A 71250-nucleotide genomic window follows, 5' to 3' on the forward strand; every position below is an offset into this window, starting at 1 on the left:
GGAATGGAGAACTCTTCTTGTGAAATATTTCTGGACTTTTTCCACTGTATTAATATGAGATACCTAATGTGGGTTCCAGACTGATGAGCTGTATTTGAGTATTGGTCTAGCAAACCTTTTGTATGCTCTAGTTATTAGTGTAATATTACCAGAGAAAAAGCTACGTAAGATGAGGTTAACAACTCTTAATGCTTATACTTATACCTATTCTCTTGTAAGCGATTGACAAATCAAATAAATAAATAAGAAAAAAAGACTTTCAATGTTCCTTCTCGCTCCATTGATTAGAAAGCATGGATGTGGATGGGTTTGAGCAGAGCGAAGCTCTGGGGTGTGTCTGCTTTTCAGCCACTAGAGGGAGCCAGTCCTGCACTTGCTGCGCCCCCTCAGGGCCTTTGTGCGGTGTGGCTGAGTTCCCTGGACCATTTTGCTTGCATCTACAACGGCCAGCGGCCGCTTCGAGCATCTTCCCTTTGGTTTACCCCTCTTTCTGCACCAGGCCTGGGGTGGCAGACAGGTTGGATGGATGGCGACCCGCTACTTCCTCGGGGGAACCATGAAGCAGATCTGCTTCTGCGCTGCCTCCCCCTTCGTGGTATGTTCTGCGACCCTGCAGCTCCTTTCCTTCCCCTCCGTGCTCCTCTGCCCATAGCCTCCCCCTCCTCACCCGCCCCTCCCCGCTGCCATTGCACCAAGACTCCTGCTCCACTTCTCCAGACCGCTCCCCCCACCCGCCACCGTGTGTGTGTGTGTGTGTGTGTGTGTGTGTACGTAGGTGTGCTGGTTTCCAAGGAGCTGAGTGAGGCGTTTTGTTTAATATTGCAAGGAAGCGAGGCAGACTGTGTAGCAGGAGAGGGCAGTTGCGCTCTGTGCATACGCAGAGGGCGGCGAGCCCGTACCCATCATCCATTGACTCTCCTTGTACTCCAGAAGGGTGTTCCAGCCATGCGGTGAAGAATGACCTGAAAGCTACTGATGGGGGGTTTTATTTAGCAGAAAATGGAGAGGCTGTCCTTACGTGGTGCATTCCACCATCATCGTCAGATGAGGATGAGGAGGAAGAAGAGGAGGAAGAAGAAGAAGGAAGGAAAGAAGGAAGGAAAGGAAGAAGAAAGGAAAGAAAGAAAGAAAGAAAGAAGGAAAGAAGGAAGAGGAAGGAAATTCCTTATCTTCATCCAGAGATTTCAATTCAAGAGAGCTCTCATGTTTTCTACGTAGCATGATATCCCTGTTTAAGGATGTTTTTCCGGGTTTCTTTGTGCTGTTAAGGATGTTTGCCTGGTTCCCTTCCTCCCCTGACCCTCCATTATTATCATCATTATCACAACAACCCTGTCAGGTAGGCTTGGCTCAGAAATGAAGCATAACAGAATAACAGAGTTGGAAGGGACCTTGGAGGTCTTCTAGTCCAGCCCGCTGCTCCAGCAGGAGATCCTATATACCATTTCAGACAAATGGTTGTCCGGTCTCTTAAAAAACCTCCAGTGATGGAGACCCCACAACTTTTGGTGGCAGGTAGTTCCACTGGTTAATTGCTGTTAGGAGAGGGTTAGTCAAGGTCACCTCATCAGGATTACAGGCAACATCAATTCCTCTCTAGTTTCACCCATTTCAAACCCTTCCGATACTTTTAATTTTTTTGTTCAGTGCCTATGCAGTTTGTCCGTCATCCGGATCATGGTTATCCCAAAGGTGATTTCTTTTTTTTTTTCTTTTTTCCCCAAAAAGCAACTGGACTTTCTTGGTCTTTTCATGAAGACGTTGCACTCCTCATCCGAGAAGCTTCTTCCGTTCTGACTGAATGGTGGAGAATGGAATAGACTGCCAGGAATATACACCCTTCCCTTCTCCGCCCTTCCGTTAGAACCGAAAGAAGCTTCTCGGATGAGAAGCGAAACACCTTCGAGGAAAAACAAAGAAAGTCCGGTGGCCTTTTGAAAGGTAAAAAAGAAAAAAAGAGAGCACCTTTGGGTCGATTTTATTTCAGCTTTACTTGGCGTATTCTCAACCTCACCCGTCCGTTTTGCACCTTGTCGCCTCTTTCTAAGCGTATTTGCTCTCTGCGTTTCTTGGAACGGACAGTTCTGGCCCCCATCTCTTCTCTTCTGGTCCATGCAGTTCCAAATGCTTTTAATGTGTTATTATTATTATTATTTTAATGTCGGTGAGACTCTCTGCGCTGTCTCAAGCTTGCAAGGCAGGTCAGGGTAGGTAAGGAAAGGGACATTGGCATCCGAATTGGGTTACTCCAGAAGACGACTCCAAAACAGCCGAACCACCCGGCCTTTGCAAGGTTGAAGGCAGGAAGGGTGGTAATTTTCCATCATGCGGTCGCTGCGTTTGTAAAACCTGCTGAAGTGAAGCAAATTCTCCTTCGGCGTGATCTTGACTCCCAGACAGTCCTGAAGACACCAATGCAGCATTTGGGGCAGCTTTGCAGAAGTGGTGGCTGGCCCTTGCCTTCAGCTGACCAGTTTAGCCAGTAGATTTTTCTATCTTAAACCATCAAACGTATTTTGCTCTTTAGGAATAACAGAATAACAGAGTTGGAAGGGACCTTAAGAGGTCTTCTAGTCCAAGCAGGAAACCCTACACTACTTCAGACTAATTGTTATCCAGTCTCTTCTGAAAAACTTCCAGTGTTGGAGCATTTACAATTTCTGGAGGCAAGTTGTTCCACTAATGAATTGTTCTCACTGTCAGAAAGTTCATCCTTAGGTTGCTTCTCTCCTGGGTTAGTTTCCATCCATTGCTTCCTGTCCTGCCCTCAGATGCTTTGGAGACTAGCTTGACTTCCTCTTCTTTGGGGGCAGCCCCTGAGATATCGGAACATGGCTATCGTGTCTCCCCTACTCCTTCATTTCACTAAAGTAGATATACGCAATTCCAGCAACCATTCTTTGTATGCCTTAGCTTCCAGTCTCCTAATCTCCCTTGGTTGCTCTTCTCTGCGCTCTTTCTAGTCTCAACATCTCTTTTACATCGTGGGGACCAAAACTGGATGCAGGATTCTAAGTGTGGCTTTATAAAGGGGTATTAAACGCTTCATGTGTTCTTGATTCTATCCCTGTTTATGTAGCCTCGAACTGTGTTGGCTTTTTTTGGTAGCTGTAACACACGGGTGGCTCATATTTAAGTGATCGTCCACTAAGACTCCAAGATCCTTCTCAGAGTTTAGTGAGAGATCGTTGTCCAATCGCTTCTTAAAAACTTCCAGTGTTGAAGTACTCACAACTTCTGGAGGTAAGTCATCCCTCGGATTAATAGTTCTAACTGTCAGGAAATTAATTCCTCCTTTTAGTTCTAGGTTGTTTCTCTCCCTGATTAGTTTCCATCCGTTGCTTCTTGTTCTGTCTTCCGGTCCTTTGAAGAACAGAGCATAGAATAAAAGTCTTGGAAGGGACTTAGAAGGTCTTCTAGTCGTACCCCCTGCACAAGCAGGTGACCTGGCCTGGATCATTTCAGATAATGTAGCAGACTTTTCTAAAGATTCCCCATTCCCCTCCAAATAATATAAATAAGACTCACCAGATAACATCCCGCTTAGCTTTGTGGGTTGTTTTTTTTTTAAGCTTTCTGTATTCTTACCGTGTTTCTCATATAATAAGGCCAGGTCTTATTTTTTTTATTTTTTTTTGAGCCCCCCCCAAAATGGCTAGGCTGTCTTTTCGGGGGTGACTTAATTCCCCCCGCTTGCATCTTTGGGTGGGCGCGCAGCGACAGCTTGGATGTTGACCTCGGCGTTGGTGAGGTACTTCGTATCGGGGTCAGTGCAGGCAGCACCATATCCGGGTGTGCAACAAAAGTACTTCCTAATGGCAAGCCCCTCCACCATCCCCCCCCCCCATTTTGCATGTTTTAATATAGGCCTTAATTTGGGGGGAGGGGCTTAATTTCATTTCATGCCTATAAAACATGCTGGGGCTTCCTATTGGGGGAGGCCGTATTGTTGGAGAAACAGGGTACTAGATAGTGTCAATCATCACGTCAAGCTGCACTATCTGGTTTGTAGATGGATATACAAATGTAGGGTGTCTATAAGGGTCGAAGGCTTTGCAAAACCAGGTTTAGGGTTTGATGTAATGGGCTGGACAAACTTGTCATGAAGGAGGTTCTCTCGCACCTCGAAGTTTTCTTCTTTTTAGAAAGGCATTGTCGTTCAAAAGCGGGAGTGAAAACCCTGAGTTGGTGGTTGGATAAATTCTCATCCGCCATGTTGGCTCAGCCCATGTTGTAGACCAGGGGTTCTTTCTTCAGGATCTGGTGCAGCATTCCTCAAATTTGGCTACTGGAAGATGCATGGACTTCAACTCTCAGAATCCACCCACAGCCAGCATAGGGAATTCTGGGAGTTGAAGTCTACCCATCTTCAAGTTGTCAAGGTGGAAGAATGCCAATCTGGCGTGAGGTTCAGCTGATGCCTTCATTGTTGTCTGGAATGGGTGTGGGGCTGAATGCTTGACTTTCTCCTCCATTTTGTGACGGTCCAACCACGTTGTTCTAAAGATAGGAATGAGCTACAAGAACATCTCGATGTTCTTTGTAAAAAATAATAATATCCTAAGCACTTAGGAAATACAGTGAGTAGATTATTCTGAGTTGAACTCTTGACTGGCCAAGTCCTAAGGGAGTTGATTGAGGCTTCATCTGTCTACGGAGATTCTCAGTCATCCAGGTTGTGGTTGTCCCACAGATACTTTTTCAAGAGACAACTGGAGTTTCTGGTAACTGGACCAGAAAGTCCAATTGCCTCTTGAAAAAAGCATCTTTGGGACAAGACTTCACCTGATTCCATTTGTTGGGAGATATTGACCCAGTAACTCTTGAGGAAGCTATCCAGATCCTTGGGACTGTTTATCCAGCTACCCCTCTGTTAGATCTGTACCCCTGCTGATTAGGAAGTGATGTAAGTTTGGGGCCCACATGGTCACCAATGTTTCCTCAAGTGAGACAATTGTATCTCCTCTCTTCAAGAAGGGGACCCCAAAAGTCCTGGACAACTTCTTCCACCTTCCCTTTCCAAGGAAATTGTGGAGAAGGTGGTCAGGTTGTAGCTGGAAAGAACTTTGGATAAGGCAGAGAATCCATATCCTATCCTAGGTTTCAACCTAGGGCACAGGGTTGAACGCACATGTTGATGACTTCTGGGGAAGCCAGGATGGAGGTGGTGGCTCTTCTTGATCTCTCAGTGGCTTTTTGGTGCCATTGATCATAGCATCCTTTTTGGAGGCCTGATGTGGGATAGTTCTCCTTGGACTAGTTTTGACTTGATGTTGCTAGAGCGGAAGAGGTGACCTTCAACCTTTTCAATGCTATATTAAAAGAAAATAACTTCATACAGAGGATGGAGAAAGAACTGGCTTTTTTCTTTAAAGAAAATAAAAAAAGAAAACACATCAATGTGGTAATATATTTTATTCTGTGGGTCCTTGTATAGCTTTGCATAGATCTAGGGACTAAAAAATGCCTCTGGTGGGGGGGGCATTTCCGCCTGCTATGGGTGTTTTTGTCCTGTTAGGACCTGCGAAGCTTAGAGGACCAGATATGTCGGTGAAAGGTCATAGTATATAGCTGAGCCATTCCCAAGGGAATAGCTGAGCCATTCCCATGGGAATTTCCGCAGATGTATATTCTCATCCTGTTTATTCTCATCCTATATATCCTGTGGAAATAACATCCTGTTGAGGTCACTTGTTTTCTGTATATGCATTTTGTTCTCAATAAAAGCTGGTACCTGGGTCTACTCGGGGCTGGCATCTGCTCAGACGTTTTCCCTACGTCTCATTTCAAATGTCAGTCCACCACAAGTGGTGACCCCGACGTGATAGCTTTGAAAAGCTATACGTTTCCCGCATCCTATACTCATCATCGCGGACGTCGACTGGGCCCTCATCTTCTTCGCTGGACGGAGATAGATTCTTTTCGTGAGTATGGGGGGAGATTTCTCGAAAGCTCAGACAAAGCACCTTAGGGAAATGAGAGAGATCGCTGGGAATAGTTTTAAGTTTGGAGTTCATAGTAGAGGACATGCAGTAGGAAAGAAAGAAATTGAGGACTTATTACAGTATGTTTGGAAACATATTCCGTTTTATCCAGAGGGAGGTAGTATTAAAGTAGAGTGCTGGAGAAAGATAGGGAAATTTTTGCACGAGGAGCCTCGTGCCCCTTCTTCAATTTTGTTAACCTGGAGGGTGGTTATGGATGCATTAGCTACTCATGAACAACCGCTCCTAGCACCCCCCGAAGAAGGTTTGCCGCCTTACCATGCGGTACGTATATTGCCACCGACAGCACCTCCAGATAAATCCAGAGGACTGCCAGGCACTGAAAATACTTTGTCAGAAGAGAAGAGTTTGCCTTTAAGAGTTCAAGTAGATGCAGTTACTGCAGCTATTCAGGAAGCAACAAATAGAGGGGAATTATCAGGAGATGATTTGGTAGAATTTGGAGTGGAGATTCAACTTAATCCAATAGAAATTGGTGTAGATGCTGCTTTAAATCCACAGAGAGTATGGAAGCCTCTGCCTCTCAGTGTTTTAAAGGAAATTAAGCAAGCAGTGAAAGAATATGGAGTTAGATCGCCATTTGCTCAGGCATTGCTAGAAGCAGTCGGTTATGGAAATAAAATGATTCCAGCTGACTGGAAAGCTCTGTTAAATATGATTCTAACCCCAGCTCAATTTTTGGTGTTAGATCAGAAATGGAGACAGCTGGCAGTTCAGAGGGGAACAGCAAATGTTACTGCAGATCAGCTTTATGGAGCTGGTGATTTTGCAACAGTGGAACGACAGCGAGATGGAATGCCAGAAGAGGGGTTCGTTCTTCTCCCACAGTTAATTTTACAAGCCCTGGGGGTTCTCCCTGACGGCGAAGGTGGTGAGAAGACCTTTACTAACATCAAACAAGGGAACAATGAACCCTATGAAAATTTCATTAGCAGATTGAAAGTGGCTATTGAAAGGCAAATTGACAATCAATTTGCCCGGAATGAATTGCTTTTGAAGTTAGCGGTAGATCAGGCTAATGTAGATCGCAAAAAGATCCTTAATCCACTTATTGCGAGTGGAAAGCGAGAGATCACAGATTTGATAAACGCATGTAGAAAGGTGGGGAGTCAGACTTTTAACATGGAGACTTTAGCTCTGGCTCTCCAGGCAGGAAATGCTAAAAAAGAAACTTTTTTCAATTGTGGGAAGCCTGGACATTTTAAAGCACAATGTTGGGCTCCTGGGGGGGGTCAAAGTCAACAAAAAAAGAGATCATTGGGACAGGGTGTGACCTAAATCAATAATCAGCCTATATCAGATGCCCCTACAATCTTTACTGATGGAGGGAAAGTTTTTGGTGCTTGTGTTTGGAAAGATAAATTTGGAATTTGGCATACAAAAGTGACATCAGAGCAGAAGTCTGCCCAACAGGCAGAACTTGCTGCTGTAGTTTTGGCTTTTCAAAATTTTCAAAATCAGGATTTTAATCTAATAGTGGATTCCTTGTATGTATATAATTTGTTACCCTTTGTAGCAGGTTCTTATTTGTCTCCTGGAATATCACCTAATATTCTACGTTTGCTTTTGTTGTTGCAAGGATGTTTGGAGCAGCGTGTGAATGTGTGTTTTGTCGCCCATATTCGTAGCCATAGTAATTTACCTGGAATTTTATCACAAGGCAATGCCAAAGCTGACAGTGCTGTAACTTCAGTTCTCACTGTCCAGCCATGGGACAGCCATAGTTATTTTCATCAAAATGCTAAAGCGTTGGCACATCAATTCAAGCTTACTGCTGCAGAAGCTGCTGCCATAATTCAACAATGTCCAACTTGTTCAAAGCAAGGCACGGCTATTCCTATGGGAGTCAACCCCAGGGGGTTGAAACCTTCAATGATTTGGCAAATGGATGTTACTCAGTATCCATCATTTGCACCTTGGAAGTATATACATGTGACTGTGGATACTTACTCAGGATTCCTAATGGCTACTCCTCAAAGAGGTGAAGCGGTTAAACATGTCATCAATCATTGCATTAAGACATTCTCAGTTGCTGGTACACCTCAAACTTTAAAAACAGACAATGGTGCAGCTTATCGGAGCACAGTCTTTGATCAGTTTTGCAAACAGTGGTCTGTGGAACATAAATTTGGAATTCCATACAATTCCACAGGACAGGCTATTGTGGAGCGTTATAATGGCACGCTCAAGAACATGTTAGCTAAATTAAATAAAAAAGGAGGGAAGCTCCTGGGGCTTCTGGCAATTCAAGATCAATTAAATCTAGCCTTGTATACTTTAAATTTTTAAATTTGTCTGGTAACCCCCTGCGGCGCGGCCAGCAGGCATTTTCTTCTCCTTCTACAGATGCAGTGAGGCCTCGAGTGTTGGTGCGATTCCTTCCGGATCCGACATGGGTTCCCGCTGAACTGATTACGTGGGGACGTGGTTATGCAGCAGTAGAACATCTTGGTCAAATTCGTTGGGTTCCTGGTCGATGTATTCGGCCTGATCATTCGCAAGCGCCTTCGCAGGTGCCAGTGAAGGAGGTTTCAGAGGAGCAGGATGGCATTTCTGTGGTTCCTGATTCCGTACCTGTGGTTCCTGATTCTCTTGATGCCGGCAGTCCAGGCGTGGCGCTGTGAAGGCTGGGAAAAGATGACTGCTTATCTGAGGTTATCAACTTGTTTGCAGCAGGTTCCTCTGGGGAATCAGACTAAATTGATCTGCAAACAGCGGCATCCTTTGACTTTTCCAGCATATTGGTCCTGGCATAAGGGTCAAGACATTCTTTACTCGGGACCTGATAAGGATATTATATCTTCAGCCTGTGCTACAATTCTGATTCTGTTTAATGTTTCTGTTTCAGACTATGGACAGTATTGGTGTCAATTGGAGTTGCCTAAGTTATCTTACACAGACTCTCTTTCCATTCGTCTTATGCCTCCACAGACTCTAATACGGAGGCGGAGAGCTGCTATTATCTCAAAAACTAGAGACCTTGGTGATAATTTATGGAAAGAAAACTCCTACATCAAGGACATTCGGATGGCGGCTAAGGGTTTAAATGTAACTAATTGTTGGCTTTGTATGCATATGCCTGGGTCTGGGAAAGGTGGAGTTTTGTTACATGGTGTTCCTTTGAATGAGCAAAACAGTGCTAATTTAGATTATAATGATTTTAAACATTGGCTTGACTGGGGCCCGGACCCCGAAGAGTGGAATCAAACATTGTTCACAACAAAGGTAGCTTTCACTACCAAAACATCGGTTTGTTACTACCGCCCCCCTGTAGGGACTCAATCTATTTTCCTGGGAAATACTACGCTCTGTAAGAAGGTGATTCCTTTGGAAGGAGGATGTATGAAATGTGTAAAAAGCATTACTGGTAAGAACAGCTGCATAAATCGGATATCTTCTACGTTATCCCTGGCTTTGAAAGGTTCTGATGACTGTTGTATAAATCAGACAGTCACTAAGAGGCCTGACATTGGTAACGGAGCATATGTTCTCTGTACTTGGATGTGGTTAATGTGGAGTTGGGAAAGTGAGGCCTCCGATAATACCTATCATAAGCATTTAAAATACTTTCCTCTTCCGGATGGGTTATGGTTGCTATGTGGGGATACTGCTTATCAACAATGGCCAAAGGATTGGTCTGGGGTGTGTACGATTGGGCATGTCATCCCAGTAATATATAAGTTAGACCGACTGCCCAAGGCCCGGATTCGTAACAGGAGGGAGGTGGATTCGGGTCTCACCACGGGAGGGTGGTGGTTAACTCAACTTTCCAGGGTGGCATTACCACCTTTGGGGGTGGCTATGAATTATCGGGATCTGCATATTTTAAATAATTTCACTGTTGCTATGTTTAATAATACTGTTAAGAGCATTAAGATGTTAAATGAAGAAGTGTCTGAAATTCGCCAAATTACTTTACAAAATCGTTATGCTTTAGACATAATGTTAGCTGCCAAAGGAGGAGTTTGTGCCTTAATTCATTCACATTGTTGTATTTTTATACATAATTATGAGCCTAACATTACAAAAACTGTTCATGATATGGAAGACCGCATAGCTGAACACGAAGCAGGAAAAGATGGCTTTGATAAGTCACCTTGGGCTTTGCTATGGGATTGGCTTCCTGACGGCTCATGGTTACGTTCATTACTTCAATTAGTTGTGACAATTGTTATTATACTTATTATGTTGTGTTGCTGTATTCAATGTATTCCTAATCTATTTCAAATATGTACCTCAGTTTTTCGTACGAGACAAAGTCACGAGGGAACTGTGTATTATGCCACTAAAACACCCCCTATCTTTGAATAAATAAAAAAGGAGGGAATGTGGTAATATATTTTATTCTGTGGGTCCTTGTATAGCTTTGCATAGATCTAGGGACTAAAAAATGCCTCTGGTGGGGGGGGCATTTCCGCCTGCTATGGGTGTTTTTGTCCTGTTAGGACCTGCGAAGCTTAGAGGACCAGATATGTCGGTGAAAGGTCATAGTATATAGCTGAGCCATTCCCAAGGGAATAGCTGAGCCATTCCCATGGGAATTTCCGCAGATGTATATTCTCATCCTGTTTATTCTCATCCTATATATCCTGTGGAAATAACATCCTGTTGAGGTCACTTGTTTTCTGTATATGCATTTTGTTCTCTATAAAAGCTGGTACCTGGGTCTACTCGGGGCTGGCATCTGCTCAGACGTTTTCCCTACGTCTCATTTCAAATGTCAGTCCACCACACATCAACGCAGAATGTATGGGATACAATGAAGGCATATGCCAGAGGCTTGATAATAAACTATACAAGGAGAAGAAATATCACAAAAAGACTAGCCTCTAAGACATTAGAGGATGAGTATAAAGAACTTGAAACAGAGCTACAGAAAATGCCACAGAAAAGGGACATTAAGTTAAAAAAAGGATATAATTAAACATAAAATGGGATTAATGGGAAAAGAAGAATTAGCACAGAAAATCAGAGGCACGAAACAGAACTACTTTGAAGATGCAAATAAACCAGGTAGATGGTTAGCATATACACTGAGAAAGGAGAAAGAATCAAGGAAAATATTGCAATTAATAGATGATCAAGGCCAAGTTTGCTATGGAAGTAAAGAGAAGAAGGAAATTATACAAGACTATTACAGGAAACTATACACACAAGAGAATATTGATGACGAAAGAGTTAAACAATACTTATAGAATGCTAACCTACCCCTGATACCTAAAGATTGAAATAATGTTAGAAAATAATATAAGGATGATGAAGTTAATTGAAGCACTTAAGAAACAAAACAATGGAAAGGCATCAGGCCCAGATGGACTTCCGGAGGAATTTTATAAAACACTACAAGAATCGTTGAATTTTCCATTGCTAGAAGTTAGGAATGAAGTTATGTCAATGATTGCTTGGGGGAAGAATTTTGGATATGGGATTGATCTAGAGAAATGGCAAAAATTGTGGTCTCAAAATTATAAAATGACATTGTCAACAGCATATAAAGAAAATTTGTATAAGATGTTTTACAGGTGGCATTTTCCCCTGACAAGAATAGCAAGAATGTTCAGGAACAAATCTGAAAAATGTTGGAAATGTCATCAGACACCTGGCTCATATTACCATATGTGGTGGACCTGTGCAGACGCTAAAAAATACTGGACTAAAATCCACACATGGTTGGAAAAAATGACAAAAAAACATATAGACTTGAAACCAGAGATATTTTTACTGGGAATTTTACCTGAAATATATAGTAAAGAATTGAAATACTTGATTGTAAATGTATTAACAGCGGCTTGGATTGTATTTGCCCAAAACTGGAAAAATGAGAAAGTACCATCACAGGAGGAAATTATTAAGAAAATATTGGAATGTGCTGAAATGAGTAGATTGACATTTGAAATCAGAGAACAAGATGATAAACAATTTTATAAAATTTGGGATCTATTCTATCAATGGTTAGACAATAAAACATGGTAATGAAATATGTAGATCGTGAGAATATATATAAAAATGTATTTTTTAATTATATCTACAAAATGTGGGATAGATCTGAGATGATAATATGAACTGTCACAAAACAAATAAAATAAAATATGGATTATCTTGCAAAACATGAAGGAATAATAGTATAGTCAAATGATTGATTAATAATGATATTAATGTATTTAGGAATATTTGATTGACAATATGAGAATATATACAATGTAATTGTAATTGAAGACTATGAAGTGGTAGCACAAAACAATTTGTAAACCAACCGACACACTGTATGGAAGATGGCTTGATGTTTTGAATAAAACTTTATAATTAAAAAAAAGAAAGAAAAATGAAACCCATTCTACATCCTGTCCCTGAACTGAGCAAACAATGCTGTCACGGTCATTTTCCATGTCTTGAAGCGCCAAAGATCTGGATGGAGAGGAACAGGCCTAAACTTAACCCTAATAAGATGGAATAAGATGGCTATATGGGTTCTTGGTTCTCTCAGGGAGATCGTGTGTGTACCTGAACATATATGTCATCTATATATCCTTTCTAGGAGCTCCTTGATAGTGGCTGTTTCCCCAGTTGTTGGGTCAGGTGGAGAAGCTTTGTTGGGTCTTCCAAGTTGGGTGGGCTGGAAAGGTGAAGGAGAAGTCATATCTCGCCTACCCCCGGCAAGTGATGCTGTTGGTTTTCAGAGCCAAGACTGGAACAAGAATGACGAGAAGCTCCTGCAAGCGGTGGAATTCAATGATGCGGACCGCGTCTCCTCTCTCCTGCTCCGGAAGAATTTGGTCCCCACCAAACTGGACACGGAAGGGAAATCAGCGTAAGCCTTTCCTTTCTTTCTCCGCAATTATTTAATTTCTTCTTTCTCTTTCCCCTTTTCCAAATCTTCCCTTCCCTTTCTCATCTATTTAGTTCCTTTCCTTTCCTTTCCTATTTATTTAGTTCCTTTCCTTCCTTTCCCTTCCCTCTCTTTCTCCCTTCCCTTCCTTTCTCATTTATTTAGTTCCTTTCCTTTCCTTTCCTTTCCTTTCCTTTCCTTTCCTTTCCTTTCCTTTCCTTTCCTTTCCTTTCCTTTCCTTTCTCATTTATTTAGTTCCTTTCCTTTCCTTTCCTTTCCCTCCCCTTCTGTTCCTCTTCCATTCCTTCCTTCCTTCCCTTCTTCATCCATTTACTCCCTTTCCTTTCTTTCCCTTTCTTTCCCTTCCTTCCCTTCTTCCTCCATTTATCCCTTTCCCTTTTCCCCTTCCTTTCCTTTCCTTTCCTTTCTCTTCCCTTCTGTTCCTCTTCCATTCCTTCCTTCCTTCCCTTCTTCATCCATTTATTTCCTTTCCTTTCCTTTCCTTTCCTTTCCTTTCCTTTCCTTTCCTTTCCTTTCCTTTCCTTTCCTTTCCTTTCCTTTCCTTTCCTTTCCTTTCCTTTCCTTTCCTATTTATTTAGTTCCTTTCCTTCTTTTCCCTTCCCTCTCCTTCTCCCTTCCCTTCCTTTCTTATTTATTTAGTTCCTTTCCTTTCCTTTCCTTTCCTTCCTTCCCTTTCTCAGTTTTTCATTCCTCTTTCTTCCTTCTTCCACCTGTCCTTTGCTCAACTTCTTCCCTTCCCCTTCCCTTTCACATCTATTTACTTCTTCCCTCACTCCCTCTTTCCTTCCCTTACCCCTCCTTTCCCCTTTTCCTTTCCTCCCCCACTTTCTTAATCCTTTTCTCTCTCCCTTCTCCATCCCCCAGCCCCTTTCTGACACCCAGCCTCCTGGTGTTCTCCCATCCAAATAATAAAATAATAAAATTTTTCCACTGTTGTAGCCGTCCTCAGAATTTAGACACTTGGCAACCGACTCATATTTATGACGGTTGCAATACCCCAGAGAGGGACGTCACACGATCCCCTTTTGCGACCTTCTGACGAGCCGTACAAATTTGGGAAGCCAGATTCACTTAACAACTGTGTGACTCACTTAACAACCTCAGTGATTCACGTAACCACGGTGGCAAGAAAGGTCGTCATAATGGGACAAAATTCACATTAGCGACTGTCTTGCTTAGCAAAGAAGTGTAGGGATCCGCTGTGGTCGTAAGTCGAGGACTACCTGCATTTGTTCCCCCCCTGGCTATTGAGGATTCCCAGGAGTTTATTTTCCTCTTGCAGGTTCCACCTGTGTGCCATGAAGGGGAACGTGGACTGCTTGGAGGTGATGTTGGCCCATGGGGCGGACGCTCTAACCACCGACGGTTCAGGTGAGAATATTTTTACGAGTGGCCAAAGAAGCAGGCTGCTTGATTGGAGTGGAAATCACGGACTTACCTGTCGGTTGGCCCGGATGGAGCTGTCACACGCTACCTTTGGAGATACAGGTAGTCCTTGATTTGCAACATCCTTGGAAAGGCAAGTAACCCCGTGTTTGTTGTCTTCTGATATTCTCCAACCTAGGTCACACTGCGTTGCACCTCTCGGCAAAACACGGCCACCCCCAGTGTGTCAGCAAGTTGTTGCAGGTAACAGAAAGCTGCTCAGTTTTACACACTTTACAAGCAGAATTGTGAGTTGCCTTCTTCCAGGATGTCTTTTTACTTATTTGTTTTTAATTTTGTCTTATTTTATCTTTCTCTTTCTTTTTCAAATAAAATGGGTTTGACCAGGGTTAAATAAATAACTAAGGTTATATAATAGATGGATAGGTAGGTAGGTAGGTAGATAGATAAGCATCAGACTCCAACTTTCATTGAAGGGTTGATCCTAAATTTTTTCTCTCTCATCTCTTAAGTCTTCCTGCCATGTTGATGTAGCTGATAGCCAGGGAAGGACTGCACTCCATCACGCAGGTAAGTTCTAGACCAGACTAGGTTCGTCTTCTGGACACAAGGCCGGGTTTGATTTGATTTGAGTTTATTCGATTTGTCAATCGCTTACAAGATAATCGGTATAAGTATATACATAGTTATGAATACATGAAATGGGTACATATAAGGAAAATAAAAGAAACAATAGGACAGGGACGGTAGGCACGTTGGTGCGCTTATGCAGGCCCCCTACAGATCTCTTAGGAAAGGGGTGAGGTCAATAGTGGACAGTCTAAGGTTAAAGTTTTTGGGGTTTGGGGAAGAAACCACAGAGTCAGGCAGAGTATTCCAGACATTGACCGCTCTGTTGCTGAAGTCGTATTTCCTGCAATCAAGTTTGGTGCGGTTAACCTTGAGTTTGTATCTGTTGTGTGCTCTTGTGTTGTTATGGTTGAAGCTGAAGTATTCATTGACAGGTAAGTCATTGCAATGTATGATTTTATATACTATACTTAGATCGGACCGAAGGCGGCGTAGTTCAAGGTTTTCTAGGTCTAGAATTTCAAGTCTGGTGGCATAAGGTATTCTGCAACGAGTAGAGGAGTGGAGAACTCTTCTTGTGAAATATTTCTGGACTTTCTCAATTGTGCTAATATCAGATACGTACTGTGTGTTCCAGACTGATGAGCTGTATTCAAGTATTGGTCTAGCAAATGTTTTGTATGCACTAGTTAGTTGTGCGATATTACCGGAGAAAAAGCTACGTAGGATTAGGTTAACAACTCTTAACGCTTTTTTGGCTATGTAGTTATAGTGGGCTCTAGCACTTAGATCATTAGAGATGAGTTCTCCAAGGTCCTTGACAGAGTTTGGATCCTCAACAAGATCTTGACTATTCAGCTTGTATTTTATTTTCTGATTTTTTCTTTTACCGATAGGTAAGACAGGGTTCTTGGCCAGACCCTGTCTCCCTGAAAGCACCTGCTCATCCCACCGGATCGGATAAAGCAGGGACCCCCCCAAACTTAGCAACTTTTAAGACTTGTGGTCTTCAACTCCCAGAATTCCTGGGAGGAATTCCTGGATGTTGAAGTCCACGAGTCTTAAAGTTGCCAAAGTTGGCGACCCCTGAGATGGAGTAACCATATTCCAGGTCCTTTCCTTTAATGGGTGCCATCTGGTGGGGATGTCAGAACCTATTTTTTTTTTCCTTCCTGTGGCAGCTAATGTCCTGGGGAACTCCCTTCCTCTTGAGATTTAGCAGTCTCCTCACCGTTAGTTTTCTGAGAAGGCATAAAGAGCTGGTCTTCGGACACAACGGGAGGTTGGAGCCTGAAGATAGTGCTGTTGAAGGAGAACGGCTGGGCTGTCGGGTTTCCCCTCCCGCCCCGTCTTGTTTTTAATTGTTTTGGGGTTTTTATTGTCGTTGTGGGATGCCCAGGGTTGTGTCTGTCAAGTTGGGTGGCCCTCTGATAAGACCGCAGAAAGAGTGCAGAGAAGAGCCACCGAGATGATAAGGGCTCTGGTGGCTGAACCACAAGATGCAATATTCCAAGCGTCATGTTATCAAAGCTCTTTAAAATGGTGCTATCTTGATATTATTTCTGTGTTGAAGCAGCTTTTGAGGGTGTTTTTTGGCCATTGCAGCACACCGCTGGCTCATACCTGAAGCTGTTTCCCTTGCTCAGGCCGACAAATTGCATCCTTTCCCCGTGAAGTTTAAAAATTGTAGCACGCTCAATTTTACCAGATGAAGGAATGTCTGAAGTTTGAAAAGGGCAGGACTAACTTACAAAACAACCCCCAACAATTAGGAGCGCAGGGGTGGCGGCGGCAGTGCAGTGGTGAGAATGCAGCGTTGCAGGGTAATTCTGCCCACGGTCAGGAGTTCGATCCTGACCAACTCAAGTTTGACTCAACCTTCCTTCCTTCTGAGGTCGGTAAAATGAGGACCCAGATTGTTGGGGGGACGTAGGCTGACTCTGTAAACTGCTTAGAGGGGGCTGTGAAGCACCGTGAAACGGTATATAAGTCTAAGTGCTCTTGCTATTATCGGTGAAAGTGGATGGGTTCTCGTTTGGTTTATTTTTCGGTGAAATCACGTTTCAGTTAAGAACGTGATTCGATTCTCTCTTTTTGCCGCCCCGCAGCCATCCATGGGTCTATCTCTTGTTTGGAAATCCTTTGTGACTTCAAGGCTTCCTTGAACATCAAGGACCAGGTAAGAGTCCTTTTGTTTTTCTCTTTCTCCCATCCTCCTCCTCCTCTCCTTCCTGTTTTCTATGCTTTTCTTTCCTCTCCTTCGTATCTTTCCTTTCTTCTCTTTTCTCTCCTCTTCCACTATTTCCTTCTCTTCCTCCTCCTTTCCTTTTCTCCTTCCCTTTGCTTTTTGCCTCTGTTTCTTCTCCTCCCTTTTTTTCCACTTCCTCCATCTCCCTTTATCCTTTCTTCTTTGCTTCCTCCTCCTCCTCCTGTTTCCGCTTCTCCTTTCTTCTTTTCCCTTTTTGCCTTCTTCCTCCTGTTTCCTTTTCTCCTTTTCTCCTTTCCTCCTCCCACCCTTTCTCCCATAACCTTCAAGGAAAGGGAGAACGTCCATGAATGTTGATATTTTACATGGAGTGGTGACGAAGGCGCAGATGTTTTAACTGACCAGGTATTGTGTGCCCTACTTTCTCCCGGCAGGATGGGGTAAGCCCTCTGATGCTGGCAGCCAAGATGAACCATGCAGAACTCTGCCGCTACTTGCTACACCGAGGAGCTGCTGTGAACACCAGAGACCAGAAAGGCCGGTGAGAAAACTGGTGGAAAGCCAGGAGTTTGTCTCTCTTCTTCTAAGTGACAGGATGCTCCAATCTCATTATATTCGTTTACTTGAGATAAGCCACAGTGATAACTGTCGTGTCTGCGCGGATGCGGACACGCAATTGCCCACCGTGACTAGCGCGGGAAATCCTAATGAGTTGATTGGCTAACAGCATGGCGGGCAAACCCTATATAAGGGCGCCCTCCAGCCGTTACTGTTGTTGCAGTCGAGTTGGTGTTCTATGCTTACCAGTAAAATTTTGTTGCGGATCTATTGAATCTGGCTAGTTATTGCGGTGACCTCACAACTGGCGATGAAGGTAGGATTGCCGGATAGAGTCAGCCTTGGATCGCCGCAGGATGCAGCACTCAAAAGCCAGCTGATTGGAGCTGGACCAGAACTGTGGGAACAGCTGCTGATCAACGAGGAGAGAGCCTGCTGACCGGAAGAGGCAGAACCGCTGCTGATCAGGACAGCTGATAGCACCCTCAGAAGTTGCATCGCTGCAGGAGGGCCAGCTGACCTGGAACCATCACTGGATCGCCAGCTGACCTGGAACCATCACCGGATCGCCGCAGAGGCATCGGAGGCCCAGAGAAAGCCACCGCCAAGCCACGTGAGTCAGCTGGCCGAAGGACCATTGTTGCAGGACAACTCAGGGCAGCCCAGGACAGCCCAAGGTCGGGGCCCCTTGTCAGACCACCAGGGGAAGTGTCCGGACAGCACCCAAGGGGTCACCTGAAGGAAAAGAGGGCAAATACTCAAAAATTCACTCCTTTGGACCCTGAATTAGAAACATGGGGATCTTATCTAATGCAATTTGATTGCAGTTTGAAAGCTAATGATTTTACCAACATCACAACCGAAAAAGAGCAATATTCCTTCGCAACTGGGGCAGAGACTTCGTGCCATCATTGTTCCAGACCCCCTGCAGACAGTCCCGTGGGCCGTGCTAATACAAAAGCTCACCCAACATTACGCTCCCAAACTTTCCTGCGTTGCAAGACGGCACACATTTTACTGGAGAGACCAAGCGGAGGGGAAACCCATAAATCATTACATGTCAGCACTGCCGCAACGCTGCCTTAGATTACCAGTTCCACGACCTGGACGAGGCCCTCCGGGACCGGTTCGTGAGCGGCATGAGGGATATAAGACTACGAAGGCGCCTACTCACCAGGGCCACCCTAACGCTAAACGAAGCCCTAGACGAGGCCATCACCACAAAGCCGTCAGGGCCAAGGCGCGACAGAGAAGGAGAATATAAGACAGCGTGGTGCATGGGGTGAGGGGGAAACCACCCGAGGGTGGCGTGCCATCATAAGAACACAGTCTGCAGGTGGCGCCGTGCAGCCTTCCACGAGTCAGATAATAGATAATCAGAGTTTAGAAGGGACCTTGTAGGTCACCTAGTCCAACCCCCCCCCCCGCTGCCCAAGCGGGAGACCCTACACCATTTCTGACGGATGGCAATCCAATCTCTTCTTGAAAGTCTCAAGTGATGGCGCTCCCACAACTTTCAAGGGCAAGTTGGTTGATTGTTCTCACTGTCAGAAAGTTTCTCCTTATTTCCAGGTTAAATCTCTCCTTGTTCAGTTTCCATCCATTATTCCTTGCCTGGCCTACAGGTGCTTTGGAAAATAGCTGGACCCCTTCCTCCTCTCTGTGGCAGCCCCTCCTCAAATATCGGAAGACTGCTATCCTGTCTCCCCTGGTCCTTCTCTTCACTAGACTAGCCAGGCCCAGTTCCTGCAACCGTTCATCATATGTTTTAGCCTCCAGTGTCCCCTCATCATCCTGGTTGCTCTTCTCTGCACTTTTTCTAGAGTCTCAACATCTTTTTTATAATGTGGTGACCAAAACTGGATGCAGGACTCTAGGTGTGGTCTTACTAAGGCTTTATAGAGTGGTATTAGTACCTCACTTGATCTCGATTGTATCCCTCTTTTAATGCAATTTAGGATTGCATTGGCTTTTTGGGCTTCCCCTGCACACGGCTGGCTCCTATTTAGCTGGTTGTCCACTAAGACTCCAAGATCCCTCTCCCAGTTCCTACTATTAAGCCTGGTTTCACCCAGTCCATATGTGTACTTTGGGTTTTTCTTGCCTAAGTGCAGGACTTTAATTTTCTTGAATCCACAACCACCAACACAGAAAAAGGCAACTTAGGCCATCCACACAGCAGGAAGAGGAGCCAAACAAAAGGGAAGAACAGAGAAGAGGACTGTTTCACCGTTCGTACAGACCCATGACCGGTGGAAATTGTTGGCCATCAATCCGGGAGCTGCCCAAACCAGAAAATACATGTGACCGTTAATATCGAGGGGGTGCCATGCAGAATGGAGGTAGACACAGGGTCAGCCACAACCATCATATCGCAAGCAACACTAGAGGAGATCATGGACAAGAAGAAGAAGCAGACAATCAAGCCCAGCTGCGTAAGACTCCGGGACTACCAGGGAAACAACATTCACATCACAGGCAGTGGCCAGTTCTTTGTAAAGAATGGACAGTTTGCTGGATACCTACCGTTAGTCATAACCAAGGGAGCCTTGCCTAGCCTCTTAGGACTGTATTGGTTTGCATCCTTGGGGCTAGGAGTCACGGGTATCCATGCAATGATTACAGAAACGGCTAAGGACTTGAGTGAAGAGTTTGCAGACGTGTTCGATGGCGTATTGGGGGAATACAAAGGCAAGCCAATATCCTTCAGCCTAGACCCACAAATGGCACCCATCAGACTGAAACCTAGACAGGTGCCATTTGCACTGAAGCCCAAGATCGATGAACAACTGGACAGATTAGTCGAGTCCTAGAACCGGTTGATCACGCTCGGTGGGAGATCCCAATCGTCACACCCATGAAGTCCGATGGGTCAATACGAATTTGTGTGGATTACAAGTGCACAATAAACAAGGCACTACAACAGAGCGTGTACCTCGTCCCCGTGGTACAACACCTACTACACTCATTGGAAGGTGGCAAAGTCTTCGCAAAACTCAACCTCGCCCAGGCCTACCAGCAACTCCCCGCAGATGATGAGACAGCTGAGGCCCAGATGATTGTCACACACAGGGGGGCTTTCTGGTGCAAACGACTGCAGTTTGGGGTGAATGTTGCCCCTGGACTTTCCCAGAGTCTGATGAAGAGGATGCTGCACGCGATCCGGGGAGTCATCCTGTATTTTGATGACATCCTGATCTCACCAGCAAACAAACCAGAACTATTTGAATAATTACAGGCAGTACTCAAGAAATTCCAACAGGCAGGGCTCAAGGTAAAAAAAGGAAAAGTGCCTAGTAGCCGTGGACCAGGTAGAATTCCTTGGATACCTCATCGATGCAGCCAGCCTACACCCCACCAAGGAGAAGACTCAGGTGATTAAAACAGCCACAACGCCCACAAATAGGACAGAGCTCCAAGCTTTCCTATGGCTCCTAAACATCTACGGTGTCTTCCTTAAACAAAAAGCATTCATCACAGAACCATTACACAGGCTACTAGACGGGGAAAAAAACATGGGCCTGGGGTCAAAAGGAAGCAATGGCTTTCAAACAACTCCAAAACTTACTCACATCAGACACTGTACTGGTCCAGTACAACGAGACCCTACCGTTAACATTGACACGTGATGCCTCACCGTACAGAGTTGAAGCCATCCTGAGCCACAAATTCCCAGATGGAAAGGAGGCGCCTGTCACATTTTTTTTCGAGAACGCTATCTGAGGCAGAGAGAAATTACAGCCAGCTCGATAAGGAGGTACTAGCTGCTGTTGCAGGGATAAAACAATTCCATGAGTATGTCTACGGGTGAAAATTTGAGCTTATAACAGACCACAAACCACTATTAGGCCTCCTCGCAGGAGACCATCAGACAGTGCAAGTCCTGTCCCCACACATGATCCAGTGGACTGAATTCCTAGTGGCATATCAATATAAGCTCATACACTGCCCAGGCACAAACATAAGCAAAGCAGATGCACTTAGCAGATGCCGATTATCTAAACAAGAGGAAGACCCAGCACCAATTGCAACAGTACTGCTAATTGAGACAGTACAAACAGGGCTGATCAAGGCCACCGAGGTAGCCAGAAAGCCCAAGGAAGACCCCAAAATAACATAGGTACTGAACTGGGTGTGGAGGGGGTGGCCTGAAGATCCAACAAGTACCAGCATTTAGGCCATTCAAAGTGAGGCGACGTGAACTATCTATACAGAAGGGTTGTCTATTGTGGGGGAGTCACATAGTGATACCCCATCAACTAATCGTTGCATCGTTGCTGCAGACACTACATGGAGGCCACCTTGGAATTGTCTGGGCGAAGGTGTTAACGCGGAGTTACCTGTGGTGGCCATCCCTGGACAAAGACATCAAACAGTGGGTGGCCTGCTGTAAGCCCTGCCAAGAGACGCAGCCGTCACAACGCAGCTGTTCGCAACTCATGGCCTGCCAGATGTGTTGGCCTCTGACAACAGGCCACATTTCACGGGTAGGCCATTCCTGGCAAACAGAGGCATCTGCCACGCACTGACTGCTCCATTTCACCCCACCGGAAATGGGCAAGTAGGGAGGATGGTGCGCATGACAAAGGAGGCCCTCACCAGCATGGGGCAAGGAAATATACAAGAAAAGCTAGAGAGATACTTATTGACCCAGCATGTCACCCCATGTATGGCTACGGGCAGGAGCCCAGCAGAGCTGTTAATACAGAGGAGACTGAGAACACAGCTGGATAGAGTACACCCCTACTACAGGACAGACACACAACAAAGAGAGGATGACAAAGTCAGAAGATTCCAGCAAGGTGAAAGGGTGTACGCAAGGAATTATGTCGGATACGTGGCTACATACTGGAAATCATGGGGCCCCGGTCATATTGTGTGGAACTCGGCAACGGTAAGGTGTGGAGCAGACACATTGACCAGCTGCAGAGAGACCGTCAATGACAGACCAAGAGAGAGTCGGAGGACACTGAACCACAGGTGGATGAGGAGACTTACCTGGGAAGGCGATCGCAGCGCCCGAGATGATACATGTCGTGAACACCCCAATCCTGAAATACATCCAACAATCCTGAAACAAGACAAGGCGACACAGATATGAGTAATGAGCAACCCAGGATCCTGGAGGATTGAAAGTCGACTCGGAACCGGAAACGATCAGCATACTTAAAGGACTATGATTGTAGCTTAATAAATATTAGTTAAAGTTAAAAGGATTAATAATTAAAGTTTGATAAGCATTAAAGTTCCAACTGGATGGTGAGGGGTGTTGTGTCCGTGCAGCCATGGACACATAATAACCCACCGCGACTAGCGCAGGAAATCACAATGATCCAATTGGCTAACGGCACAGCAGGCAACCCCTATATCAGGGTACCCACCAGCCATTAGCATTGTTGCAGTTTGAGTTGGCGTTTTTACTACCAGTAAACCTTTTATGGCAGATCCTTTGGCTCTAGTGCGTTATTCCAGCGATATAACAGAGGAAGAAAAGGTCTGTGGGATCCTTGGTCCTTCTGAGCTGGGTGGTTTTCTTGCAGATATTTCATTACCAAACTAGGTAGCATCATCCATGCTGGACAGTCTCAAAGTTTTCAAAGTATTCAAAGAACCCAATTAATTAACCCTGGGGAGGTATTTGGGGGGTTATTTCAGTGATCCTAACCTTGAGATCCTCTCCTCGGATTGACGGTGCCCCTCTTTGCTTCAGCACAGCCCTGATGGTCGCTTGTGAGAACGGCAGCGTGGAGACCGTTGAAGCGCTTATCCACGGCGGGGCACGGGTCGGCCTGATCGATGCCACGGGACGTGATGCCGCACACTACGGAGCTGCCACGGGCAATGCCCTCATTCAACATTATCTCCAAGAGGGTGCCCAGCGCCACTCTTGGGCCAGCGGTAAGACCCCCCGTCCTCCTTCCCGGGTGCTAGTCCTGTTGAAGGAAGAGGGTTTACTGGATTCCTGAAGGAATTGGTCCTGAATTGGCCTGGAAGAAACTCACAATGTCCTTCAGCTGGATCGAAGGTGGGCTTTCTCCCCTTGAGTTGACCACTTGGAGGACTTTCCACATCCAAGGTCCTTGACGCTCGACGAGCTTGTTTGGTTTCTTGCGGATGTTTCATGACCCAGCTAGGTAACTTCCTCAGTGCAAGGGTGTATCTGTGCATTTCGGTCATGAAACGTCCGCAAGAAAAACCACCAAGGACCTCATATTTCAACCCTGAGCTGCAAAGATTCTCCTCCATTGATACTACAGGTAGTCCTCGACTTACAACAGTTCATTTAGCGACCGTTCAAAGTTACAACGGCACGGAAAAATAGCGACTCGAGACTGTTTTTCACACCAGTCACGACCATTGCAGCATCCCCAGGGTCACGTGATCAAAATCCAGACGTTTGGCTGCTGACTCCCATTGATGACGGGTCGCGGTGCCCCAGGGTCGCGGGATCCCCCTTATGCAACCTTCCCACAAGCAAAGTCAACGAAGAAGCCAAATTCACTTAACAACCGTGTGACTAATTTAACCACTGCGGTGATTCCCTTCACGACTGCGGCAAGGAAGGTCATGAAACGGGGCACACAACTCCCATAACCGCTCTCTCCCGTAGCAATAGACATTTTGGGGTCGATTGTGGTTGTAAGTCGAGGACTATCTGCGTGGCTGCCAGGTCTGCTGTCTTCTCCTCTTTGGCTCCTCCCCGGGTTTCCAGGCCCTCCCCCGCCTGGCAGCTGGAATAAACATTTGAATATGTTCGTATCCTAAGGGGCTTCATGTCCGGAGACCCCCGACAGACCTCCAAGCAGTTGTGGGTCTCTAAAACAGCCCCCTCTCCCTAGCTGAGCCATCCGGCGTTTTTGTGGCAGTTTCGTCGGGCCCTGAGTCTGTGGGAAGGACCCCGTGGGCGCTCAACCCCCCACGGGAGGAGGGGTCCTTGCCAGCTGTTCTCCCTGCAACCTTGAAACATCCCTCTGATACTTTTCGTTTTGGTTTTTTTTGCAGAGGAACAATCACCTGATCTGTCCTCTCAGGTAAAATCTGTTCCGTTCCGAAAAGGGCTCATGGGCAGCCGCCGCCGGAGGGAGATCAACCGTTAACACTCCCCCTCCCCCCGCCTCCTTCTGCTTCTCTCTCCCCCTTTCTCCTTCTCATTTGCCCTCTCTCCCTCCCTCCCCCTCCCTTCTCTCTCATTCTCCTCCTCCCTCCATCTCCCTTTCTCCTCCCTCCCCTTTCTCCTCTTCCTCCCTCCCTCCCCTTCCCTTTCTTTCTCCCTCTCCCCACTCCTTCCCCGCTCCTCCCTCTCTCCCTTCTTTCTCTCTCCCTGACTCCCCTCCCTTCTCTTTCTCCCTCTCCCCATCCCCTTTTTCCTTCCTCCTTCCTTTCTCCTCTCCATCCCTCCCCTCTCTTCTCTCTTATTCTCCCCCTCCCTTTCTCCTCCCCTCCCCTTTCTCCTCTCCCTCCCTCCCCTCCCTTCCCTTTCTCCCTCTCCCTTCCTCCCCTTTTTCCTCCCTCCTTCCTTTCTCCTCTCCATCCCTCCCCTCCCTTCTCTCTCATTCTCCCCTCCCTCCCTCTCCCTTTCTCCCCTTTCTCCCCTCCCTCCCTCCCCTTCCCTTTCTTTCTCCCTCTCCCTGTCTCTCCCTTTCTCCTCCCTCCCCTTTCTCCTCTTCCTCCCTCCCCTTCCCTTCCCTTTCTCCCTCTCCCTGCCTCCCCACCCTCCCTCCTTCCCCTCTCCTCCCTCTCTCCCTTCTTTCTCTCTCCCTGACTCCCCTCCCTTTTCTCCCTCTCCCTTCCTCCCCCTTTTTCCTCCCTCCTTCCTCCCTCCTCTCCATCCCTCCCCTCCCTTCTCTCTCATTCTCCCCCTCCCTCCCTCTCCCTTTCTCCCTCTCCCCCTTTCTCCTCTCCATCCCTCCCCTCCCTTCTCTCCCATTCTCCCCCTCCCTCCCTCTCCCATTCTCCTCCCTCCCCCTTTCTCCTCTCCCTCCCTCCCCACTTTTTCTCCCTCCTTCTTTTCTCCTTTCCATCCCTCGCCTCCCTTCTCTCATTCTCCCCCTCCCTCCTTCTCCCTTTCTCCTCCCTCCCCCTTTCTCCTCTCCCTCCCCTTCCCTTTCCTTCTCCCTCTCCCTGCCTCCCCACCCTCCCTCCTCCCCCTCTCCTCCCTCTCTCCCTTCTTTCTCTCTCCCTGACTCCCCTCCCTTCTCTTTCCCCCTCCTCCCTTTCCCGCCTTCCACTCCTTTTTCTCCCCTCTCCCTCTCCCTCCCTCCCTCCCTCCCTCCCTCTTCTCTCCACCCCTCAGGCTTCCTCCTCTCGACAGTCTCTCTGCAAGGAGAAGATCAACAGTCCCAGGAAGCGGAAGGCACCCCAGCCGCCCACCAGTAACCCCAACCAGGTAGGCGGCCGATGGGCTCAGGGCCCCACAAGGCCCATTGAAGGAAGAGATGGAGAAATCCCCGTATTCTTTGGTCTGAAAATGCACCGTTCTGGCAGGGAGGGGGCTGACTGGGGTATCCGGGGCTCTTGGCTTAACCGGAGAGCGGGAAACCATCCCCCCAAAACCAGAAATGGTTCGAGTATTCCCGACAGAGCAGAATATTCCTGACTCAGGGTTGAAATGAGGGGTATTTGGTGCTCTCTGAGCTGGGTGGTTTTCTTGCAGACGTTTCATAACCCAACTAGGTAATCTCCTCAGTGCTAGAGGGGTATTTGGTGCTCTCTGAGCTGGGTGGCTTTCTTGCAGACGTTTCATAACCCAGCTAGGTAATCTCCTCAGTGCTAGAGGGGTATTTGGTGCTCTCTGAGCTGGGTGGCTTTCTTGCAGACGTTTCATAACCCAACTAGGTAATCTCATCAGTGCTAGAGGGGTATTTGGTGCTCTCTGAGCTGGGTGGTTTTCTTGCAGACGTTTCATAACCCAGCTAGGTAATCTCATCAGTGCTAGAGGGGTATTTGGTGCTCTCTGAGCTGGGTGGTTTTCTTTCAGACATTTCATAACCCAACTAGGTAATCTCCTCAGTGCTAGAGGGGTATTTGGTGCTCTCTGAACTGGGTGGCTTTCTTGCAGACGTTTCATAACCCAACTAGGTAATCTCCTCAGTGCTAGAGGGGTATTTGGTGCTCTCTGAGCTGGGTGGTTTTCTTGCAGACGTTTCATAACCCAACTAGGTAATCTCCTCAGTGCTAGAGGGGTATTTGGTGCTCTCTGAGCTGGGTGGCTTTCTTGCAGACGTTTCATAAACCAGCTAGGTAATCTCATCAGTGCTAGAGGGGTATTTGGTGCTCTCTGAACTGGGTGGCTTTCTTGCAGACGTTTCATAACCCAACTAGGTAATCTCATCAGTGCTAGAGGGGTATTTGGTGCTCTCTGAGCTGGGTGGCTTTCTTGCAGACGTTTCATAACCCAACTAGGTAATCTCATCAGTGCTAGAGGGGTATTTGGTGCTCTCTGAGCTGAGTGGTTTTCTTGCAGACGTTTCATGACCCAACTAGGTAATCTCATCAGTGCTAGAGGGGTATTTGGTGCTCTCTAAACTGGGTGGCTTTCTTGCAGACGTTTCATAACCCAGCTAGGTAATCTCATCAGTGCTAGAGGGGTATTTGGTGCTCTCTGACCTGGGTGGCTTTCTTGCAGACATTTCATAACCCAGCTATGTAATCTCATCAGTGCTAGAGGGGTATTTGGTGCTCTCTGAGCTGGGTGGTTTTCTTGCAGACGTTTCATGACCCAGCTGGGTAATCTCATCAGTGCTAGAGGGGTATTTGGTGCTCTCTGAGCTGGGTGGCTTTCTTGCAGACGTTTCATAACCCAACTGGGTAATCTCATCAGTGCTAGAGGGGTATTTGGTGCTCTCTGAGCTGGGTGGCTTTCTTGCAGACGTTTCATGACCCAACTGGGTAATCTCATCAGTGCTAGAGGGGTATTTGGTGCTCTCTGAGCTGGGTGGCTTTCTTGCAGACGTTTCATAACCCAACTGGGTAATCTCGTCAGTGCTAGAGGGGTATTTGGTGCTCTCTGAGCAGGGTGGCTTTCTTGCAGACGTTTCATGACCCAACTGGGTAATCTCGTCAGTGCTAGAGGGGTATTTGGTGCTCTCTGAGCAGGGTGGCTTTCTTGCAGACGTTTCATGACCCAGCTAGGTAATCTCCTCAGTGCTAGAGGGGTATTTGGTGCTCTCTGAGCTGGGTGGCTTTCTTGCAGACGTTTCATGACCGAACTAGGAAATCTCCTCAGTGCTAGAGGGGTATTTGGTGCTCTCTGAGCTGGGTGTTTTTCTTGCAGACGTTTCATGACCCAGCTAGGTAATCTCATCAGTGCTAGAGGGGTATTTGGTGCTCTCTGAGCTGGGTGGCTTTCTTGCAGATGTTTCATGACCCAGCTAGGTAATCTCATCAGTGCTAGAGGGGTATTTGGTGCTCTCTGAGCTGGGTGGCTTTCTTGCAGACGTTTCATGACCCAGCTAGGTAATCTCATCAGTGCTAGAGGGGTATTTGGTGCCCTCTCAGCTGGGTGGCTATCTTGCAGACATTTCATAACCCAACTGGATAATCTCATCAGTGCTAGAGGGGTATTTGGTGCTCTCTCAGCTGGGTGGTTTTCTTGCAGACGTTTCATGACCCAACTGGGTAATCTCATCAGTGCTAGAGGGGTATTTGGTGCTCTCTGAGCTGGGTGGCTTTCTTGCAGACATTTCATAACTCAACTGGGTAATCTCATCAGTGCTAGAGGGGTATTTGGTGCTCTCTGAGCAGGGTGGCTTTCTTGCAGACGTTTCATGACCCAGCTAGGTAATCTCATCAGTGCTAGAGGGGTATTTGGTGCTCTCTGAGCTGGGTGGCTTTCTTGCAGACATTTCATAACCCAACTGGGTAATCTCATCAGTGCTAGAGAGGTATTTGGTGCTCTCTCAGCTGGGTGGCTTTCTTGCAGACGTTTCATGACCCAACTGGGTAATCTCATCAGTGCTAGAGGGGTATTTGGTGCTCTCTCAGCTGGGTGGCTTTCTTGCAGACATTTCATAACCCAACTGGATAATCTCATCAGTGCTAGAGGGGTATTTGGTGCTCTCTCAGCTGGGTGGTTTTCTTGCAGACGTTTCATGACCCAACTGGGTAATCTCATCAGTGCTAGAGGGGTATTTGGTGCTCTCTCAGCTGGGTGGCTTTCTTGCAGACATTTCATAACCCAACTGGGTAATCTCATCAGTGCTAGAGGGGTATTTGGTGCTCTCTGAGCAGGGTGGCTTTCTTGCAGACGTTTCATGACCCAGCTAGGTAATCTCATCAGTGCTAGAGGGGTATTTGGTGCTCTCTCAGCTGGGTGGCTTTCTTGCAGACATTTCATAACCCAACTGGATAATCTCATCAGTGCTAGAGGGGTATTTGGTGCTCTCTGAGCAGGGTGGCTTTCTTGCAGACGTTTCATGACCCAACTGGGTAATCTCGTCAGTGCTAGAGGGGTATTTGGTGCTCTCTGAGCAGGGTGGCTTTCTTGCAGACGTTTCATGACCCAGCTAGGTAATCTCCTCAGTGCTAGAGGGGTATTTGGTGCTCTCTGAGCTGGGTGGCTTTCTTGCAGACGTTTCATGACCGAACTAGGAAATCTCCTCAGTGCTAGAGGGGTATTTGGTGCTCTCTGAGCTGGGTGTTTTTCTTGCAGACGTTTCATGACCCAGCTAGGTAATCTCATCAGTGCTAGAGGGGTATTTGGTGCTCTCTGAGCTGGGTGGCTTTCTTGCAGACGTTTCATAACCCAACTAGGTAATCTCATCAGTGCTAGAGGGGTATTTGGTGCTCTCTGAGCTGGGTGGCTTTCTTGCAGACGTTTCATAACCCAACTAGGTAATCTCATCAGTGCTAGAGGGGAGCGGGGTTTTCACGGGCGGAGGAGGATGACGACCACATGGCTGTAGGATTGTTGGTTCTCTCTGAGCGGGGTGGTTTTCTTGCAGACGTTTCATTACCCAACTAGGTAATCTCATCAGTGCCAGTGAGTGTTGGGATTTACCAACTAGTTTTGTTTGGTGGTGCAGTTTCCTCCTCAAATGTTCCTTCTGCCTATTTGTTGTCTGGTGTTAATCCCCGCTTATCTGGATGCTGCCTGCTGGAGACGTGGTTGGTCTTTTGTTCCCTTCTTTTTTTTTGTAAGTTTTATTTGAGTTTTCACAAAAAGAAAAGAAATACAAGTAAAACATCTTTTTTGAAAGCAGCATAATCCCAGGTTACATCCCTTCGTACAGATACAAATTCAAGTTCATGCTCATTTTTATATACCATTCCATATCTTATTACTATTCTACATTTTCTATATGGCTTCTCCCTTCTTTTAACTTTCTTAATTTTATTTTATTTATTTCATCTCAATTCAAATCATTATACTTATATTCTTTTGTCCTGTTTCAACTGTCTAATATCTTTTCTCATCAAACAAAATTTCTCCTGTAATCACTGATTGGAGTAGGACGCCTTTATATCTTTCCCCTAAAATTATAACACTTTAATATAATACATAACTTCCGTTCGGATTTTGCTCGGCGCATTCTAAAACTACACACTGTATTCTTGAAAAAAGAAAAAGAAAAACAATTATAAATGTATAATATAACTAAAACAACAATCCATTCCCATTCAATTCTATCATTCATATTAATATTCATTTAGATCTTAACATTTTGCACGTTACTTTTCAAATAAATATCCTACTTCTATGGGAACAATTATAAACTTTCCTTTTACTCCCTGTCTTTATTTTCCCTTTTGAATGGATTGTCATCATCTCTATAGGTCGATCGATGGCTAAATGGTGCGAATGCTAAGCTGCCAAGAATCCCTTGGCATTTTTATACTTGGCTTAGTCTCTGATACGAACACAGGTCCTCCTCGACTTACCACCCCAATTGAGCCCAACATTCATTGATGTGGCTAAGCGAGACAGTTGTGAAGTGAGTTTTGTCCCACTTTAAGACTTCCCTTAACGCGTTTGTTAAGCGAATTCACTTAACACGAGTCAGTTGCTATGTGTCTGAATTTGGAATGTGTGATCCTGGGGATAATTCAACGGTCCTAAGGATAACCATGTGAGTGACTTAAAGACGGCGGCAGGGACTCGCTTAACGGAGGCAGCCAGAATGGTCGTTCAATGGGGCAAAAAACCCCAAAAGCTCACCCGACGGTCTTTCTTGTTTCTAGGAGGATCGGGAAGTCTACGAGGAGATCGCGAGGCTACGGCAGGAGAGGACGCAGCTCCTCCAAAAGATCCGGGGATTGGAGCAGCTCCAAGACCAACAGAAACAGGAAGTGAGTCTTTGAAGAAAGACCCCCCCCCCCGGAGGAAGATGCTAGAAGGAACTTAGCAAACCCAGCATAAGAACCAGGGTGGTGCAGTGGTCAGAAGGCGGCATTGCAGGCTGCCCCTGCCCCAGGCCAGGGGTTCAATCCTGACCGGCTCAAGGTGGACTCAGCCTTCCGTCCTTCCAAGGTCGGTAAAATGAGGACCCAGATTGTTGGAGGCCAGAGGCTGACTTTGTAAACCGCTTAGAGAGGGCTGTGGAGCTCTGTGAAGCGATATATAAATGCTATTGCTTCTGTCTGTCTGTCTGTCTGTCTGTCTATCATCTGTGGTGGCTCAGTGGTTAAAGTATAGTATTGTAGGCTAATTCTGCCCACTGCCAGCAGTTTGATCCAGCTCAAGGTTGACTCAGCCTTCTGTCCTTCCAAGGTCGGTAAAATGAGGACCCAGATTGTTGGAGGCCAGAGGCTGACTTTGTAAACCGCTTAGAGAGGGCTGTGGAGCACTGTGAAGCGATATATAAATGCTATTGCTTCTGTCTGTCTGTCTGTCTATCATCTGTGGTGGCGCAGTGGTTAAAGTATAGTATTGTAGGCTAATTCTGCCCACTGCCAGCAGTTTGATCCTGACCAGCTCAAGGTTGATTCAGCCTTCTGTCCTTCCAAAGTCGGTAAAATGAGGACCCAGACTGTTGGGGGGCAAGAGGCTGACTCTGTAAACCGCTTAAAGGTGGCTGTAGAAGCACCGTGAAGTGGTATATAAGTGCTATCGCATTACTTTCATCTATCATATCTCTCCATCCATCCATCCATCCATCCATCCATCCATCTATCTCAAGAGCTCTGGTGCAGTGGTTAGAATGCAGCATTGCTGGCTGACTCTGCCACTGTGACTTACGACTTTTTTTCCACACCTATGACCACTGTAGCATCCCCCGTGGTCACACGATTGAAATTCAGATGCTTGGCAACCGGTTCATACTTATGATGGTTGCAGCGTCCTGGGATCATGCGATCCCCTTTTGCGACCATCTGACATGCAAAGTCAACAGGGAAGCCAGATTCACTTAACAACCCATGTGACCAATTTAACAACGGTGGTAATTCACTTAACAACCACGAGAAGGAAGTTTGTAAAACTGTTGGAAAAGTCACTTACTGTCTCACTTAACAATATTTTCACCTTTCTGGAATTTTAAATAGAAATTCATTTCTTTGATTGAAGGGGTGGGTCTCCCACTTTGAATAAGACAACCCCGCCCCCCCGCATGTACTGTTAAATAAATCAGTACTGTAGGGAATCTTGATTATTGGTTATTTGACCCTTTATTTAAATCCATGTTTATTTTACTTTCTGGACATCCAGAATTGGGGAAAGTTGTTTCAGGAGATGCTTTAATAAATCAGAATATTTTTTCCTGGCAATGACTTTACCTCTTTTTTCCTCCTCCTCCTCCTCCTCCTCCTCCTCCTCCTCCTCCTCCTCCTCCTCCTCCTCCTCCTCCTCCTCCTCCTCCTCCTCCTCTTCTTCTTCTTCTTCTTCTTCTTCTTCTTCTTCTTCTTCTCCTTCTCCTTCTCCTCCTCCTCCTCCTCCTCCTCCTCCTCCTCCTCCTCCTCCTCCTCCTCCCCTTCCCCTTCTCCTTCTCCTTCTCCTTCTTCTCTCTCTCTCTCTCTCTCTCTTTTCTCTCTCTCTCTCTCCCTCCCTCCCTCCCTCCCTCCCTCCCTCTCTCTCTCTCTCTCTCTCTCTCTCTCTTTTGCCTCTGGTAGCATCTGAAGATTCAGAATGGTTCCTTGCCTATACTGGAGAAACAGGTGAGTGTTATTCTGGAACAGAAGAACACAAAGATGTCAGACAGGTGGTTGAACTCGTAATGATGTCACACATTACAACATCACCCCAGTGACGCATAGAGCCTGCCTAATGGTGGATTGCTAATTGCACGGGTATGAATAGAATAAAAAATAGAATAAGAATAGAAAAAAGATAGAATAGAGTAGACAACAGAGTAGAATAAGGATAGAATGGAACAGAAAATAGAATAAGAATCAGAATAAGGATAGAATAGAACAGAAAATAGAATAAGAATCAGAATAAGGATAGAATAGAACAGAAAATAGAATAAGAATCAGAATCAGAATAAGGATAGAATAGAACAGAAAATAGAATAAGAATCAGAATAAGGATAGAATAGAACATAAAATAGAATAAGAATCAGAATCAGAATAAGGATAGAATAGAACAGAAAATAGAATCAGAATTAAAATAAGGATAGAATAGAACAGAAAATAGAATAAGAATCAGAATAAGGATAAGGATAGAACAGAAAATAGAATAAGAATCAGAATAAGGATAGAATAGAACAGAAAATAGAATAAGAATCAGAATAAGGATAGAATAGAACAGAAAATAGAATCAGAATCAGAATAAGGATAGAATAGAACAGAAAATAGAATAAGAATTAGAATAAGGATAGAATAGAACAGAAAATAGAATAAGAATCAGAATAAGGATAGAATAGAACAGAAAATAGAATAAGAATCAGAATAAGGATAGAATAGAACAGAAAATAGAATAAGAATTAGAATAAGGATAGAATAGAACAGAAAATAGAATAAGAATCAGAATCAGAATAAGGATAGAATAGAACAGAAAATAGAATAAGAATCAGAATAAGGATAGAATAGAACATAAAATAGAATAAGAATCAGAATCAGAATAAGGATAGAATAGAACAGAAAATAGAATCAGAATTAAAATAAGGATAGAATAGAACAGAAAATAGAATAAGAATCAGAATAAGGATAAGGATAGAACAGAAAATAGAATAAGAATCAGAATAAGGATAGAATAGAACAGAAAATAGAATAAGAATCAGAATAAGGATAGAATAGAACAGAAAATAGAATCAGAATCAGAATAAGGATAGAATAGAACAGAAAATAGAATAAGAATTAGAATAAGGATAGAATAGAACAGAAAATAGAATAAGAATCAGAATAAGGATAGAATAGAACAGAAAATAGAATAAGAATCAGAATAAGGATAGAATAGAACAGAAAATAGAATAAGAATTAGAATAAGGATAGAATAGAATAGGAGAAGAAAAGAATAAGAGTAGACTAGAATAAGAATAGAGTAGATAATAAAGTTTCCTGCTTAGGCAGGAAATTACTGTATACCATTTCAGACAAATGGTTATCCAATCTCTTCTTAAAGAGATTCTTAAATCATGGCATATTTAATACAGGTAGTCCTCGACTTACAACCAAAATGCAGGCAGGCAGGCCGGTAGGTAAGAAGAAAGAGAGAAAGGCGGTGGGAGAGAGAATGAGAAAGACAGACAGGCTGACTTAATGGCTATAAATGACCTCAAATGCTCAAAACCATAAGCCATCTTTGGGCCTGTGGTGACTTGCATAATTCACAGAAGCAAGTTGAGAATATGTTTGGGAATATGTTGACCTGAAGCCTCTTTCCTACTGCAGACTCAAAAGACCCACTTTCCTGGTTTCCGACAACCAACTCCAAAGCCTATCTCAGTTCAGTTCACCTCAACTAGCCTAAAGTACACCAGGGACTCCACATCTAGGACTTTCAGTTCGGTTCAAAAGAAGTTATCAGATACCCAAGTAGGAAAGCGTCACAATCAGAATAAAATCTTTGAGGTTTTTATTGTTGTTGTTGTTGTCCAACCAGCTAAAAGATCTTCAAAACCAACTGGCGGAGACGGCAAACGAGAAGGAAAACCTTAAGAAGGAACTGGAGGTGCTCCGAAGCCGGCTTTCATTATGTGAGGTACCAAAGGAGGATACTGAAGGTCACGTCATTCCTTTAAGATGACCTTGAGGGATAGTGTCTTGCTCAGATGGAGCTGCCCAGCCCCTTGATGGTCCAATTAAGGCCGGGGCGTCAGGCTACAAAATCCAAGAAAGACATTTTGTGATTCTTTCAAGGTTTCCTTATCGTTCCTCGCCCGTAGACAGAATCTTGCCAAACAATAGCAGGATTAACAACCTCCTAAAGCAGTGGTCCCCAACCGTTTTTGTGCCGCGGCCCGGTACCAGCATCACAAAATCATCCGCGGCCCGGTACCAGCATCAGCACGCATGGCAAGGCGAGCCGAGCGACCGGCCAGCCAGCCGTCCCCCGTTTCTCCCCGCCACCTTCAACTCCTCCTTTGTATCTGTGTCGATGGGCTTCGCGACGGCTTCACGACGGTCGCTCGGCTCGCCTTGCCATCCATGCTGAAAGAATCCTCGCGCCTTAGTTTCATTCGAAGCCCCCCCCCCTCGATGAAACTAAGGCGCGAGGATTCTTTCAGCACCCAAACGCCGCTTTCTACCCGGAAAAGCTCACCGGAAGCACTTTTTCATCAAAACAAGATGGCGGCGCCCAGCAAACCGGCGGCCCGGTAGAAATTGTTCCCCGGACCGGTGGTTGGTGACCCCTGCCATTAAAGCATTGCCCCGTGTCGCCTTGCTGCGAGATGGATGGCAAACAAATTTAAGAATGATTTAAAAGATAAAATGTGGGAACTGTTAGGGAGGAGCTCCTTCCACCTTCTTTCTCCTTACATAAACTATCTGAGCTGAGTTGTCTCTTTCTCCTTTGAGATACAACCCCTCCGGATGGAAAAGTATATTTATAGCTCAGGATTGAACTGTCCTTGGTGAATTCTCAGCTCGGCTCTTTTCCTGATGTTTGATGACCCGACTAGATATCACCATCAGTGCTAGAAGGGGGACAGGAGGAGGAGGAGGAGGAGGAGAATATTTGTAGCTCAGGTAAAACTGTGAGGGGTCCTTGCTGTTCTGTGCGCTTGGCTGCTTCCTTGCAGGCGTTTTCCCTGTGCACTGATGATGTTAACTAGTTTGGTAATGAAACGCCTGCAAGAAAACAAAGCACAAGGATCCCAGTCTTTCTCCTTCTCCTCCACTCCCCAAATCCCACTCTGGTCAAGCCCTGACGATGTTACCTAGTTGGATAACGAAACGTCCGCAAGGAAACAACTAAACTCAGAGAGCACCTAGGACCTACCCTCCCTCCCTCACACCTGGACGGTATCCAAGAGGGACAAATGTACCTCCCGGCGTTTGCATGAAGTCATTTTTCAAAATAGTTGACTTTTCCTTGAGCCGAAGGGCGTCCGTTGGCTCCTCTTCTTCTCCGTAGAACTTGTCGTAGATTCCCACTGTGGGGGAAATCCTCCATCTCGTCTTCTCTTTGTGCAGTACGAGAAGGAAAATACCAGTTACGATGTTGAAACCCTGCAGGACGAAGAGGGAGAACTGCTGGAGTTCCCAGGTAAGGCTGGGTCTTAAATCTGTCGGCAGGTAGTCCTCGGCTTCATGACAACAGTTCATTCAGTGACCATTTGAAGTTCCAAGGGAAAAAAAAAAAAGGGACCTATGACCGTTTTTCACACAACCATGGCGGCATCCCCATGGTCATGCGAACAAAATACAGACGCTTGGAAACCGGCTCATATTTATGACGGTTTGCAGCATCCCGGGGGGGGCACGTGATCCCCTTTTGCAACCTACTGACAAGCGAAGTCAACGGGAAAAGTCAGGTTCACTTAACAACCATGTGACAAATTTAACAACGGCAGCGGTTCACTGAACAACGGGGCAAGAAAGGTCATAAAACGGGTTAAATTGCACTTAACAAATATTAGTTACTTATTGTTACTTAGCAAGATACATTTTTTTTTTGGCTCGATTGTGGTCGTAAGTCCGGGACTACCTGTGTAATATGTTCAGAACTTGACAAAACTATAGGTGAGATCCCCTCTAAATACAGGTCGTCCTTGACTTTCATCCATTCATTTAGTGACCGTTTGAAATTTCAACAGCATTGAAGAAAAAGCGACTTCGTACGAACGATTCTCACACTCACAATTATTGCAATGTCACACAAAATGCAGGCACTTGAACATCAGTATGTATTTATAGTGGTTGCAAGATTCTGGGGTCGTGTGATCTCCATTTTTTGGCCATCCCGGCCAGCTTCTGACCAGCAACGTCCATGGAGGATGCTAGATTCACTTAACGACCTTGAAATTCACTGAACAACTGCAGTGATTAACTTAAGAACCATAGCAAAAAAAGTCAGGAAATCAGGTGCGATTCAGTTAACAGCCAGCTCGCTTGGTAATGGAAATTCAGGCCCCCAATTGTGGTCATAAGATGAGGACTACCTGTATTAGTGACTGCCACCGCTATTGGCCATCTCGAGGGCTTATCTGAGGAGAACACAGGTAGTCCTCGACTTACAACGGTTCATTAAGCAACCATTCAAAGTTACAATGGCACTAACACCAGGGACTTATGACCGTTTTCCACACTTTTATGATTGTTGTGGCATTCCTGTAGTCACATAATTAAAGTTCAGACTCATATTTATGACGGTTGCAAGGTCCTGGAGTCATGTGATCCCCTTTTGGGACCCTCGGACCAGCAAATTTCATGGGGAAGCCGGATTTGCTTAACAACTGGCTCACTAACTTTATCAACTGCAATGTTTCGCTTAACGACCGTGGCAAGAAAGGTGGCAAAACAGGGCGAAACTCAGTGAACAAACGTGTGACTTAGCAACAGAAAACATGTTGGGCTCCATGGGGGTTGTAAGTCGAGGACTACCTGCATTTTTGTAACTTTAGCCTGGGGCGGGGGCTTTTCCCTTCACCACCAGGTTTAATCTATTTATTTTTTTTGCACGTTTTCACTTTCTTTTTCATTTCTTCTTCTTCTTCTTCTTCTTTTCTTTCTAGCAACTGCTGAGCTTCTCTCCAAAAAATCTTTAAATGCCTCCACGGAAGAACTCCTAGCGACCCTGCAGGGCCAGATCGAGTCCCTAACCCAGAAGAACAAAAAATTAATGGAAAAAATACAGGTAAATCCTAGCTTTGACCACCTGGGCATTCACTCACCTGCCGTGGAGAAATACAGGAAGTCAACAGTTCATTTAGTGACCGTTCAAAGTTACAACGGCACTGAAAAATAGGGACATGAGACTGTTTTCCATCGCGGCGTCTCCATGGTCATGTGATCAGAATTCAGGTGCTTGGCAATGGCTCATAGTTATGACGGTTGCAATATCCCGGGGTCATGAGATCAAGCGAAGTCCACGGGGAAGCCAGATTCACTTAACAACCGGGTAACTAACTTAAGAACTGCAGCGATTCACTTCACGATGGTGGCCTGAAAGGTCATAACATAGGGCACAACTCACTTAACAACTCTTTCACTTAGCGACAGAAATTTTGGGCTCAATTGGGATTGTAAGTCGAGGACTACTTGCATTACTTGAGTTTACTAACTCTAAAGTACAGGGAGTCCTTGACCTAGAACAGTACATTTAGTGATCATTTCAAAAGTATGATGGCACTGGAAAAAGTGTCTTACGACTGTTTTTCACACGTAACGACCCTTGGCAGACTCTCCCTGGTCAGGTGATCCAAATTCAAACAATTGGCAACTGACTTGTACTTATGACAGTTTCAGGGTCCTGGAAGTGATGTCATCTTTGCGACCTTCTGCTGAAGCCAAATTCACTTAAGAATTACTGATTCACTTAACAACTGTGGCAGGAGAGGTCCTAAAATGGGGCAAAACTCACTTAACAACAGTCTCGCTGTAGCTACGGAAATTTGCGGCTCAATTGAGGTCATTAAGTCGAGGAACAACAATAGTTATATTTCGTTGTTATTGTAAATGGGGTCAGCCATGGAAGGCAAAACGCAACAGAAGAACGAAAAGTATCGGTCAAAAGCCAAGGAAAGTCACCAAGGCTATGCATAAAAACCAGAGGTCTCCAAACTTGGCCACTTTAAGACTTGTGGACTTCAACTCCCAGAATTCCTCAACCAGCTACGCTATGCTGGCTGAGGAATTCTGGGAGTTGAAGTCCACAAGTCTTAAAAGTGGCCACGTTTGCATTAAACTCTCTCCTGAACACATTTGTGGTTGTTTTTTTTTCTTTCTTTCTCTCTGTATGTATCCCATAAATCAATTTTTTTGTTTTTGTTTTGTGCAGGTTCTGGAGAAGGATGAGAAGGAGCAGAGCGAGGCTGACACTTCCGGGGATTTCATCCCTGTCATTTTGTATGACTCGCTCAGATCCGAGTTCGAGAAGCTGAAAGGACAGCAACTGGAGGCCCAGGAGCTTCTGAAGTCCCTGGAAAGCAACGGAACAGATGGAAGCCCCCGTAAGCTCATTTCAGCAGAAGCTTATGAGCAGCTGAAGGACGATTACGAGAAGCAAATCGCGGCCCTTAAAGAAGCTTTGGAGAAGATCAGCCCTCCGGATGATCAGATCGGAGAGAACCGAGCGATGGAAAAGAAAGCAGACTCGGAACCGGAAGGGAAAGGCAAATTCGACCCGGTAACCCGAGAAGCGATGGAGCAGCTGACGAACGAGCTGAAAGAGACCCAGGAGAAATATCAGGCAGCTTTGGCTGAAGTCAAGATCCTTGAAGATCAGATCGAGCTGGGCATCTTGTCCGTGGAGGAGAAAGAAGCGGAGGAGAGGTCCAGAATTGAACTCGAGACAGTGAAGGCTGCTCTCCACCAGACTCGGGAGGAGCTGAAGGAGCGAGATTGGAAGATGAAGGATATGGAGGGGCTGCTGAGGGTCCAAGAAGAAAGAGAGGCCCAAAACCGCTCCGTGGAGGCATACGAGGAGGTGAAAGCCACCCTGGGTGCCTCCTTAGATGCAATGACCCAGGAGAAAGAGGTCCTTCTTAAGAGATGCACCTCTGTGGAAACAGAACTACGAGAACTGAGGGCCTCCTTGGAGGAGGAGAGACACAAGGTGCTTGAAGGAAGGTCTTCGGTCAGCCAGGCTCTTGAGGACGAGGCTGCCAAGTTGCGAGAGCAGCTGAAGGCCATGACGGAGCAACACGAAGAAGTGAAGGCTCATGTCGAGGAGCTCCGAGAAGGCCGGAAGAAGCTGGAAGAGGAGCTTCAAGAGACTAAGGAGAGGCTGGCTTCTCAGTTCGTCCTCAGAGCGGACCACGAAGATGTAGTGGAGAAGTCGAAGGGCGCCCTCTCCGAGGCTGAGAAGAAGCTACTGGAGATGAAAGAGAAGTACACCTCCACCCAGACGGAGCTGGCAGAACTTCAGAAGACCACCGAGACGTACAGGCGAGAGTCGGTGCCCCTAGCCGAGCATGCCCGGGCCAAGGAGGCCTTGGAAGGCACCTTGTGGGAGTTGAAGGCCAAAACAAAGCGGTTGGAGCAGGAGCTGAAAGCCAAAGCCCACGAGGCATCCCATCTCCGGGCCCAGCTGGACGAGGTCTGTCGAGGTGCCGTCTCCACGGAGGCCCAAGAGGAGCTGAGGGCCACCTTGCAAGCCGAAATCGAGGCCCTGAAGGCGAAGCTGAGTGACCTGGGCAGCAAGCATGAACGGACCTGCACGGAAGTCTTCCAGGTGCAGCGGGAGGCCCTCTTCATGAAGAGTGAGAAGCACGCGGCTGAGGCGCAGTTAGCCGCCGCCGAAAAGCAGCTGCAGAGCCTGCGGGCAGAGTCCGAACGTCTCCAGGAGCTGCACAGCCACATCGAGGACTCTGCCAAGCTAGTTAAAGAGAAAGACAAGAAGGTGAGTCCCGTTTGGTTCGTCCGAAAAATTACTCTATTGCATCCAGTTTGGGTCACAATAAGATGTTGAGACTCTAGAAAGAGTGCAGTGAAAAGAAAGATGATTAGGGGGGACTGGAGGGGACTGGAGACTAAAACATAGAAAGAATGGTTGCAGGAATCAAGATCTTGTTGATGATCCAAGCTCTGTAAAGGACCTTGGAGAACTCACCTCTAATGATCTGAGTGCTAGAGCCCACTGCAACTACATAGCCAAAAAGGTGTTAAGAGTTGTTAACCTAATCCTACGTAGCTTTTTCTCTGGTAATATCACACTACTAACTAGAGCATACAAAATATTTGCTAGACCAATACTTGAATACAGCTCATCAGTCTGGAACCCACATTACGTATCTGATATTAGCACAGTTGAGAAAGTCCAGAAATATTTCACAAGAAGAGTTCTCCACTCCTCTACTCGTTGCAGAATACCTTATGCCACCAGACTCGAAATTCTAGACCTAGAAAACCTTGAATTATGCCGCCTTCAGTCCGATCTAAGTATAGTATATAAAATCATACATTGCAATGACTTACCTGTCAATGAATACTTCAGCTTCAGCCATAACAACACAAGAGCACACAATACATACAAACTCAAGGTTAACCGCACCAAACTTGATTGCAGGAAATACTCCTTCAGCAACAGAGTGGTCAATGTCTGGAATCCTCTACCTGACTCTGTGGTTTCTTCCCCAAACCCCAAAAACTTTAACCTTAGACTGTCTACTATTGACCTCACCCCTTTCCTAAGAGGTCTGTAGGGGGAGTGCATAAGCGCACCAATGTGCCTACTGTCCTTGTCCTATTGTTTCTGTTATTTTTCTTTTATTTTTCTTACATGTACCCATTTCATGTATTCATAACTATGCATACACTTATACTTATTATCTTGTAAACAATTGACAAATCAAATAAATAAATAAAAATAAATAAATTGTCTATAGTATAGGCTATCTAGGGAATTCTGGGAATTGAAGTCCACAGGTCTTAAAATGGCCAAGTTTGGATAGCCTGATGTAAACGGAAATTGCCTCTTGGTATGAACTGAAATTAGCTGAAATTCCACCTCGTTTTCTTATCTCAGGCCTTAATTCCTTTGATTTAATCTTTCTCACTCCTTCTGGAGCTTTGCCTACTGTGACCTATGCCGATTAACTGGGCGTCAAGTAGAAGAATCCAGATGTGTTGCTTACCGCCTTTGTCATTTTTCACCCCCTTCCTTCCTTGGCAGATCACAGATCTCTCCAAGGAGGTCTTCAAACTGAAAGAAGCTCTGAAGGATCTCTCCGAGCTGTCTAGTGGCGCTTCCTCTAAAGGGATCTTTTTACCAAAGGTAGAGAGCGAGATGGACGTAGCTGCCTTCCAGAGGACCATTAAAGATCTGGAGCAGCAGCTGATTGTGAGTAGCATACAAAGGAAGGTGAGAGGAATTAAGGAGAGTTGTTTTAGGAGGTCCGTCAAACTCAAATTGTCTGGTTCCTTCCATTTGAGATCGGTCAGGTGTTCCTCGGAAAACGAACCAGGAGTAAGACCACATGGGGAAGAATACTTAGACTTATATAGCACTTCACAGTGCTTTGCAGCCCTAAGCGGTTTACAGAGTTGGCATATTGTCTGCCAACAATCTGGCTCCTCATTTTACTGACCTTGAAAGGATGGAAAGCAGAGTCAACATTGAACCGGTCAGGATCAAACTGCTGGCAGTGAGCAGAGTCAGCCTGCAATACCGCATTCTAACCATGGCCCCACTATGGTGCTTACATCCCGTTTTGGTCCACCATGATACAAAAAAAAAAAGAGGTTAAGACCCTAGAAAGAATGCAGAGTGTTAGATCTGGCTGGTCCACAATGGGTTAGAAAAACGTCTCGTTTCTTGCTGGGCGTGGCATCTTTGAGGTTGTTGGACTCCAGGAACATTTGAAATCTGTCCATATATGAGTCCCAGTCCTCGCTAGCTGGATCGAATGGGGCGGGTGGTATAGCGCTGCTGGCCATGTCACCGTCGTTGCGCTCTGTCAGCCACGTGCTCCTTCAGCTAGCTCAAATCAATAGACTTCGTTGCCTCCGCATCCCATCCTCGTCGCCAGTGTTAGATCTGGGAGGACGGTTCAAGAACGGAGGCAAGACTCAGATAGCAACGACAGCTCTTTATTTGTGACTTCAGATCTGAGCAAACTATCCCAGCCGCAGCAGCCCCTTGTATAAGGGCTGGGCTGCGGCTAGGCAGTCAACGAAGGCGATTTGAGTTTGCCGCTCGCGGCAGCCCGTTTACTGGCCAGTCGCATCAGTCTATGGCGACCAATCACGATCGGCTATTCGCGGCCCAATCAGAGTTGCAGGCTTTCGAGCCGGCTAGTCCGGAACACAGAGAATAGCATTCTTTCTAGGATGACGATTAAAGGGCCGGAGGCTAAAACATAGGAAGGACAGCTACAGAAATTGGGTCTAGTCTAGAGAAAAGAAGGACTTGGGGTGTGTGTGTGTGTGTGTGTGTGACAAGATTGCAGCGTTCCAATATCTCAGGGGCTGCCCCAAAGAAGAAGGAGTCAAGCTATTTTCCAAAGCCCCGGAAGGCAGGACAAGGAACAATGGATGGAAACTAACCAAGGAGAGAAGCAACCGAGAACTAAGGAGAAATTTCTTGAGGACAATTAATTAGGGGGACGATTTGCCTCAAGTTGTGAGTGCTCCATCACTGGGGTGGGGGTTTTTAAGAAGAAATTAGACAGCCATTTTTCTGAAATGGTATAAAGCCTCATGTGTGAGTAGCAGGAAGAACTAGAAGACCTCAAAGTCCCTTCCAACTGTGTGATTCTGTTAAAATCCCACTTCCAGATGAGATAGAGATGACCTGCATTTCATGTCTAGAACACAGCTCTTTTAACAACTTAATGGCACGTATAGTAATCAACCAACCAAGCAATGAAAAACCTCTTGGCCATGACTATACCTCACCTGAATAAAAGGTGAGGTTTGCATGAGATGGAACCAACTCTCGAAGCTGTGGTGGTTAGCTAAACCTCTCTGAAAAAAAACAACAACAATGTTCTGTAAAAAATTTTTTAAAATTAACCCCCAGAATTTTAATAGGATCGAAAATAGCTCATTGGGAATCCCGTAAAAAATAAACCAAATAAACTCACCTGGTAAACTCAGAGTGAGGGCCGTAAACAGCCAAGCTCTCCTCAGGCAGGGAAAAAATTTGGAGAGGCTTGTGACCGCAGTGAACTCCCCCACAACCCGCCCGAAATAGTCTTAGCTGAGCCACTTCGGTTTACTTTATTCTATTTGAAACGACTTATAATTTCTTTTCGTTCTCTTTTTTTGCACTAGGAATCTGAGCGACGGCATAGCAATATCATCTCTTTGTACAGAGGACACCTTCTCTACGCTATCCAGGTGGGTTGGCCCAGGTCTTCCTTCCTGACACCGAGTTAGAAATACTGCGTTTCATAGTGTGGGTGAGCAATGAAGAATCTGGGATATGTTTTTGGGGACAGTTGAGAGGAGGCGGGAGGGGGCTAGAAGACCGAACTGCCATCTGAGTGTGGGGACACGGATGGTGGGTTTGAATGTGAACGCGAGAGAGTGCACGGGGGTTGCCTGAAGATCTAAAATAGAATGAGCTGGAAGGGAGAATCGTTTCAGATAAAGTGATTATCTAGATTATCTTCTTCAAAACCTCCAGGGATGAGTACCCATGACTTTTGAAGGGAAGCTGTTCTGCTGGTTATTTGTCCTCAATGTTAGGAAGTTTTTCCTGAATTCCAGGTTGTTTCTCTCCTTGGTTAGTTTCCAACCATGGTTTCTCGTCCTGCCTCCTATTTATGTGTGTTTATGTGGATACGTGCAGACACGTACACCCAAAGCTGCTTTTGGCAGCTTTGGAGTGGGAATAGCTGCCTATCCCTTAAAAACTAACATGTCCAAGTTAGCTTAAAAGTCTTGTTCAAGCAATTAAACTTTGCACCGGGAACGAGACGCTCTTCACGCTTGAACATAAAGGTCGTCCTCAAGCTACGACCGCATTTGAGCCCAAAATGTACGTATCGAGTGAGTTTGGCCACCTTTTCTCACCGTATTTCTTCACTGAATCACGTGCGGTTGTTAAGCGAGTAACGCGGTTGTGAAGCGGAATCTGGCTCTCCCGTTGCCTTTGCTTGTCAGAAGGTCACAAAAGGGGGGATCCCTGTAACCCTGGGATGCTGCAACCGTCATAAATGTGAGTCAGTTGTCAAGCACCTGAGTGTAAATCGCCTGACCACAGGGAATGCGGCCAGGGTCATAAATGTGTAAAACTGTCCGTGTCACTTTTTGCACTGCCGTTGTAACTTCAAACCGTCACTACATGAACTGTTGTAAGTCAAGGACTACCTGGATGGCAGTATTTTCATTTATGTGGACTCTTCCATAGAGTTTGAGGAACAAACTATGCAGGCTGATGTCTAATTGGTCAGCATCCAGAACCTCTGAACGAGATAAGCGTATTCCAGGCTCAATTCCCCACCGAGTTCTAAAGTCTTTCCTGGACCAAATTCTTATCTTTCCAGCCAGAGTAAAAGTATGGAAAGGAAAAAAAAAAGAAATGTATTCCCTATCATCCTTTAGAACCACGTTTCTCAACCTTGGCAACTTTGCCAAAATTCCCCAGCCTGCAAAAACAACCATTACAAAAATGGTTGAAAAGAAGTTAAAATCAGTTAGCGTGGGTGTGTGTGTGTGTTGGACTAGATGACCTACAAGGTCCCTTCCAACTCTCTCGATCTGTTAAAACAGTGGTTGCCAACCTTTTTTTCGCCCCGCACCCCTAAAGAAATTTCACTCGAACCTCGCACCCCCTGAAATTTAGACTTTAGGAACTACTGAACGCGTTAAATATAGGGTAGGATTGAATCTTTTCAGCTATGTATGTGAGGGCCACTAAATAATGATACTTAACTCTAAAATGAAAACAAAGTTAATCCATTGCATAATAAATAAAAATGCCAACATATAGCTAGTATCCTATTATTTACCTGGACTTTTCTCTCACCCCCTAGAATATCGTCTCACACTCCCAGGGGGTATGAGCACCCCAGGTTGGGAACCCCTGTGTTAAAATAATCAGAAAAAAACATGGGAAGTGCTAACCTGTAAGTTACGAAACGTCCAGCCATCTCACAGCCTTCTTGCTACCAGATCCCCATGGCTGATGCAAAACCAGGATTTTCTGAAAGGCTAGATGGGTCAAGATAATCCTTGGTGCTTTCCGAGGCTTGGTGGTCTTCTTGCAGACATTTCACGACCCAACTAGGTAACATTATCAGTGGCAGCGGCGCGACTAGTCCCGTGATTGGCACCTAGTCGGGTTATGAAACATCTGCAAGAAAACCACAAAGACTCGGAGACCACCAAGGACCCCTCATGCGATTCATCTGACAGGGAGAACCGTCCACCCGTGGAACAGAAGTCGCCCTCAGAAGTTGTGGGAGCGCCTTCACTGGAGGCTTTCAAGAAGAGATTGGACTGCCATCTGTCAGAAATGGTGTAGGGTCTCCCGCTTGGGCGGAGGGGGGGTTGGATTAGATGACCTACAAGGTCCCTTCCAACTCTGTTATGTCAACCCTGAGCTACAAATATTCTCCTTTATCAGAGAAATCCTGGCTGTGGTTCTTGTAGTGATTCCCTCGAGCGAAAACGATCTCCTTGAAAAGTGAGATTACGTATTTGGCTCTGTCCTCTTGCAGGGACAAAGGCAGAAGTCCTCCTACCAGCCAAAACTGAGGAACACCTCCAGATGTTCATGATCTCATCTTATTTCTTTTCCCCCATCTCTGCTCCTCACAGGGCCACATGGATGAAGACGTCCAAAGAATCCTCTTCCAGATTTTGAAGATGCAAAGGCTCCAGGAGCAAAGCAGATGAGACGAGGCGACGGGTTGCAAACTCGGACCTGGGGTGGGGTGGGCAGGCTGGGACGTTTCCTTGGGGGAAGTAGGACATCAAGGTCACACCAACTATCCAGTCCAACGGTGAGCCAGGGAGGGAGTGGAGCAACTGGAACCCAAATGCCTTTGAATTGCTTCACAGCAGGCAGGAAATCCTTGGCACCTTCCAACTTTTCCATGTTCACGGCGGCCAAAGCTCTCCCGGATGAATTTCTCACAATGTTAAAGGCTACAGGGTCATTGCGAGGGGGTAGAGTAGAGAGATGAAAGGTCTAGGGTGGGTCAGGGGGTGGGATTCTACCAGTTCGCACCTATTCGCTAGAACCAGTTGTTAACATTCTAAGCAGTTTGGAGAACCGGTTGTTAGAAGAAATTTTTACTGGCCTAATCCTGTAAGGAAGGCAGGAAGGAAACATTCTGGTGTTGCTTACAGAAACTGCCTCTCCGTTAACCCTTTTTACATTCTTGGCAGGACTAGACTTCCTGTCTCAGGAACGTCTCCGGAGTTTTTTTCCCCCTCCTTTGCTGGTACTTTGCTTGTGTGGAGTGACCATTCAAAGTTACCATGGCACTGAAAAAAGTGACTTACGACCATTTTTCACACTTACAACTATTGCGGCATCCCCACAGTCATGAGGCCAGGCGAGGAGATGCGTGCCTCAATGTGAGTGATGTTGATTTGGCCACGCCCAGCCAATAACATGACCACCAAGCCATGTCCACCAACTAAGCCATGCCCACAGAATCGGTTGTTAAAAAATTTGAATCCCACCCCGGGTGTGACCCCTAGTGGTCAGCTGTTTATTTCCACTGCATCTAATGGCAAAAAAAGAAAAAAGAAATGAGTCCCGATGCTTCCTTACTGGAGAATCTTAGGCCAGTTGGTCTCTCTGATCACAGACTACCTGCAGGGTTGTTGTTTTGGTAAAGTGGGGGAAACTATGTAGCATTTGAGTTCTATACCAGTGTGTGTGTGTGTGTGTGTGTGTGTGTGTCTGTGTGTGTCAAATGGGTAAGTTGGGGGGGAGTGTCACATCTGCATAATTGAAGCCACATCTCTTTTTAATGTGTTTTGTAACATGTGCAGAAAAAGAACAGGGCTGCCATCTCGACTTTTTTGCCTCTCCTCAGCTTCCCGGCTTGGGCAGAAAAGCAGTGGGATACAAATGTAGTATTTTTTTTTTTTTTAACACAGACAAAGGACAAAGTTACAGGTAGTCCTCAACTTATACCTGCTCATTTAATGACCGGAGTTAATAACAGCACTGGAAAAAAATGAGTTTTTTTCACACTTACGACTGTTGCAGCCTCCCCATAGTCATGTGATCAAAATTAAGGGGCTGGGCAATTGACTCGTATTTATGACGAGTATTGCAGTGTCCCGGGGGTCACATGATCTCCTTTTGCCCCCTTCTGACAAGTCAAGTCGATGAGGAATCCAGATTTGCTTCACAAACTGTGTGATTCATTTAACTGTGTCAAGAACGGTCGTAAAATGAGGCAAAATTCACTTAACAGCTGTCTCGCTAAGCAACAGAAATGTTGGGCTCAATTGTGGTCGTAAGTCAAGGACTACCTGTTTGGGAGGTCTGGGAGTCTGAAAGCAGGTCATTGTATCTGCTGAAATTTTAGAGTGTGGGAAAGCAACTCTGCCAAGATGTTACATTAGGCAAATGAGCAAGTTAGTTTAAATTCTTAACTTTTCATCACTCTTTAACCGTTTAACGGTTTAATCGTCTTAAAATTGAAACGGCTGGGATGAAACGCCCAAAGCCAGGAAAACTTTTAGTAGCTAGGCAAAAAAAAAATGCAATTGTAGTCTTCCATAATTTTAGCATGCATTTGAGAACGAGTCTCAGTGGCTTAACTTCTGGATAAGGGCACAAAGGTTTCAAATAAGATTTCCAGTGAAATTATGCAACACCTTAGCCTTTCCTGAGACAGCCGATGAATTATAGTAATTTGTGCTAAAAAGTAAAAACAGAATTTCTTCCTGCACTGAACAGAAAGAATTGAATATTGTCCAGAGTTCCTTTCATTCTATGTCTGTTTTTCACAAAAATCAAGATGGCAGCCCTAATACAGGTAGCCCTTAACTTACGACAGTCCATTTAGTGACCGTCTGAAGTTACAGCAGCACTGTAAAAAGTGACTTAGGGCTGTTTCTCACCCTTACGACCATTGCAGCACCCCTGTTGGTCATGTGATTTACATTCGGTTGCTGGACGACTGACTCAAGTTTATGACGGTCGCCATGTCCTGGGGTCACGTGATCCCCTTTTGTGACCTTCTCACAAGCGGTCTAGGTGGAAACTGCGCTCACTTAACTGTGTTATTAACCATTTGCAGTGATTCACTTAACAACCGCAACAAGAGAGGTTGTAAAATGGGACAAAACTCACTTAACAAACGCCTCACTTAGCAGCATAAACGATAGGCTGAATTGTGACCCAATACTGAGGACTCCCTGTATCGTGAAAGGAGCTCTGCTTTTGTTTAGAATGTGCCTCATGGCTGCCATCTTGTCTTGTTTTGAGGGGGGGAGAGGCTCCCCCCTTGTGGACACCCCCTGATTTTGTGGCCCAAGGACTCGGTTCCTTGATTCTATGCTGGCTTCAAAATGAAATTCTTCCAGATACGTTTTTTTTAAACGGTGTGTTTTAAAATCTGGAATCGGTGCGCAAGGAAGCAAAGATCGTAAAACAAGGATGTTGTGAAGCCCTGAAATTTAGGATGGGCGAGGTTTGTTTGTAGGGTTGAGTGAGCTTGGGTGGTGCCAGGGGTCAAATTCTGAGGACCGCTTGCTGGAAATTTTAAGGAAAAAGGCCAGCTTGTGTTTTTTTTGTTTTTTTCATTAAGAGATTAGATTAGAATTAGAGATGAAGTTTTGCTGTATAGCAGGGCTTGTTAAGTTTTGCAGCATTAAGATGAGTGGACTTCAACGCCATCCTGGCTAGGGAATTCTGGGAGTTGAAGTCCACCTGTCTTAAAGCTGCCACGGTTAACAAATACAACCAGACATGCTGCCCGTACAACCTTGCTTGAAATCAAAAGGAAAGAAAAAAAAATCGTTGGTCTCAGCTCCGGTTGGATAACAATTCAAATGCCCCTTCTACTTCTCTTTGCATTTTATCATCCCTAGAGAACAGGTGGGCAGCCATTTTGGACTTCAACTCCCAGAATTCCTGAGCCAGCATTGCTCAGGAGTTGATTCTGGGAGTTGAAGTCCACAAGTCATAAAAGGGCCCTTGTTCCCCAAATCCTGTCTTCCTTTCTCAGGGTCACAGGGAAAAGAATATTTTCAAGCCTCTAGTTGCCAGTGTTTCTTTGCTCTCACTTTCCCCCACCTTTTCCGAGCAGGATATAATGAGAATTAATTTTTTAAAAAAGATATTTTAAAAAAATGAATTAACTAAAGGGAGCCTCTAGCCTAAAATATTACAAAATCAAAAAGGAAAAAAAAAAAAAGATATGAACGAAAAAAAACAGTCCAGTTTCAAAATACAAGATCGTATATAGAAAATCCAGCAATGAGAAAAAAAACAAACAAACATTACTTTGACATTCCTGTTTAAAATCGCCGCTTAATCGCTTCTGTCAAAACTTTTACAGATTCTTTCTTTTCCTTAGGGTGTCCTTTCAGATCTTAGAGTAAAAAAAAAAAGTTCTCACCAAACCGCCACACTCTCTCTTTCTGCTCTCTTCCGTTTCGGAGCTGTCCCAACTTCAGCGGCTTTAAATGGCTGCCTCTTTGCCGCTGGCAAGAAGAGCTTCTCCTGGATCTACCAGGGACTTTGCGGTATCCCTGGGATCGACAGGACGCGCTCTTCACTTTCACCATCTCTTCGGGACGGTTTAGATCCGATAGGACCGTCCAGGAGCAAAGATATGAGCAGCGATCTCAGACCTCCAAGATCGCATGCCGTATCGTCGCGACGCCGGCTCCGCCCTCCCCCGAAATCCTGTCTTATAGAGGACAAATGAACCAGGCCGAAGCTCTACCAGTGAAATCCTTGCCATAGAGTTTAGAAGCAAATCTGCCACAAGGACTCCACAATTGCACATCGTTGTTGAACGTAAAAATTCCAGAGGGTTTGGCTACTGAGTTGTGGATTTGGGGCTGTGTTTTTGTGTTGTGTGTACGTGTGTGTTTCAAAAACAAGAACTGCAGTGAGATGCCAAGCTTACAGCTTGATTTTGCTTCTGCACATGCATAATGCAGTTGAACATAAACAGTCCTCGTTTAGCGACCGTCTCACTTAGCAACCACAACGACGACAAGGATGAAAATAGTAACACGTCGTAACCATCCTACCGTGGATCTTTTCAGGTCTGGAAAGCAAAGGAAAGCTGAAGTGAAACGTTGGTTTCACTTAGCGACCGATTTACTTCACCACTGAGGTGCCCGTCCCAATGGTGCTTGCTGAATGAGGACTACCTGTGCAGTGTTGTTAGAGAAAAGGTTCCCTGCTCAACAAGGCAGTCCTCGAGATATGACCGTAATGGAACCCGCCAATTACGATCACTTCTCGAGACATTCGTTAGGTGAAACCGCCTCACCGAATGACCCCGATATCTTGCGCTCCTTGATGCCAACGCTAAAGAACTAAAATGAACACAAATCTTTCAAACGGTGCCTTGGAGGTGGGGGTGACCCCTGGGAGGATGGCCTGCTGTAGCCCCCTCCCCCCAAGCCTGTCCCCATTTACAGTCATCCTCACGGGGGTCCCCACAATCCTTCCTTGGCACCAGCAATCAAAGAGGTCAGGGCAGATGGAGATTGGAAGCCAAAGAAAGGAAGGAAGAAATACAATATAGAATAACAGAGTTGGAAGGGACCTTGGAGGTCTTCTAGTCCAACCCACTGCTTGAACAGGAGACCCTATATCATTTCAGACAAACAACTGTCCAGTCTCCTTTTGGAAAGCCTCCCATGAGGCAAGCCCTTCTTACTATTAGGAAGTTTCTCGTTAATTCCAGATTGCGTCTCTCCTCGATTAGTTTCCACCCGTTGTTCCTCATCTTGCCTTCGGGTGCTTTGGAAAATACCGTGTTTCTCATATAATAAGGCCGGGTCTTATTTTTTTTTTTTGAGCCCCGAAAAAATGGCTAGGCCGTCTTTTCGGGGGTGACTTAATTCCCCCCCTTGCATCTTCGGGCGGGTGGTGACGGCTTGGATGTTGACCTTGGCGTTGGTGGGGCACTTCGTCTCAGGGTCAAAGCAGGCAGCACCATATCCGGGTGTGCAACAAAAGTACTTCCTAATGGCAAGCCCCCCCACCATTCCCCCCCCATTTTGCATGTTTTAATATAGGCCTTAATTTTGGGGGGAGGGGCTTAATTTCATTTCATGCCTATAAAACATGCTGGGACTTCCTATTGGGGGAGGCCGTATTGTTGGAGAAACAGGGTATTTGGCAGCCCCTCAAATATTGGAAGATGCTATCATGTCACCCCTAGTCCTTCAGCTCATTAAACTAGGCATAGCCAATTCCTGTATAGAGAACTGATGAGAACGAGAATCGGTGGGCTCAGAAATTTTGTAACGGGTTCATAAACTTTTGACTCCTACGGTATTTTAGATTCTTTTAAATTCCAGGCAGTCTCCTCCTTCCAAATCCTGCCCTTATTCTTTTCCTCTCCCTTCCTGCTTATAACAAAAAAAGAGGATTTTTTAGTGTCCAGAAATCTTTATTGTCCCTTTGGCAAATTTTATTTCCAGCTTAATTACCTATTGGTGCCAAAATGGATTTTTCCGATTTCTTATTCAGCTCAGTTCGTTGTCAATGCGAGGAAGGAGAGTGAAAAAAAAAAAAAACCCTTTCCCTTTTCACTTTCTTTCGCTGCTTCCGACTCTTCTTTGGGAGCGATGTTATCTTTTGTAAAAATTAAGTTCCAGGGTACCTTAGTTGTTGCTTTTTATCCCGGTCAGCCAAAACTTTCACTTCTTATCTTCCTCCTGCACTTTCTTTTCCGGTTGAGTGCTTCTTTAAGGCGGCCATTTCTGACCACCGCTCTTACCGCCTTCGGGAAAGGGAGTTTGGCCGGCTGAGGAGGAAAGATGCGGCTTTCTTCAACCCTGTCGGTGATCTCCCCCCTCTTCACCACCTCTACGGGGTGGCTTAGCCCCGAAGCCAGTTGTCTCGGGGCGCTCCAGCAGCGAGCCCAGGCAGAAACCACGCACGATCGCGGATTCCTGTCTGTCGCCGAAGCCCTGCAAACTGGAAGTCCAAAGCTTAAAAGTAAAAAAGTCAAGTTAGTTGGGCCCCTGGTGGGATCTCCCCTTCGTTTCTGTGGCTTCTGAGGCCCGAAATTCTCAGTTCTCCTTGCTTTCTTTGGCTTTCAAGGTCCAACTGATTTGGTGTCGCTGCCTAATTTCCATCGAGTGGAAGAAGGTGCCCAGCAGGTTGTGGGGGATGGGTGGGTCAGTGCAGTCAGTCGTAAGGCTGAAAGACGGCAGCCGTTGTATCTTTCAAAGCGAGTTGCGAGTCGCTTTTGGGTAACTTCAAATGGTCACTAAGTGACCTGTCATAGGTAGAAGACTACCTGTATTCACAATACAGAATAACAGAGTTGGAAGGGACCTCGGAAGGCCATCTAGCTCAACCCCTGCTCAACCAGGAGTCTCTATACCATTCCGAACAAATGGTTGTCCAATCTATTCTCGAGATGGACTTTTCTTGGTTTTTTTTCCTCGAAGACGTTTTCGCTTCTCATCCCAGAAGCTTCTTCCGTTTTGACTGAATGGCGGAGACCGGAAGGATTTATATTCCTTGCAGTCCTTCCATTCTCCATCGTTCAGTCAGAACCGAAGAAGTTTCTGGGATGAGAAGTGAAACATCTTCAAGGAAAAAACAAAGAACTTTGAAAAAAAGCACCTTGGGGACAATCAATATTTGGATGACTGAGAATCTCCATAGACCGGCCCCTCCGTTGTAAGCAAAGTGCTCAGCCTACCCCAAATAGTAAGGTAAGTCGTTTTTTGCATTTAGGCCTGTGTGTCTTGTCTGAAAGGCCAACCTGGGTCAGAACAGCCTAAGGAGACTGCATTTCAGTGACGGCTGGGGAGGGAGGGCATTTCTGGAGGGGGAAACTGGCTTTTGTAAGCCTCTTTAAGGCACAATGGAATTTTTAGCTCTAGCCATTCTGGGCGGGCACAGAAGGAATGTTGGCAATCTACCATTTTTTCCTTCCTGACGTTAAAAATAAAAATAAAAATTGGAAATTCTGGACAGGTGGGGGCATCATAAGATTGAAGCAACAAGGGAAACAAGCTTGGTGAATCACTTCCTTGCATGGTTAAGCTAAGGATCTGTACGAAAATTCACTGCGTTGCTGCCTTTCTTTTCACAATGCACAGCAATAAAAACATCTGCCTTCGCTCTTGTTTATTGAAGTCTTTTCAACATCTTGAGGTCTGGCAGGTTTGACGATCCTGTTTCCGACCATTCCGCGGGCGGTGAAAACTTGAATTATTATTCCCCGTTATTGGGGGAAAGGAAAGGTCCCAGTTAGAGGGATAGAATCAAGATCGCGGGAAAGGTTAATGCCACTTTATAATGCCTTGCCAAGGCCACACTTGGAATACTGCAAATGATTATAGCATGATATAAAAAAAGACGTTGAGACTCTAGAAAGAATTCAGAGAGCAACAAGGATGATCAGGGGACTGGAGACTAAAACATAGAAAGAACTGTTGCTGGAATTGGGTAGGTGTAGTTTAATGAAGGAAGCACTAAGGGTGACATAACAGTGATCCAATATTTGAGGGGCTCACCCAAAGAAGAGGGGGTCAACCTATTCTCCAGTACACCAGAAGGCAGGACAAGACCCTATGGATGGAATATCTAACCTAGAAATGAGGAGACATTTTCTGGCAGAACAATTAACTGCTTCCCTCCAGAGGTTTTGGATGCTACAGCACTGGAGGTCTTTAAGGACGGCCATTTTGTTGTGGCCTGCCAGCGGCCAGCAGAGCTGATGGCAGACTCGGACAGCGAGGAGGTTGGGGAGGAACACAGGCCAGTCCTGGAGTCTGGGGAAGGCTCGGACGAGGGCTCTGCATCGGAGGCAGAGATGGGGGCCGGGGTTGTCTGACAGTTACCAGCTGCCTTCGGAGTCGGAGATCAGTGGGGCAGAAGAACAGCTGGAGCCTGTTCCCAGTGTGCTCATGTGCAGAACTGCCAGGAGAAGGGAATAGTTAAAAAACAAGGGTCGACTCGGGAGTAAATGCACAAGTGGAGGGTGAAGGGCCCCTCCCGTAGGGAATAAAGAGGAGGAAAGGGGAGTGGGGTTTACAGGAGAACAATTAGTTCAATTCATTAGGGTGAAGATCTGACTTCTTGGCAAGTAATTGCTGCTACACCGTGGCGTTTGGAAGATATCGGCCTGGCAACTCTCCAAGTCTAATAAAGGTCCGTAGTTGTAAAATCTCACGAAAGACTGTTTCCCAGGACTTTGCTGGAGAGGGATTAAGTTTAACCTAAATAAAAGGGTGTTGTTTTTTTTAAATCAGGACGAGGAGCCTGCTTCGTGCTCTTGGGAAGCTTAGGTCAGAACACATTTGTCTGGAACGGGTATAGAGTTTCCTGCCTGAGCAAGAAGGGGATAGACTAGAAGACCTCCAAGGTCCTTTCCACAACTTTGTCGTTCTGTTATTCTGCTGGATTTCCCCATGGGGAGACCGGGGTGGAAAGATACAACCCCCCCCCCCCCTGCATTTCTGTCTGTTTAAATCACTGCATGGCTGCTTCAAACAGCAGGAAGATTTCAGGAAACATTAAAATCCACTTCCCTGGAGCAGAGGACAATTAGCATCCAAACCAAAATCATTTCCTTGTTATTTTCTCACTTCTTCCCGCCAGCTTAGTTTTCCAAGATCCTTTTGACGGCATGATTAAGCCACAATACATTCCATGCAGGGTGCCGTTCTTGCCTGATTTGAAAAGGGGTTATTTTATTGGTATATTGCTGGTAAAAGCCTGAAAGATGTCAGACTAAATGACTAGGAGCCTGCCCCGCCCCCCAAAACATGTTCTCCAGGATAAAAGGCTAAAACATTTGGGATCCTTTAACTTGGAGGGGGAATGCGTGAGAGGAAAATTACAGAAGAGAGCTGGAAGGGTCCTTGGAGGTCTTCTAGTCCAACCCCCAATTCAAGCAGCAAACCTTACACAATTCCAGACAAATGAGAGTCCAATCTCTTAAAAACTTCCAGTAACGGAGCATCTCTCCATATTCCTTTATCTTCAAGTGATGGAATACAGATAGTCCTCCACTTACAACCATAATTGAGACCGTCTGTTTCTGTGGCTAAGTGAGTTAATTGAACTTCGCTCCACTGTAGGACCTTTTCTTGCCACAGTGGTTTAAGTGAATCACTAACCCGGTTGTTAAGTGAACCTGGCTTCCCCATTGACTTCGCTTGTCAGAAGGTTGCAAAGGGGGGAAATCACGTGACCCCGGAACCGTCATAAACACAAGTCAGTGGCCAAGCATCCGCATTTTGATCCTGTGGACCATGGGGATGCTGCAACGGTTGGTCACGTGAAGAATGGTCAGAACTGAGATCGTGAGGGCTCCGTCACTGAAGAGCTCCAAGGAACCTCATAGAAAACAGCATCCTTGGGAATCTTATTGTTCACCTACTGTCTTCAGATGACCAGGAACCAAATGGTTTCATACAATTCAGACTCCACTATTGAATTAAAAACAAAACACTTTCCATTCTTCCTCGGATGGGCACAAAACAGGAAGAACGTTGCTTTGCTTCAACGGACTGTCATTATCTACACCAGTGGCCTCTGATTTTTCTGGCATTGTGGACCAACGGCAGGAGGGGGGATGGTTTCACACAAACAATGGGTGAGCACGCACACGCACGTGTCGCTCCATTTGTGTCACACATGCCCATTGCGCAAAAATGGAGCTGCGTGCACACATTGCCATTTCCGCAGCCCAGTTCCAAACAAGCCACCTCCCAGTACCGGGCTGTGGACCTTGGATTGGGGACCCCTGTTATACTAGAAGTTTCTAAAAGTTTGGCTTTATGCAGGTTTATGCATTTAACTTGGAAAAATTCAGGATACCTGACATCAGCGGCTCCCCGATAACACCTGACTCCCAATTCTTTAATTTTGCTGCAAGGTAGCTGTCATTGAATAATTAGGACCTTCTTCGGAATTTGGGAATTAAACTGGCCTGAGTTTTTCAAACTGGCTTCTGTGAAGCTCTAGAACGGAGGTTTCCAAGTTATGCGGGCTGGAGAATTCTGGAAGTTGAAGTCCGCAAGCCTTAAAGTTGCCAAGTTTGGTGACCTCTGGATCAACCCAGTCTTTTTTGAACCCAATGAACCTCTCATTGCACTCACTCATCCTATGAGTTCCTGTCTCAGTGTTGACTTCCCATCTGACTCACTCTATTCTTTCCATGTGTGTACACAAACCCAACATCCTGTTTGGCCTCTGATATCCCACCCACGTGGCCTTAACCAGCCCATGGTTTCTAAAGAGCATGTGAGGTAGTTAAGAGAGAGCCCGGTCTATAAAATGGTGTGGCTGAAGAACTTTTCAAGTCAAGAGAGCTTGGAATCGGAGGGTTTTTTTCTAACCTTAATTTGCTTCACAACGTAAGAGTGATTATGGTGAGTCCCTTTTCCTCTTTACTGCCTAAGATGCTTTTCCCGATTTTGGTCTGGTTATCACTGTATCCTAAATGAAGCTAAGACAGACAGAATGGTTTCTTTTAAAATGAAAAGTCCAAGAGCTGCAGAACCCTGGAAAAAATGTGTCTCCTTTGGCACTGTGGACCCTAATTGTGTAAAAGTATCTGCAGATCCTCACGAGTCTGTTTAATCATTAGAATGGCATCCTGTTTAGGAGAAAGTCCCACCGAGATGTTTGGGAATTAATAAAGATATTTATAACGCCTTGGTAAGGCCACACTTGGAATACTGCATCGTTTTGGTCGCCACGATGTAAAAAAAATAAATACAATGAGGCTCCAGAAAGAGTGCAGAGAAGAGCAACAAGGATGATTAGGGGACTGGAGGCTAAAACATGTAAAGCAGGGGGCCCCAACCACCAGGTCCCGGACCGGTACCGGTCCGTGGATCATTTTGTACCGGGCCGCCTATTTTGCTTGGACGCCGCCATCTTGTTTTGACAGCGCTTAAGAAAGTGCTTCTGGGTGAGCTTGTCGGTCGTTGGTTGGATGGAAAGCGGCGTTTGGGTGCTGAACGAATCCTCGCGCCTTAGTTTCGTCGAAGAGTGGGGGGCGGCCTCGAACGAAGAGCCGTCCCGATGGCGGTGGAGTCTTGTGTTACTCAGGAGGAGATTAAGAAAGAGCCCGAAAAGCCCATCGACCGCGAGAAGGTACAAAGGAGGTGTTGAAGGTGGCAGGGAGAAGAGGGAGATGGCTGACTGACCGGTCGCTCGGCTCGCCTTGCCTTGGTCGTGCGTGCTGATACCGGTACCGGTCCGTGGATCATTTTGTGATGCCAGTACCGGTCCGTGGTACAAAAAAGGTTGGGCACCACTGATGTAAAGAACAGTTTGCAGGAACTGGGCTTGGCTAGTCTAGTGAAGAGAAGGACCAGGGGAGACATGAGAACAGTCTTCCAATATTTGAGGGGCTGCCACAAAGAAGAGGAGGGGGTCAAGCTATTTTCCCACCTGAGGGCAGGATAGGAAGCAATGGATCAAAACTAATCAAGGAGAGAAGCAACCTAAAACTAAGGAGAAATTTCCTGACAAAACAATCAGTGGACTATAAAGACCTCCAAGGTCCCTTTCCAATTCTGTAATTCTATTTAGGATAGCCGCTTTTAGGTTGTTGTGCATGTGTGCTCTAATCTCTTTGGAGTGAGATTTCCTCTGGAGTAAGCATGCGTGAGAATTGTGTTTGCAAAGCCGGCCGGCATGTGGAAGTTGAGATTTAAGTGACTTCAGGTTTGTATGCATAATGCAAAATAATCCAATTTCATCCAATACAGGTAAGCCCCTCGACTTACGATCACAATTGAGCCCAACATTTCTGTAAAGTGGGACATTTGTCAAGTGAGTTTTGTGACCTTTCTTGCCACCGTTGTTAAGTGAATCAGAGCAGTCGAGTTAGTAAGACAATATTGCTGTGAAGTGAATCTGGCTTTCCCATTGACTTGCTAGCCAGGTTATGAGAAGTGATCAACATTGTAGGATGTTGCAACCGTCATAAATATGAGTCAGTTGCCAAGCATCTGAATTTGGATCACGTGACCACGGGAATGCTGCAGTGGTCCTAAGTGTGAAAAATGGTCACAACTCACGCTTTTCAAGACCGCAACTTTGGTCGCTAAATGAACTGTTGTAAATCAAGGACCGCTTGCATTTCCGTCTCTTATTATGTATGCTGCATGCTATATTTATGTGCAGGCAATTTTGCAAAACCAGGGATTTATTTTAACATCCCCAATGGAGGTTTTCTTGCATTTTTTTTTCAGCTTCACAATATTGCATTCTCATTGTAACTGTTCTAGAACGAGAACGTTAGAATCCCTAGTATTTTATAGAGTATTGTGCTCTCATAGCTGTTCGTCAGGCTGGTCAGAAAGCAGAGAAGTTTGTGTTTGCTTAGTTACGGTTACGCACCATTAAACAGATAATACAGTAGAGGCAAGAAACTAAATTGTGCGTATTTTTTGGAAGCACAGTGCCTATATTTATTTCACCATGGCTTGATCGACACCTGTCCTGCATTCAGTCATCTGTAATTTGAGTCTTTCTGTTCCTGCAGACAGAGTTTGTATTTAATGCTGGGAGAGACCCCTTCAGCTTGGCAACGTTGCCTTGTGAGACTGCGTGCACCTTTACAAATAATTGCTGATATAGTCCTCAACTTACAAGAGTTCATTTAGTGACTGTTCAAAGTCACAATGGCATGGACAAAAGCGACTTATGACCATTATTGACACGTTTGACCATTGCACATCCCTATGGTCAGGTTAAATTCAGCCACTGACTCATATTTATGACAGTTGCCGTGTCCCGGGGTCACGTGATCTCCTTTTGCGACCTGCTGACAAGCACAGTCAGTAGGGGAAGCCAGATTCACTTAACAACCATGTGACTAACCTAACACTTGCAATGATTCACTGAACAGCTGTGGCAAGAAAGGGGCAAAAGTCATTTAATGAATGTCTCAGTTAGCAACAAATGTTGAGCTCAATTGTGATAGTCGAGGACTATTTCCATTTGGAGACCAGCGTTGGTTTTATTATCTTAGATGGACTAGGTTCAATGTTGTTGTACTACAGTTGAGAAGAGAAAGGGGAATTGTAAATTACAAGTTAGCTCTGCTACGCAAATACTTCTTAGTACAATAATATATCCATGCTGTTCTTATTTTTAAAGTCCAGAACAGTGAGATAACATTTGGAAGTGGCTCAAACAGACACTTTCTTCATTCATTGGAACATAAGAAGGGGGAGGAAGACAAGCCGAATAAAGAATAACAGAGATGGGAGGGAACCTTGGAGGTCTTCTAGTCCAACCCCCTGCACAATCAGACTTGCAAGAGTCTGTTATTACAGCCATCTCAACAAAGGCCTCATTTTGATCCTGGCATTCCGGAACACATTTGTGTTCTCAGCAAAGGAAAATAATGCACATCTGAGACCGATTTAAAAACATTATTAGCGTGCCTCCAAGATCTCAGAGCGGGCAATGAAACAGACGTAGCTTTTGTTATCCTCTCTGCAAATCTGAATTGCTTATTTTACTTGCCGCTGGAGAATGGCGTTCTCCGTTTCCAGATATAGAAGCCTGCCCCAATATGTTGGCAGCTGCCAAAAAAAGTCAACCCAAAAGTAGTTTAAAAGTAGTTTAATTAAAAGGGTGACATGATAGCAGCCTTCCAATATTTGAGGGGCTATCACAAAGAAGAAAGTTGCAAAGAACCTCCAAGGTTCCTTCCAACGGCTATTTCTAGTACACCGGTTCTAGAAGACAGAACTACAGATGGTACTAAGTCTTGAAAACAGGAAGGGGAGGACCATCCACCTCTAGAAGGCAACAGAACAAGGCAACATGTACCTTAATCTCTTATTTGTGGGCTTCTGAGATGGATATGATTGACCACCATGAGAGGAAATACTGCCCAGACCTGATCTGGCAGTGATATCCCCACGAGGTCATCAGGCCTTGATCTTATCATCAGCTGTTCCATGGAACCAAAAACCTAAGCTCTGAAAAAAGTGATAGTATGCTTAAAATCGGTCTAATTAATAATCATTTGGTTCTGGGAGGACTGCACTCTGAAGCTAGAATGGTGTATTTTCCTACTTCTTCACACAATTCTCACCCCACCTCACTCCAATGCAGCCACTTGTAGCTGCGATAACTGGGCTGGCCCCTCTTTCAAAGCGAGGTCACTGAACGTGACTAGGTTTGGAGGCCTGGCTAGAGAAACCACCCAATTTTCTCTGCCCAAACCAGCACTGATTAGTGATGAGCCATGGAGGACACTGTTGGCTCTTATTGGCCACATGTATCAAGGGAAGATCACGTGAAGTGTTAGTATCACTTGATAATGCCTTGGTAAAGACCACACTTGGCATATTGGACCTATTTTTAGTCACACCACAATATATATAAAAAAAGAGGTTGATACTCTAGAAAGAGTGCAGAGAAGAGCAACAAGGGGATTGGAGGCTAAAACATATAAAGAACAGTTGCAGGAACTGGGTAATGTCTAGTCTAATGAAAAGAAGGACTAGGAGAGACAGGATAGCAGCCTTGCGATATCTCAGGGGCTGCCCCAAAGAAGAGGGAGTCAAGCTATTCTCCAAAGCGTTAGAAGGCCGGACAAGAAGCAACAGATGGAAACCAATCAAGGAGAGAAGCTACCTGGAATAAAGGAGAAATGATCTGACAATTAGAATTAATCAGTGGAACAGCTTGCATTCAGAAGTTGAGGTGCTCCCATCACTCAAGGTTTTTTAAGAAGAGACTGGACAGCCCCTTTTTTTCAAATGGTGTTGTCTCGTTTGAGCAGGGCATTGGGCTACAAGACCTCCAAGATCCTTTCCAACTGTTATTCTCTTCTCTCTCTTCCTCCTCCTCCTCTCCTTTCTCTCTTTCCCTCCCTTCCTCTCTCTCTCTCCCACGCCCCCAGATGTGGCCTCATTCAAAAATCTGTGCTGCCTACCTTCCTTCAACAGCAGCAGCAGCAGGACTTTTTCCTTCCATTCTTTTTCTGAACTTTCTTTTATTAACCCCTCACTGCGTGAAGTTTATTTACTCAGGCTCTCCCGTCAAACATGCTGTCTATCCTCTCGCTGAATATCTCTTGACTTCACATCCCTCATCGTGTTTCCCCCGCCCCCTGCCAAGTCTCCTGGCTGCAGTTTCTGTCTGAGAGAAACTCATAACTCACAGGAGTAGAGTAGGGGAAGAAAAAATTGCTGGCCAGTCCATTCATTTTTGTGATGGGAACAAGGAGAAAACAGGGGAAGCCGCGTTCCCTTCTCCCCTCCCAAATTCCAGTAAATATCCCAGAGCGACAGGATTTTCAGCTGGCTAACGAAGACAACAATTGGCTGTTTTCACACACGCCTCCTGATGTTCCCATCCTCAGAAGCAGATCGAAGCTGGTGAAACAGCCACAAACAGGGCATGCAACACAGCCCTAAACATTGCCTGTGCTTTATCCTGACCGGTAGGTTGAACCAGGGCACTGTAAAGGCTCCCGGGAACCCTTCGGAGATTCATCAAGATAGCCCTTTCAAACGCAAGAGCAACAGTTCAAGGTTAGAAGGCAGACTTTACAACCCAAAGTCCTTTTGTGTGGATGCAGTTACAGCAACGGGGCTGAAGGATAAAGCTAAATACTTGTTTGTCCAGAAAATTGGAAAGGGTTTGGAAAAGGACTGCATGACGAGGAGAAAGGTGCCCACCATGATAATTTCATGGCAGGGATTTTACCTGGTGATATTGGGGGATTTGTCTGATTTGAAATAGGTAACAAAGAGCTTCTTTTTGCCTTTCTAGACGAAGACAATGCTCTCAAGCTGGGTGATGTTGCTTACTTGGCTAGTTTCCCTGAAAGCGTTTTCCGTAGCACAGGATTCGGCCCTAGAAGAAGCCTGGAGAGACTGGAAGATGACGCACGGGAAAGTATATCCTGAAGTGAGTTTGCTTTGGTCTCAAAGAGAGGAATGTCTAATTCATGTTTCAGTAATTTATTTGTTTTTATTTATTTATCTTATTTGTCAGTCACTTACAAGATAATAGGTATAAGTATAAACACGAGTAAGGATGCAGGAAAAAGGTACGAATAAATGGGGACAATAAGGACAGGGACGGTAGGCACGATGGTGCACTTATGCACGCCTCTTACAGACCTCTTAGGAATGGGGTGAGGTCAAGTTCTAAGACATCGGTTTTAATGCTTCTGAGATTCTTCTCTTCTTCCTCCCTCTTTCTTTCTGCTTCTCCTCCTCCTTTTATTAAAGCAAATTCCAACAGCACCCAAAGAGATGAGCTGCAAATTTGCTTTTTGAAGGTGCAGCCTTTTTGAAGGGCTGTCTTCCATTTTGCTACATTCTTTTCAAGATTATTGTGGGCTTTGCTCAGGGTCCTACAATTTTATTTTAATACATGCTGCAGCCTAGAGAATAAAGAGGAGTTGGAGCTCATCTTACACCCAGAAGAGTAGAGCAGGGGGAAATACTCAGTGTGTACTCAGAGGTCGTCTACTTTTCTGAGTACCAATCCCACCACCATTGGGAGAAAGGAGTATTACGTATGTTCACCGCTTTGAGTTACTTCTAAAATAAAAGGCGGGATAAAAATCAAATAAATTGGATCCATTTTGAGAACCTAAAATTTAAACTGTTCTTCATCCCACAAACGAGGCTTTGAGATAGGAGAGAAGATAGCACCATCTATTCTCGGTTTCCTTAGGACGAAGAGGCGTCTCGGAGAGCTACATGGGAGAAGAATCTGCAGATGGTTGAGCAGCACAACCGTGAGGCCGATGAGGGGAAACATACCTATTGGATGAAGATGAACCAATTTAGTGATTTGGTAAGTGTAGAGTTGTAATTGCAGGAATGTTCTTATCTTGGATGGCAAACCTCAGATAAGGAATGTTTACAAGCAATTACAACTCAGGCAAACAAAGTCACTAATGTAAAGGAGGATTAGAGAGAGGAAGTAAACATATGTTAGACTTTAACTAGAGATAATTTAATTGTGCTAATTACTATTATGCTAAACAGTAACAAAAGTTAAGCAGTAACCAAAGTTAACCGATGTTGGAGGATTACTAAAAATGTGTATAAATGCAAGACTAGACTCCAATAAAGTTCATCATGATTCAGTTGATCATGATCAAACACCTCGACTGCCGTGTCATTACAACAGGTAAGCAAACTCAGGAGTATATCACAGATTCAGAGCTCATGCATGTTGGAGAAAAATCTCCATACAATCAGAATAGAGCTGGAAGGGACTTTGGAGGTCTTCTAGTCCAACCCTCTGTCCCAACAGGTGACCCTATCTCATTTTGACAGGTGACTGTTGACAGTCTCTTCTTAAAAACCTCCAGTGATGAAGCATCCACAACTTCTAGTGGCGAGCTGTTCCACTGGTTCACTGTCTTTACTGTTAGGCAGTTTCTCCTTAATTCCAGATTGCCTCTTTCCTTGATTAGTTTCCATCCATTGTTTCTTGTCCTGCCTTTTGGTGCTTTGGAAAATAAGTTGACCGCTTCCACTTTCTGGCAACCTTTCAAATAGTGGAATACTGCTATTATATTTCCCCCTCATCCTTCTTTTCTCTAGACTAGCCAAATCCAAATCCTCCAACCATTCTTGTTTCTGCCTGCAGGCCCTTAATCATCTTAGTTGTTCTTCTTTGCACTTTTTTTCCAAAGTCTCAACATCTTTTGTGTGATGTGGTGACCTGTGGTGGATGCAGTACTCCAAGTGTGGCCTTACTAAGGCTTTATAATTGGTATCAATACTTCATATTAGCACGCATCCATTGCTATTTAGAAACAGGGTTTCCCACCTATGGAATGTTTGAGTTGGCAGATTAAGTAGCGGCATAAAGGTTGCAGGTCCTTAACAGAATAACAAGAGTTGGGGGTCCTCTGATCCAGCCCCGTTCAGGCAGGAAATCCTATACCACTTCAGACATACGGTTGTCCAATCTCTTCTTGAAAACTTCCTGTGTTGGAGCATTCACATGGGGAATGTGAGCAAGTGGGGGCAAGTTGTTCCACTAATAAATGGTGCTTACTGTCTGGAAATTCCTCCTTAGTTCTAGGTTGCTTCTCTCCTTGATTAGTTTCCACTCATTGCTTCTTGTCCTGTCTTCAGGTGCTTTGGAGGACAGATTAACCGCATCTTCTTTGGGACAGCCCCTCCAGACCTACCTAATTCCAGCAATATTTTTTTATGTTTTAACCTCCAGTCCCTTAATCATCTATCGCTCTTTTCTGTCCTCTTTCCTTGTCTTACTCTTCTGCCTGTTCTGTGCTGAATGGTGTTTTGTAAGTTGTCTGATGTGACAAGCAAGATGATTAGAAGCTTCTGGCTTTGATGGTCTCCCCACACTGCAGATCACCAGCCAGAAAGGAAAACATCTGTCTTACTTCAGCAAGGACAGCTTGGCTGGCTCTTTTCTTTGCTCCTTCTCTTTTTTTTTTTTAAACAAGTTTTATTGATTTTTCAAGACAAACAAAACATATAAAACCTCCTTTCCAAGAACTACCCATAAACTTCAACAAGACAAACAAAGCATTATTCTTTAAAACATGGTTCCACATTATCACACTTGAAGCAAAACATTGGAGAAAAAAAAAAAAACCTCCTTAGTTATCATTTATACATATCTTTTCCCAATTTCTCTCCCTTTAATTTCATTTCTCCAAGATTTTATTAATTTAGAATCAAACATAATCCACACACATTCTTTGCTCCTTCTCTTATACTTACACGCATACAGTTATAACTCAAGCGGAGTTTCTTTTTAAACGAACAGGAGTCACGAAGGGATCTGAATGCCAAGTTTTAGTTAGGATTTCCTTTCCTTCCTTGTTCATTAAAATCCTGTCATTTATCTGGAGCTCAAAGCTGAATCTGCAGCTTTTCATCTTCCTGTTTTTCCCCACAAAAATCACATGATATAGGTAAGGTTCATCCAGGGAGACCCGAGTGCTGATTTCCAGATTCCCCTATGCAATTTTTTTGGGATGCAAATGACAGGGATGTACTTATGTCCAGCGTTTATTTCAGCCTTGCACTCCCATTCTATTACCTGAGCATTCTAGGCCTGTTTTGCTATTCCGCTAGACAAACGTTCCTTGTTCACAAACAAGTTTGAGGGGGGAGATTAAAATGGCAGGATACAATAATGTCCAGGCTAGAGAAGAGGAATGAGCCCACATCTGCCTGAAATAGGTAATAGGCATCATTCGGATCACTCTTACTGTCCAACTTGTAAAGTCAAATGCAATGACCTCAGAGAGGCAGACATGTAAACAAGCAATTAAAACAAGACTGAAGTGATTTCTGGTTTGGGCTTCTTCGGTGACAGACTGAAATCCACGATCGTGCACGGTTTTGATCCGTGCTCACCGCTGGAAGCACCCCGAGCTGCTTGGATTCGGGGATGAAGCCACCCCGTAGAGGTGGTGAAGAAGGGGGAGACCACCGGTGGGGTTGAGGAGAGCCACATCTCTCCTCCTCGGCTGGCCATTACTCCCTTCCCAAAGGCAGTTGCAGTGGTGGTCAGAAATGGCCACTTCAAAGAACCCAACCGGACAAGATTGTGTAGGAGGAAGTTTAAAGGAGAAAGTGTGACTGACCGGGTTGAACAGAGAAAACATCTATTTAAGGTACCTGGAACTTGAATTACAAAGACTAAGACTATTCCTAAAAAATATTTTTAAAGCAGCAAAAGAGAAAAGGAAAGGAAAAAGAATTGTTTTTTTTCTTCTCTCACATTGACAGTTTTAATTGACTTTGAACGTGAAGAAGAGATCTGAACAAGAAATTGATATTAATCCACTTTGACATTTACAGACTATTTTTAGCTGAAAATAAAGTGTCAAAGGGATAAAGATTCTTGGATAATTTAAAAATTTTAAAAAGAAAGAAAGCAGAGGAGGAAAAAAAAAAGAGAGAGTGGAATCTGGAAAAATGGAGACCACCTGGAAGTAAAAAGAATTGATAGTGGAATTTTAACAAGATTTGTAAAGGACAAATTGTAGCTGAAAAATTGTTACAAGATAAAAAAGCCCCTGGAAAGAGAAAGTGAGAAAAGAAGCAAGAAACAGCTTTGGATTATTGGGTGATTCCTGAAATTTTGGATGGTGGATCCTAATGAAACGAAATAAAATCAATCGGGGGTTGTTTAAAAATCTTTAAAACGGCATCACTCCTTGAAGAACTAAAAATGAGACTTTAAAGAACAAAAAGAAGAAGCACAAGAGGGAAGAGGATCTTTTGGCTTCGTATTTCAGTTTTTAGAAATGGAGATTTTGAACTATGAAAAACAACAAGAAATGCTTGCAGAACAAGAAGGGCGGGACAAAGAGGCCATCTTTAATGACCAAGCAATTTTAAGCGGGGTAAAAAAAGGAAAGGGGTGAAAGGGAGTTAAAAACTTAAGACTTGAAACAACAACCAAAAAAAGAGTAATTTGAAAAGTAACTATAACATTAGGAAGAAGCAGAAGGGAGGATCACAGAAGGGAGAATCAGATAGAAAAGGGAACAAAAAGGGGAGGGAGAAGAAGAGGGGGAAGATGGAAAGGAAAAGAAGTTATAAAGGACAGAAACAAGATATAGAGAAACAGGAAAAACGTACAAGAATTAAAGGTATAAGCTTATTTAAAAGGCACAGAGACAATAGTTAAATATTTAACTTAAAGAGAGGATTCTGCAAGGGTACATGAGATTGCATTGTTATACTAGAAATAGAAAAGAGTTAGAAAATATGATAGATGATTAAAGTGACAGATAAAGTTGGTATTGATATGTAATGGAATATTTGCTAGTAATTAAATGAAACAAAGGATAAGAGAATAAGGCTCTCAATGATTTAAAAAAAGTATATAAATGGAAAAGAAACATGGAGGATTTTTAATGAAATTGATATCAGTTGACAGGATGAATTTGAATAAGAATAATAATTTTATTGACTACTGTTAATAACTATTGCTTTGTTTTTTGTTTAAAGACAGTATTGAGTAAAATACAAAATATTGGCAATTAAAGTGAATGACAACTGATAGTATTAGGTAATATTTGTTAAAAGATTAAATAGAAATGTAAAAGATTGCTATCTATATTAATGGCTGAGCTGAACTTGAATAGAATAATTACTTCACTTACTATTGGTATACATATTGTTATACGTATATGTACATTTTTTTTCAAGAACTTAGTGTGTATCTTTAAGGGAATGTACCAAACAGAATTCGGTTGATAATAGTTATGTGTTATAAAATAGAGGTTAGAAAATGAATGTTATAACTGTAAAGGCATAATTTAAACTTTAAACAAAATTTGAATGGATCATAATTAAAAGATACAAAGGTGTTACACTCCAGTCTAGTAATTACAGGGGGAAATGTTTTATGAGAAAAGAAAATATGAAATTGTAAACAGGACAGACAAAAGTATAAAAATATTGACTAGAAAGATACTGAAAATTAGAAAAAGATACGTAATGGAACTTAGAAAGGAATGAGATAATTAAAAATAAGGTTACAGAAAGCAAGTAAAGGGACTATTGAGAAAACTGCGAAGATAGTTATAAGATATGGATCAGAATACATAAGATGAATATGTAATTGAGTTTATGTCTCTATGGAGAAGTGATAACCCGGGAGCATGCTGTTCTCAAAAAAAGGATATTTTATTTGTATTTGTATGTTTTGTGAAAACCCAAATAAAACTCTATTTAAAAAAAACAAACAAGCCTGAAGTGTCTGAGATCACGTTTTGTGGTCAGAGAGACCTTCACAATTTCCTAGATTCGGTTTGCCAGATGTCTTTTGCAGGAGTTGAGACAAGAATGATCGGAGGAGTCTGAAGGGATTAGGCAAATATGACATAAGTATGCCTCAATCATTCATCAGAATAGAGCTGGAAGGGACCTTGGAGGTCTTCTAGTCCAACCCCCTGCTCAAGCAGGAGACCCTATACAATCTGAGGCAAATGGCTGTCCAATCTCTTCTTAAAAGCTTCCAGTGACGAAATACCCATAACTTCTGGTGGCCAGCAGTTCCACTGGTTAATTGTTCTCACTGTTAGGAAATTTATCCCTAATTCCAGGTTGTTTCTCTCCTTGGTTAGTTTTCGTTGGTTCTTATCTTGCCTTCAAGTACTTTGGCGAATAAATTGACCCCCTTTTCTTCGGGGCAACCTCTCAAATGCTAGAATATTGCACCCCTGTCATCTTTAGTCTTTCTTTTCTCTAGACTAGCCATACCCAGTTCCTGCAACCGTCCTTTGTATGTTTTAGTCTCCAGGCCTTTAATCACTTTAGTGGCTCTCTTTTTTTTGCACTTTTCCCAGTCTCGTTGTCTTTTCGTTAATGTGAGCCAAACCGGAAGCGAAAGGAAATGTAACTTCACTTTTCTCTCAGACCGATGAAGAATTTAATCGCATGATGGGAGGTCTCCTTCCTGAGTCAGTTGACCCTGAAAATACTTCTCAAGGCTTTCCCCAAATGCTAGATGTTCAACAGAAACCCACGCCCAAAAAGTGTCACCAGAGACATTATGGCACGGCAAGAAAAAAACAGGTGAGTCCTTGAAGCCAAAGAGCAGAGAATTCCACTCTGTTTTGAACAGGGTCCAATCCTGCAGACTCATTTCCCCTTGACTGCTTTCAGTCCAGCCTTAAACCCAAATCCCTTGTCTGCTTTGGTCCTAATTTTGGAGCAATCCATTCTAATTATTGCAAGATCCATGGTCATGCGATTAGAATTCAGACGCTTGGCAACTGGCATGGACTTATGACGGTTGAAGTGTCCCTGGGATCACGTGACCACTTTTTGCAACCTTCTGATAAGCAAAAGTTAATGGGAAGCCAGATTCACTTAAGAACCATGGTACTAACTTAAGAACTGTAGCGATTCAATTAACTATGTAAGTAAAAAAAAAATGGACTAAAGTTCACTTAACGACATCTTGCTTAGCAATATAAACACAATTGGTTTCAATTGTGGTTGTATGTCGAGGAATACCTGTACTAGTTTTGTTTACAATCTACTCGAGGCTCTGCCTTCAAAGCCATACATTTTCAGCTCAGCTCACTTCATGTCACATTTTTAAAAACTTAGTTGATGAAACAAAGTCCTATTTATTTCTAAGGGGTCTTTTTAATTTCTCAAATCTGCACCAAAGAAAAAGGCAGAGCTTTCTGGCATACCTGCTCCCCTTCTCGCCTCAGGAAAGAAAATGTTCAAACTCTGTTTTTCAGCTAAGCTTATCATGTTTTCAAGCAATTAAATCCTATTTTCCAGGATTCTTTTGTAAGTTGGCAGGGATGCCTGGATTTGGGTGCCAGACCAGAACAATCCTGCCAAACCAAGGCCATAAGCCCGTTTAAGCCTTTATACCTACTTTACAGCCATTCTATCTGTACCTCAATTTATTGTCTTTCCTTTAATCGCACAGCTCCATTGTCAAGGCTGAATCACTACAAGACTATTATTATTTTAACAGCTGGCTTTCGCCTACGGAAGAAAACTGGGCAAGCATCATCCTGAAAATTTGGGAAAGCTCTGTCTAATATCCAGCAACGGAACGAAGAAAGTGTTAGGAAGGAGGTGTGGGTGTATAAGCCGTTACCGTCGTCGTTGCCAGAAATGCTGTAAGCTGGCTTTGTAGTCAAAACAAGGCTGTGACTCAAGATTGCTTACGATAATGTACGCAGGATTAAAAGGAATCTAGCAGATTTCCCATCTGTCAGGCAAAACAGATTCCGCCAAGGTAGAGCTGTCTCTCGCTTTTTGCTCTCATACTTAAATTTCCTAGTATTATGGGATTTTCTCCCTTTTCCTGCAACATGATATTTGCGTCCGATATATTGTGTCATCTTTTTAAAAATATAGCAATAAGCCCATTAGAAAAATAAAACAGAACCAAATGTTTAGAGAAACAAAGAGAAAATAGCCTCTCTCCCTTTTAATATTTTTGTTTGATCTTTGCGGTTCATAACTGTTCTATATTAACATTCTTGTAAACTCGCATTCTGATTGGTCCACACGGACCGCGACGTGATTGGCTGACTGAACTCCTGTGATTGGTGCGCTAAGAATCTACCGCGATTGGCCGAGCCAATCGCGGGAGATTCAAAGCGCTGCCATTGGCCGCTGAGCCGCCGGCCGGCCGGCTGTATAAAGCCAAGCGGCTCGCAAGCCGAAGACTGTTCCATTCTATTCATGTAATAAAGAGCTGAATATACACTTTCGAGTCTCGCCTCTTAATGTGAACCGATCTACCAGATCTAACAATAACTTTGTTAAAAAAAAAAAGAGCATTCTGAATCGCAGCTTTCTTTTGCCTTCCCTGAGAAAGCAGCCAACATATCATTCTTCTGACTATGTCCTGTTTGCAGAATTCAGGCCAGTCTAGACTTAACCTCCAATTGTAAGTAATCCTTGATTTACAAACGGTTGTAAGTCAACATGGATATTAAGTAGGTCAACATGTAAAGTTGCGATTGGACACCACTTTACATAGTTTATAGCCGCTGTTAAGCAAATGCTGTGCTTAAGCAAATGCAGCTGTCATTAACCAAATCCATTATATCCAATGGGCATTTTTGTTG

The 71250-nt window shown here is 44.8% G+C and overlaps 2 protein-coding genes across 5 annotated transcripts in view; both read left to right on the forward strand.

The window, feature by feature from the left end:
• The first annotated feature begins 421 nt into the window (after window positions 1–421).
• ANKRD24 (ankyrin repeat domain 24) lies at window positions 422–46702 on the forward strand. Its single transcript, XM_087922603.1, has 19 exons — window positions 422–595; window positions 12683–12813; window positions 14135–14223; window positions 14417–14481; window positions 14751–14808; window positions 16917–16987; window positions 17449–17555; window positions 23283–23470; window positions 24575–24603; window positions 25866–25958; window positions 30752–30859; window positions 32618–32662; window positions 34548–34646; window positions 36083–36155; window positions 37624–37745; window positions 38889–40451; window positions 41724–41891; window positions 43826–43891; window positions 46319–46702. Exons 1-19 carry the CDS (start codon window positions 527–529, stop codon window positions 46394–46396), a joined length of 3222 nt encoding a protein of 1073 aa, XP_087778729.1. The 5' UTR covers window positions 422–526; the 3' UTR covers window positions 46397–46702.
• A 10221-nt stretch (window positions 46703–56923) lies between these two features.
• LOC113450342 (uncharacterized) overlaps window positions 56924–71250 on the forward strand; it is a 15587-nt gene continuing 1260 nt past the window's right edge. Inside the window, exons 1-5 of one of the 4 annotated variants that reach the window (XM_026721525.2) lie at window positions 56924–57061; window positions 62445–62582; window positions 63360–63482; window positions 69059–69217; window positions 70143–71250. The exon at window positions 70143–71250 is cut by the window's right edge and continues 1260 nt beyond it. In XM_026721525.2, the coding sequence (XP_026577310.1) occupies window positions 57059–57061; window positions 62445–62582; window positions 63360–63482; window positions 69059–69217; window positions 70143–70307 (588 nt within the window). In that variant the 5' untranslated portion in view covers window positions 56924–57058 and the 3' untranslated portion in view covers window positions 70308–71250. The other 3 variants (XM_087922604.1, XM_026721526.2, XM_087922605.1) reach the window with 3 other exon arrangements.

The sequence above is a fragment of the Pseudonaja textilis genome, chromosome 1 (assembly GCF_049901715.1).
Source record: "Pseudonaja textilis isolate UNSWEBS1 chromosome 1, rPseTex1.2, whole genome shotgun sequence".
Taxonomy (NCBI): domain Eukaryota; kingdom Metazoa; phylum Chordata; class Lepidosauria; order Squamata; family Elapidae; genus Pseudonaja; species Pseudonaja textilis.

What these genes read in the sequence shown, in the direction of transcription:
- ANKRD24 (XM_087922603.1), top strand. Translation starts at nt 527, where the DNA reads ATGGCGACCCGCTACTTCCTCGGGGGAACCATGAAGCAGATCTGCTTC. An exon ending in GCGCCACTCTTGGGCCAGCG is followed by an intron (nt 23,471 to 24,574) that starts GTAAGACCCCCC and finishes TTTTTTTTGCAG; the next exon opens with AGGAACAATCACCTGATCTG. An exon ending in GCCGGCTTTCATTATGTGAG is followed by an intron (nt 34,647 to 36,082) that starts GTACCAAAGGAG and finishes CTCTTTGTGCAG; the next exon opens with TACGAGAAGGAAAATACCAG.